The sequence below is a fragment of the Nuphar pumila genome, chromosome 5, assembly GCF_984573655.1.
Source record: "Nuphar pumila chromosome 5, dmNupPumi1.hap1.1, whole genome shotgun sequence".
Classification (NCBI taxonomy): Eukaryota; Viridiplantae; Streptophyta; class Magnoliopsida; order Nymphaeales; family Nymphaeaceae; genus Nuphar; species Nuphar pumila.
In genome coordinates, this window is record NC_143253.1 from 29,221,139 (window position 1) to 29,293,227 (window position 72,089).

The 72,089-nt window shown below is 36.3% G+C and overlaps 1 protein-coding gene across 1 annotated transcript; it reads left to right on the forward strand.

Moving 5' to 3' along the window:
• Positions 1–30,666: 30,666 nt before the first annotated feature.
• LOC149837253 (uncharacterized) lies at positions 30,667–52,233 on the forward strand. The gene is made up of 2 exons (XM_090007299.1): positions 30,667–31,133; positions 51,725–52,233. Exons 1-2 carry the CDS (start codon positions 30,947–30,949, stop codon positions 51,844–51,846), a joined length of 309 nt encoding a protein of 102 aa, XP_089863425.1. The 5' UTR covers positions 30,667–30,946; the 3' UTR covers positions 51,847–52,233.
• Positions 52,234–72,089: the final 19,856 nt, after the last annotated feature.

The following is a 72,089-nucleotide window of genomic DNA, read 5'->3' on the forward strand; positions in this document are numbered from 1 at the left end:
GTAATTACTATCCACCCACAATGCATCACCAAATTTCTCGAGTCTAGGAGCCTCTCCCCTTTGAATTTGCGCCCTGATTATAGAGAGAAAATCACGTGTGCATACTCCCATTGGAGGACATTTAGGAAGGGGAAGGTGACAACAATCATACTGAGTCACGCCTACTTGTCCTCATGTCTCTGCCATAAGAAGGCACCAACTATCTGATTATTGACCCCCTTGTGGTATTGAATTTAAAAGTCATACCCCAAAAGCTTTGAGACCCACTTCTGCTAAGTAGGAGTGCTCACTCGCTACTCAAGCATGAAATTAAGACTCCTATGGTCTGTCCAAACTATAAAGTGTCAACCAATCAAATATGGTCACCACTTGTCTACGGCAAAGATAACAAACATGAACTCATTCTTGTAAGTGTATAGGCTTCGCTTCCCAATTGCAATGACCTTGCTAAAATAAGTCTTGTTGCATGAGTGCAACCCCTATATCGAGCCCAAACACATCAGTATCAACCACAAAAGTCTTCATGAAATCTGGATGGGCTAAAATGAGTGCTCGAGTCATGGCCTCCTTTAGAAACTCGAGGGTCGCGGTAGTCTCCTGGCTCTAGTGAAAGGCATCCTTCTTCAGGAGGGTCGTCAGGGGGTGGGCAATCTAGTTATACCTTTGAATGAACTTTTGATAGTACCTAATAAGACGAGAAATCCCTGCAGTCTCTTGAGTGAATGGGGTACTAGCCAACTCTGTATTGCCTCGACTTTTTTGAGGTCCATCTCTACACCTAGACCTGAGATAACATGTCCTAAGTAATGTACATGTGTTTGACTAAAGTTGTACTTGGTCTGCTTAGCATATAACTGATGCTCAGTGAGGGTCTCTAGGGCAATTCGCAGGTGGCACATATGGTCTTCCCAAGAGTGGTTGTAGATCATGATGTCATCGAAGAAGACCAATATAAATTGTCATAGGTAGGGCAGAAAAACTTCATTCATCAGGCCCTAAAAGGTTGTTGTTACATTAGTGAGACCAAAAGGCATCACCAGGAACTTATAGTGATCGTCGAATGTAGTTTTATGCACATCATTAATCAAGCCCTAGAATGTAGTTTTATGCACATCGTCTAGGCCATATGGATCTGGTGATAGTCGAAATGAAGATCTAGCTTTGAAAAATAATGTGCCCCATGTAGTTTGTTCAATAACACATTGATTACCAGTATTGGGTACTTTTCTTTAATCATTATTTGATTAAAGGCCCGATAATCTATGTAGAACCCCTAAGATTTGTCTTTCATCTTTACCAATAGAACCAGAGAAGAATACAGACTCTTACTAGCTCTGATGATCCCATGATTATAGGACTGAGAGGGGGTAGGTTGTTGAAAAGCGTGCCAAATTCTTGGAGCAAGTGTAATGCCTCAAAATCTTAACCCAAAATTTTAGTGAAAATTTGAATTTCTTTTTTATTTTGAAAAGTGGAAAATGATATTTTTCATGTGGGGGTTAAACAACTTTGGAGCAGGTTACATGTGTGAATCGATAGTGTAAAACGAGAGAATTCCATTCCAAAGCATTCATAAATTATTTATGAAAAACTAAACCATTTCTATATTATTCATAAAGCATTCACAAAACATGGTGAAATAGATGAAAAGGAAAGAAACGTAATTAAACAAGTACTTAGGATCAAAATAAAATATTATAAATAAAATCTTAAGTCTAGCCCTGGATCCTCAAAAGTTCTGGTTTTCAACACTGCCACTGCATCTCGTAATCTATTATTTAGCATATTAGTCATCTGAAATCCTTTTAAAAGGTCAGACTCATGAAAGCTTGGTAGATATATACCAATTTTAGGTAATTATATAACATTAAAATATATGTTCCAATATAAGATGTCACAGTTTATTAAGCCAGATATTCATGGAACAATTCAGCAGGATAGTTGTGGAATGTTTACAATATTCAAAAGCAGTACATCATGTTGTTATTCAATAAAATCAACAGGCATATTTTTCATATATGTTAACAACACGGTCTTTGTTTCACTTGATTATATATCCCACGGGTACTCGAGGAAAACCATCACAACAGTTGAGACTATAATGGGTGTTTATTATGCAATGTATTTTTATTGTCTGAAGTGTTTAATTGTCTAAGGTCCAAAGCGGATGGCTGATAGTTGAGAAGTAACTCCAACAAAGTCGTTGTTTAGTATGAATGCATCCATGGACTAACTGTATTAGTTGAGGATTTATCACCTAGGACACGTGGATAGCTCTGGTCTCCTAAACCTTTGAGTGTCTAGAGACCATCTAGGATGCCTTGCTCCCATGAATTATAATATATGTCACTCAAGGTTATACCACCTACCCCTCTAAGGTAGATATAAATTTGAATGTGTTACAAGGTTATTTTTATTAAAAGAACTTAACAGTTCATATGCATCATGCCAATAGGCAATCCAGGGCCCAATAGCCCAAGTATCTCTAAGGTAACAGTCACATTATGACTCATTTATATGTACCTAACCCACTCAGTATTTCTCTAGCGCTTTTAGCCCATATGAGCATTTTGCTTGTGAAGGCGGATATAACATATTAAGTATGTGTGTATACATATATCACTCACTCATTGTATGATGCCTTTTTTATATCTCATGGGTTTGTATCAACCTCAGGCTCGTATATCACAAGTACATGCATGATTTTCATGTCTTATAGTACAACACAGACACATGCCATATACACCAATATGCTCAAATGACACCATAAAGGTTCCTTGAACAACATGCTCCAATATGAGCTAAAATTCATGTAAATCATGCATCATTTCATATGGCAGAAAAAAAAATATATAAGAACATGTTTCATAAGTCCAGACGGGTTTCATGAACCTGCGATCTATCATGAGCCATAAACAGTTATCACATGCATTACTGCATATATACATTACATTATATAGCATTTTAACATCATATACATCACATGTTTAACATGACCAACAGGGTTTTATGAACCTTAGCTTAATTACGAGCATAACCATTCATTGCATGCGCACATACATCAATTTTGAAACATGCATACAACTATCTAATTTTATTTCTGCATACATAAAATATCCAACACATGTAAACATAATTATCATACTTTATTTGTAAAATATTCAATGCATGCGAATATAAAATTATCCAATGCATGTGAACATAAATATCATATTTTATTTGTAAAATATTCCATACATACGAACATGAAATTATTCAATGCATATGAATGTAAATAACATATTTTATTTATAAATATTTTATGCAAACAATCATAAAATTATCTAATGCATGCAAACATAAATAACATATTTTATTCATAAAATATTATGTGCACGCGTAAATCAAATCATGCAATATTATTATATATATATATATATATACTCATATGTTTTATGTATATATATATATATATACATATTTTATGTACTTTTTATGTATATATATATATTAATATTATATAAATTACTGGTAATTAGTGTAAAAATTCCCTACCTTGAAGTTCATGAGGTTTTACGAAGCAGAAAATCCCAGAAATATCCGAAGGGATTTTTCTCTAGAAAAGCAAAATGTGGGTCATGTTCTCTGATGATCCAAACGTGGGCAAGGCCTTGTGGGTACCTCAATTTTTGTGTCACTAGCACAAAAAGATGATGGACGTGTGGTTGTGACCTTTGCCACCAACTGATATGAGTTCATGGCATAGGGATGGTGTGTGTTTGCACCACTACGCAAGTCTAATGATTAAAATGGTGGAGGACTGCACCACTGATTGGTACGACAGTGAGTGTAGAAGTGGCTGCCAACATGAAGCGGCAACGGCCGAGAAGGGTGGCACTTGGCTGGGCCGAGCTGAAGGCCAGCGATATTGGCGAAGCAGTGAGGAGTGGCGGGGCTAGGTTGTCGTTCGGCCACCTGGGTTATCAGCAAAAAGGAACAACAACAATGGCGCTACTGCTTTTGCTTCGCCAAACAACCCAGAGAAGAGAGAGAGAGGGCAGGCGGCCCCCTCATTAGCTGAAAACACAAAGGAGAGAAGGAGAGAGATTGTGAGAGATGAGAGAGAGAGAGAGAGTTTGAGAAAGTGAGAGAGAGCATCTTAGAGAGTGGGGGAGAGAGAAATTTGAGAGAGAAGGAGAGAGCATGGGGTGGGGTTTAAATTGAAAGGAAGAAAAGGGGAGTGGATGAGGCAATACAGGAGAGAGGGTGGGATATAGGGGGCTTAGGGTGGTGATGGGATTGCATAGATAGGGGGTAGGGAGGGGCTATGATGGGAGGTGGTGAGGGTGATGGGTCTTGGATTAGATCCAATTGGATCCAACCTAAGTGGGTTAAGATGGATGGTGGGGTTGTGGGTTAGATCCACTTAGATCCAACCCCAACTCATGTGGGTTATAGGATGAGTGGTTTGTTTTGGGTCTGGGCACAACACAAATCCATTTGGGTTGGCCCAATTTTGGAACCATCCAATGAGGATCCAGAAAAGGGATTCATTATTTGGATTCTCCTAGATCCAAACTATATATATTTATATGTTTATATATATTATTTATTTATTTGTTTGTTTGTTTTATTGATTGTGAATTGGGTCTGTTAAATGGATCCAATTCCAAACCCCATGGGTTTATCACTTTGGACCTCCCCTAGGTCCAAACTTGATTAGGATTGGATCCACCTATTGGATCCAAATCCCAATCCTGTGGAATGATCATTATGGATCTCCTCCTAGATCCAAATTTAAATTTAGTTATTTTTAACTTGGGTTTGGTCCAATCAAATGGATTTGAATCTCTATCATATTGGTTATTAATTCGGATCTCTCCATAGATCCAAACCAAATAATTTTAAGACCAGTAGAGCCTATGTGTTCTAATCAAATATTCTGAATTGGATTTCATGTGGGTTGAACTCTTAGATCCCCCATTGAGATCTAAACCTAAATATGTTTTAAAAACCTTGTAAATCTCAATTAAATGTCAAATAACTTACTTAAATCCCATAATATTATCAATAAACAACTGACAATTTAATCGATAAATAATAGCTAATTAAGTTATGAGAAAATAATAATTAATTATGCTAAATGTCCCAGAATAATCCCACTTTATTCATTTCAAAATTCCAAAATTTTGTGAGTATTACAGCAAGGCCTTGAGTTCGCTCAGTATCTCCACTAGGATCATGGGAACCCTATTCACTGCCATCAACATAAATTTTGTAATGCACTCTCCTGAACCACCTTGGCAAGTTGTTTAGACTCGAATGGAGAAGTGGGGGTCCATGAAAGGGCTCGAATCAACACCCGATAGCCTCTGTAATAAAACTCCATAATCATATGTCTTTAAAGTTTTAGCGGATAAAACCCAAGGACTAGAGCCATTGCATCCCTAACACCACATATGCACCCTTAATAGATAGTACAAACATGCTTGTGGTCAAGATCGTCCCTTGAATTTCCAACCTAACTCCAGGGCAGAGGGTGATGCATCTAAGTTTGATACCCTTCTCAACCACTACCTCAAAAGGTTGTTTAGGGAAAGTCGCACACTTGGCCCTCTTAGACATTTGCGTACACACGAAGTTGTGTGTCAAACCAATGCCTATCAGCACTGAACTAGATAGTTGACTGATTCTATCTGACACTCTCATGGTTTGTGGTACCTCCATATCAACTAGTGCATGATGCAAACTCTTTAAAACCTCCTCCAAAGTGTCTTCAACCACATCAATCAACTTGACATTGTTGGTCTCACCATCCTTGGCCTCACTATCACATAGGTACAAATTACGAACCTTACACTTGTGGTCCCTTATTCATACCTCATCGTAGTGATAGCAAAGGCCCTTCTTGTGACACTCCTCCATGTGCTTACGAGAGAGTTGTTTCACTTCTATCTTAGAGCACGACTCTTGTGCACAACCTGGCTGTGAAGGTGGAAATGTGGCATGATCACCAGGCCTCTATGGAACGCTTTCTCGAGAAGGATGAGAGACTATCCTGTTAGGGAATGGGTTCACTTGGGGCATGAACCTCTGGTTGGATGTCTCACTAAAGTGGGTCCAGCGCGAGCTCATCCTAGAGCGCTTCTCCTCGACCATGCATGCCAACGCGAAGACTTGCATAAGAAAGATGAGTATCACAACCTGGACCTCGATTTGAAGGTGTAGCTTAAGTCCCATAATGAATGTCCCAATCAATGATTCCTAGGACCACCCAGTAATAAGGTTACTCAACCTCTCAAATTTTGCTTGGTACTCAACGACGTTGCCTAGTTGGCAGATCTTGGATAGTGTAACATGGTAATTGGCATAAGCTGATAGTCCAAACTGAATCACCACTTACGGTATGATTCAAGTCTGTGATTTGGTCGTCCACTTTATCAGACTGGGCTTCAAACACAACATGTAGTTTCCCTACCAACTCCTAAGACCTTATCATGTTGCAAGTTTTCAGATTGGCAAAATTATGAAGACCATGAGCCCTTATTGCGTAGAATCTAGATACCAAATAGAGTCGTTGTATGGTATAGGTTGTGTCGATCATGCACATGACCGAGTAGACTTTAGCTTCCCACACTCAAGACAAAGACGTCCCGGCACAATGGTCGATTACTTGGGTTGGTAAGATCCTCCCAAAAGTATCTACACTAAACCGAAATACATATTCGGCTTGGTACATGCTAGAAAAAATTGGCCACACAACTATGAAGTTGTCGAGACTATCGTTCAACTCTACAAAAACCTTAAAATATTGCGGGGGTACGGAGAACGAAATTGAATCCTCCGGATTTGGCCTACATCAGCATTTGAGCTGAACTAACATTTTTTAAATAATCTAAATATGACTCAAGATAAAGATCTAACTCAACTGAATAAAATATGGTTTAAAAAATAAATTCAGACATTGAATCAAACCTGTACAAAAATTATGAAAGGCATGGGCCCTTGTTGCATCATCCAATGCAGTGAACTTGGTCAACGTAGGTCCTGAAATAGTGCTCTAATACCAAATATTGGGACCTACTTCCCACGGGTGCGCTCATGCGATTCTAGCCTTGCGAAATGCAGCAAACTTGGAACTCCAACTCATATGATTAATTGGTAGAGAATGACTCAGTCAGATTTAGTATCAAACTAGCATGGAATTCGATTCGGGATAAAGGAGATAGCTTTCAAGTGAGTAAGTTAATATGGTGTAAGAATTACTCATGTCAGATTGGCTAATATGGGAATATCGATTGTCAGCGGATGTATTTTTTGTTTGTAGTCAATACAAACTACTTCACACTTATTTTTCAATTGTCAGGTAAGCATATGCATTTGGAAATACTTTGCTTATTATTTTGGTAGATGGTGTGTTCCTACTTAACCAATAGAAACATAACTAATCAAGTGGGCAACTCAGAAATTTCAGAATAAATAATGTCAGTGTTGGTTAGTTTCTTTTCACAATCAGTTGACCTTTGATCATTGTAAAGTTTCAACCAATGCTATTGAATCTATGTGCATTGTTGCAGTAAGGGAACAAATTAATAGTGCTCATCCTATTATCCAATGTTGGAAAGAGAATGGGATGCCTGGATACAAATATTTAAATTGCTTAATCTGTCAAGCAATATCATTTTAGAATCATCTCGCAGAGACCTAGTTAGGTTGGTCAATAATCAACTAGAAGGCAGAGGGAAACTAGGTTTGATCAAGGCCTCCATTTTGGACTTATGTTATTCCTTTAATTGCTTTAAAGTCATTTGTATTATGAAGTCATTCAATGCAATGGCCAGACACCTTGCTGCACTTAGTGTTGTGGGATCTAGTTGCACTTGGAAGGATAAACCTCCTAATTGGATACCAAATGTTTATACTTTGTAACTATCTTTATGTAGTTTTCATCTACATTGAATGAACTGGTAGGGGTCTGCCTAACCCCAACTTGCCTATCAAAAAAAAATAAAGACTCAAGGAACATTTAGATCAATAAAAGCTCAAAACCTTGTCTAACACCAAGGTTTTGGAACACGTACATCAATAACCAATGTTGTTTGAATTGAATAGAATCACCTTAAATAATATTTTTTTCCAATTTTCCCCATAACCAATTGAATCAACTTTCCTTTAGTTTTTGGTTTCTATACTACTTGTAATATATATTTGTTGGTTGCTTGATTATTTGGGCATTAAATGCATATTTTAGAATTTGATTTGTCTCTCTATCATCATTTTACTTTTTTGTATATTTTCATAAAATCTCTTGAATTTTTTAGATATTTTTTATTTTTATTATTATTTTAACTTTTAACATTTTTTAAAGAATAAAAAACTTAACGCCAAAATTAGGGTTGATTCACAATTCTATTCAAAAACTTATTTTGACATCGGTATGAACAACAAATGTCTCTCTTTTATCAAAATTAAAATTCACTAGAGCAATCTGAGTACGAATGTCCTCGAAAGAAGGATGGGGCCACTTGCTAGACACAATAGTTAATGTAAAAAATAGAAAGAAACATTAGTAAATATTATCCCACCTCCTAAGCATGAGAGAGAGAGAGAGGAATGGTGCTTGAAGGGTCTACAATGCCTCACTACCACCGACATTGATCTTTGACTCCATTGGTGTTATCATCGCAAAAAATTTCCCCTCCCTCTGCGAGAGTGAAAAGAAATGATTCTGCGAGTCAAACTTGACCAAAGTTTTGAAAATGGTTTTTGAAAATTATTCACCTCCGTTTTGAAAATTTGTGAGAAAATTCTGTGGAATGGGATCCGCCTGTCGGTACGAGGTTCAACCGTTCCTGGCGCCTTTACCAGGGGTAATTGAACCAAGGATCAAATGTGTGCTTTGACTAAGTTAAATCATTTAAATCATGCTCTATTTTCCTAGAATGCATAGAGAATCAAGCATGCGCTATGAAATTTTGAAAAGATGCAAGTTTTGAAAAATATGATGTTTGCTTTGGAAAATTGAAATGTGCTTGGAAAAATGGTTGGAAAAGTGCTTGAAAATGGAATTCCTGGGAAAAACATTGAACTTCATTAGAAATAAGAAATTTGCATTGGAAAATGAATTCTCAGGAAAACTTAAACTTTGGAAAATCGATTTTGAGATTTAGATTGCTTTTCTAAGGAAATGGATTTGAGAATCTTGAGAAAGTCAGGAAGTTCATTGGAAAATAATTTTTTGAAATGGAAAATGGATTCTTAAGAGAATGGGAACTCTGAGAAAATCGATTTTTGAGATTGGAAAATGAAATTGAGAATGTAGAAATCTTGGAAAATCTTAATTTGAACTTGAAAAATACTTCAAAATCTCATTTGAAAATTCAGAGTTATGACAAAATCGAATCCTGAGAAAGACTTGGGAATTTTTGGGAAAATTGATTTATCTGAAATTAAAATTGGAGAATGAATTTGAAAACAATGCAATTTGAATGATATGAATGATATTGAAAGAGAATTTCATTGAGGAATTGAGAAAATCTTTTTGAGTTTTGAGAAATACAGTGCATTTTTGAAGTTAGCCTAAGAGTGTAGGTTGAATGTGGCTAATATGAAGATCATAAATCTTGGTTTTCTTCGTATTCTGACTATGGCCATAAATACGAATTCCACCAAGTTTATAAATTCCATAAGAGCTTGTGCATGTGTCATTCGTGTCAACCATAGTGATTTTGGAAAATATGCATATGCATTATATATCAGATATTGAAATTTTCAGAAATTAAACTATATGCAATGCAGTCCTATTCTATGTAGAAAATGTAAATTCTTATTACAAATTATTATATTTGATATTACATTGAATTTAAATAAAATAAGAAAATAAAATCTTCTTCTTGGATGTTCCTGCAAAACTAGAAAACATATTAGCACATGATTTTCGCTTCTGAATTTAAAGACAAACTAACATATAAAGCAAATGAACTTGGAATTGAGCCAAATTTGGCATGGACACATAGACTAACCCTAAAAACAGAATGGATCTCAAAAATCTATTTTTTTTGTATTTTCTTAATATAGAAAATAGCTAAAAATCTTAAAAATCAAAATTTTGCCTAAAATATTAATTCTAAATGGAATTTCGGATATCAAACTTTCATAAAATTTCCCAAATTTCATGGGGTGACAGAGGACAGTAAGGCAAGGATTTTTGAATTTTACACCTTCTAGTTTTGATCTATGGTCAGAGCTGTACAGTTCCGGCAAGTCAGATCGGAATCCGGGGACTCTAGGATTTAGGGCAAACAGACAGATTTCGGGAGAAAATGTGGGAAAAATAGCAGACAGATGGGAAAATGGCTGAAATTGTGGGAAATTGTCCCTTACAAGCAGAGGCAAATTTCATCTTTCTACAATATTGGGATTCGGGTTACGGTCAGGAAATGGGCACACTGTTATCAAGAACCCAAATCTTTGGACTTTTTGGATATTGGAATCTGTCAGACAGAAAAAACAAATTCAGAAAAAATACTTAAATAATCTTTAAAATTCCCACATTTTGGTAAATGATAGAGTAATAGGTTAGGAACAACTTTCATGTTGAAAGTTTTCGCATTCGGGCTACGGAGTGAGCGAACACAGCACGTTAGGGTCTATCTATACCCTGACAAGGAAAAATCAAGATTTTCCCAAAGGCCTGGGAAAATCAATTTTTAGCAAAGGTCAAATCTACTTATAAAGATCACAAAAGTTTCATACAATTAGTAGATTCTGCCATGAATCTACTATAATTTTTAGGGGGAGATTCAAATTTCTCACAAGGGTGATTCCGGATGCTTTTGTCTGCTAAAACAGATATTGGAGTTTCTGGAAATGTGAAATCCCGGTTTGGGATTCTATTTGTTTGATAGGGTTAAAAAACCCAATTCAGTCTGTATTTTTTTCAGGAAACTGGGGATAATCATATGCATCTACCAAAAAAATTATTCAGGATTTAATGACAAGGAATCAAACATAAAATAACACCCGGACTGGATACCGAAGTTAAAATACAATAAACTATTGATATGAAATTAACTAGATGATATAAGATAATGAAGAAAAAGTTAAATGCACTGTAAAAAAAATGAAATCTACCTAAAATGATGAGAAAATAACCAAGGAGATAAAGTTTTTTACTTAATGTATGCTGCTAAAAGGAGGAGGGATCTGATCCACTTGTCGGATGGATCATCTCTCTCATATGGCGTGTTCATGAAAGATCATGATTTCATATCATGATACACTAAAGCATATGGCTTTCAAGATGTATGGATCTAGTTTTAAACTGGATTCACAGGCTATTTCTTTTTTTCCTTTTTTCTTTTTAAATGCAAAGAAAGATTCTTACCTTGGACTTGGACTTGGATGTAGCATGAAATGGTTGCAATGGAAGAATCGGCTGCTTGGAGGAGGGTTACACCGGTAGTTGGAGGTGTTTATTGTTGAAGATGATTGCCTTAACCGAAGGTGGGGTGAAGATGGACTGCTTGAGATTGTTGGGTTCGGTTGCTACCAAGGGAAGAAGATGATGCAAGGCTTGTTGCCGGCTGGAGTAGTTGATGAAGGTGGTGGCTGAAGGTTGATGGTGGTACTTCCAAGGTGTGGCTGCCTTGATGCTGGAGATGGGTTGCAATGGAGGTTGTCAAGGAAGGGAGGTTGCCTTGGCTGATAGAGAGAGAGAGAGAGTTAGCAAGAGAGAGATGTTGGGGGTTGAGTGTGGGAGAGTGAATGAGAGGCTAAGGGAGAGAGAGATGTGAAAAAGAGCTCAAAGAGAGGAAAGATGCCCAGCTGTATGAATCCTCTCCCAATTAAAACCCAAACTTAGGTTTTAATTGGAGATGAAGTTAGGGTTTTGAGGAGTTAATAAAAGAGAGCCCTTTAGGTTTGCGTGAATGGGCTGGAGAAATAGGGAAAGGAGGGAATGAAGGGAAGAAGGAAAGAAAGGGAAGAAGGGAAAAGGAACGAAGGAAGAAAAAAAAAAGAAAAGGAAAGGGAAAAGAGAGGGAAAGAGAAAAAAATCTGGAAATTTCTTTATTTTTATTTTTTATTTTTTATTTTTTATTTTTTATTTTTTATTTTTTATTTTTTATTTTTTATTTTTTTATTACATGTGGCGCCACCTTGGAGTGGGGCCCACACGGTTTTTCAAAAGGGTTTCAGAGTGGGCACCACATTGGAGTGGGTCCACACGATTAAAAAAAAATGTTGAAATAAAGACCAAAAGCTTCAGTGTGACACCACTCAGAGTGGGTCCCACTTGTGACAAAAGCAAAAATGACTTTGTAAAATTTCTCAGAAAACTTTTGGCTTTTTTTGACAGTTTTTGAAATGAGCTCGGATTTTGAAGTTCAATACCCCGTTGCGAAGCAAATCCAGTGTATAATTTAAAATTTTGAGTTTTAAATAAATCCAGATTGTCTTTCTCGAGAAAATATTTCTAAATTTAGACTCTCGGTGGTAAAAATGTCAATTTTGGAAACCCAGGGTTTGAAATTGATTTCTGAAAACTTTTAAAACTCAATCTGGATTAAAAAATTTAAAACTGGAGTTCTGGACTTCGAAAATGAAATGAAATATGATGAAATGTTATGAAATGCTGATAAATGATATGAAATGCTATGCGAAATGTAGACCCTGAATGAAGAATTTTGGATGTTAAACCCCGATTGGCAGTTGTACCAGTTCAAAATTGTTAAAATTGATAAAATTTGCCAAATGATTTAAGAAATGGTTTTCAGGCCCAACCGAGCTAGAGTGATACTGAAAATTAGTGTTTGAGCTGAATTGAACCGAAATGAGCTGAATTGAGCTAGATTTTAGAGTTTCAGAACTCAAATGAACTGACCAGACACCGTCTCAACTGACCTTTCCGACTAAATTTTTAAGAAAAGCTGCCATTTTTAGAGAAATGGTACGGAATGGTCACTGGAGTGAAGTGAATTATGAATCTGAGTTGGGTTTGAGCTGGGATAAAGAATGGTAGTACTGAACTAAACTAAAAAACTGAGTTTGGAAGGACCAGGTGCTAAACTGGGTTTAGAAAGATAAGGTGTTAAACTGGGTATGGAAGGACCAGGTGCTAAACTGAGTTTAGAAGGACCAGGTGCTAAACCGGGTTTAGAAGGACCAGGTGCTAAACCGGGTTTAGAAGGACCAGGTGTTAAACTGGGTTTGGAAGGACCAGGTGCTAAACTGGGTTTAGAAGGACCAATTCGAATATTGGACTTTGGGAAGGACCGATGCTAAATCGGGTTTGGAAGGACCAGGTGCTAGACTGGGTTTAGAAGGACCAGGTGTTAAACTGGGTTTGGAAGGACCAATTCGAAGATTGGACTTTGGGAAGGACCGATGCTAAATTGGGTTTAGAAGGACCAGGTGCTAGACTGGGTTTAGAAGGACCAGGTGTTAAATTGGGTTTAGAAGGACCAGGTGCTAAACTGGGTTTAGAAGGACCAATTCAAAGATTGTACTTTAGGAAGGACCGATGCTAAATCGGGTTTAGAAGGACCAGGTGCTAGACTGGGTTTAGAAGGACAAGTGCTAAACTGGGTTTAGAAAAGGCTTAACCCGAAGGTTGATTTTGACAAGATTGGCAAGAATGGTTTTGATAAAGGACTTGACTCGTAGGTCAACTTAAAAAAAAATGATGTTTTGAAAAGTGTTTGTTGGTCACGATGGGAGATTTTCAATCTTCATCTTTGCGATGACTTTTGGACGACTTTGTCGAGGTCTCAGGATTTATCCCTTATCTTGAATGGGTAGTTCAGGTTTATCCCTTAACCTGAAGGAAAAACTTGATGCAAATGCAAATGAATGCAGATGAATGTAAATCAATGCATGCAAATGCAAATGAATGCAAATGATGTAAATGGGTGCACATGCGTGCAAAATGAGAGATTTGTGTGATCCTGCCTGCATATAGGACATTTTGAAGACAATTTTCAAAATAATGCCCCAGTATAATAGAGGGAAACACACTTTGGATAAAAGAAAGAAAATTGATGTTCGAAGAATGCGCTTTGAAAGTAACAAAGTAACTGACTTTTGATCGATTCAGGAGGGACTCTGAAGAGGGTCATTCCTCATGAAAGAACATTTTGCAGAGAAGGAGGATAAAAAGGTGGCATCAAGCTCATGAAGAAAATTGATAGTTTTATTGATGCACTGAAGAAAAGGTGACAAATCAATGAAAGATAAACGGGATTTACATCATCCCTTCAAAATAATAAAAGCAAGATGGAAAATGGGAAGATGTTGGTATTGTCAGCTTTTTTTTGAGTGATTAAGGAAAAGCTCGATCAAGACGACTGACTAGTATCCTTTTCATCTACCACAAGGAGATTTTTGTTGATGCAGTCTTGAATAATGTTCTTGAGGACGAAGCAACACTCAGTATCATGCCCCATTGCTCGGTGGAACTTGCAGAAATGATCTTTCCATTTCCCTTGGGCAACTGGAGGATCAGCAACCCTTAGAAGTTTGATCAAATCTTTTTTCGAGCAGGTATTCGAGAACTTCCTCAAGTGGCTAATCTAAAGAAGTGAATTTACGGTCATAACCTCAACTGTCACGCTTTATCTTCTCTCGAGTGCTTGGTTTCTGCGGGGAGCTAGAAGACTTGTCATCATGCTTGAGGGAATTTCCCATTTTGCTTTTCACGTTGCTGCTATTACCTTGGCCTGTGGTGTTGGTTGCGCAAGTGGCTCGTACCTTTCCTTTGGCATCTACGCTATTTTTTGAGAGCGTGAGGTTCTCATATACACCATTTTTTATCCCCATTTCGAGCCATTCGGCTCGTTCTATTAATTCGATGAAAGATCGCGCTGGGGAAGTAGAGATCAGGCCTCTCAAAGGTTGGGAGAAATTATTCAGGATGACCGACAACGCATGTTCTTCCGATATCGGATCCTTCATTTGATTGCAAGTGGATCTCCATTTGTGAATAAAGTCTCTAGCCTTTTCATCCTCTTTCTGCTTCAGATTGTAGAGATGATTGAGGGTTAGTAGCACCTCAGTATTGAACAAGAATCTTTCAATGAACATATTCACTACTTTGTCAAATTCTTTCAGCTCAATCAGATTCACATGTTCTGAATACCACTTAGGTGTGGTTCCCTCTAGACTGCGAGGGAAACAAAGGAAAAGAGCCCGATTATCTCGCTTGAATTTGGAGCATTCAGCGAAGAATATGGCGAGATGAGCCTTAGGGTCGTCAGAACTATCGAATTTGATAAACTTTCTGGGGAGATTCTTAGGATTGTCGTCCCCATCCAAACCATCATAGAAGTCTTCGCTGGTGAAGACTTTCTTGCCCTTGTCGCGGGCCTGCAGATCTCGAACCATTCTGACCACATCTCTGAATTGTGGTTGGTCAGAGTCATTGACAGACTGCTCTTTGAATTTATGGGCTGACCCCTACCCTTGAGTAGATTTACGGAATGCTTGCTGAGTTTCAACTTCTTCATTTGTACCCTCTATTGATTCTTCTTCATCAGGTTTGTCAACATCCTGAATAGGCTTCTTAGACAACTTCCAAACCTTTTTTACTACCCGGCCTTTTGCCTTCTGCTTGACCTGGGCCTTCTCTACATTGGCTTCAGCTTGCTCTGCCAGCATCTTGCTCATCATCTTTTTGAACATGATATATATTTGAGGATCAATGTCATCATCGATCTATTGCCCTTGATTTTTGCCTGATCAGGGAGAGTTCATCTCTTCTTCTGAGGCCGTTGAATATACGATGCCCTCGACTGATGCAATTTTCCTCCCTGACCTCGTCTGAACCATTAAATATCATGAACGCTCTCTGCAGGGCAAAGTTGATGGTTAGGCTTTTGAGAGAGACTTTGATTGGAAGAAAATATTTGCTGAGAATTTTGGTAGACAATTTGAAAGAATATCCCATTACTAGGGATTGAGTCATCACTGGGATTACGATAATTGTGTTGTCATTCCTTTGCAAAGAAAATAAACAACTGAAAATTAAGCCTTGTTACCTAGACGAGGTCGTCAAACCAAGAATTGAAGAATTTGCAAGATTTTTATTTATTGAAAGGAAAACATGATTGCATCAATAATAAACTTGGGAAAGAGGGGGAAGACAAACAATTTGTCACCACTCTTTATAATTAACAGAGACACGAAGACCGGGAAAAAGTGGAAGAGTAACAAAAGAGTCTCAGCCATATTTGGCAGAATGTATGTTCCGGACCACTGTGTTGATGTAAGGTCGAACTCTGGCACGACTCCTGATAGCAGCCTCATCTCTATGCGCTTCTGTCTCTGAAAAAACTATCGAACACACCGCTCTGGATGATAATGAGTGCAGAAGAATAGACCAAGCAACTTGAATCTCTTGCCATATGCATAGGTGTATTTGGGAGGTGATAACTCTCGATCAAAATAGTCTCATACCACTTCTTCTTCCTGCAGATGATCAATCAGGAACCGATACCGTGCAACTGGAAGGAACTCATTGTCGTTGTATCTGAACAAACTAGCTCTGGTCGGCACATGCTGAAGAAACCAAGACTGAAGTGCATAAGTACATCCCTCGACTAAGATGGACTCTTCAAGCGTGAAATGAGTCAATCATCTGTATAGAAAAGCAAGCGCGACCATGGCTATCGAGAGACGGCTGGTCTGTCGACTTTTCCATCTTCTTAGAAGTTGTACTATTCTGACATCCACATAATTTTGTCCGTCTGGAAAGAAAGCGAGTCCCACAGTGCACAGAACCATCGCATGTTGAATTCTCTATCGAGCTATTCTGGATAGCGAGCTGACTTCTGCGAATTCTCCATACTGTCGGTAGATCTCGATTAGGCTCACATATTCGTTCTCATTTTCTTCAATCAGTAGCCAAGACTTATGTCCCGTCATGCGAGCCACAACATCTTTAGGGTCCAGACCCTTGACATTGATCAGAAATTGCTGCTCTAATGGATCTCCAGGCTGACCGGCTGGCTCGAGCAATCCCATGATCTCTGAAAATTCATCCATCAACAGGGTCATCTCGCCCCACGAGAACCAGAACGTGCAAGTGCGCGGATTCCACTGCTTTGCTAGTGCATGGATCAGATTGTTGTTGACTGTCAACTTTCCCACCGCAGATGCCAGTTTCAACCCGCAATCGCTCAACTGGTCCAAAAACATACGAGAGAAGTTCTTGAACCAAGTATAGTACCACCAGGGAAAGAAGGATCCGGTGCTGAGAGTTCGATGCTCATGAAGACTTTGTCGCACCTCGTAGGAGATGTGACCTTCAGGAAAGACAGAGTCGAGCTGACTGGATGTCATTGGACTAAAAGATAGGAAGATTAGACTTTGGAAAAATACAAGAATTTTAAAAATTGCAGGCAAGATAAAGTGAAAAAGCTGGAAATTCGAAGTCCAGAGGGACGGAAGAATGGAAAATTACCTGGAGTTTTAAAGAAAAAGTGGATAATTTGGAAAAATCGTCCAGGGTTTTTAGAAAAATGAGATATTTCACAAAAGATGGAAAATGAGGTATTTTGGAAAATTGTCCAGTATTTTGGAAAAATTGAGGAAAATATGGAAAAATAAGATGAAAATGAATATCATATATTCAATCACAAACAATTATGCACATACAACATTCTCTAAGAAGTTGACTCTAAATGCATCAATTTTGAAAGAGCTTTAGGATCCTAATCCTAACTCTAGGCTCAGATCATCTGTGTTCAATCTAGCTATATTGATATACTCGAGCCAAGACTCGAAATACTTGGCATAGAAATTCATCTTCAGTTCTAGGTTTGTGTTTTCCTAACATCCTTGAGCACCTGTCGATATACGTTGGACTATGGCCCTTGGTACGTGGCAGGGGGCGTTAGCCCAAATAAGTGGCCCAGTTGTGAGGCTCTGTCCCGAACTATGGTTCTAGAAGAGAGCCCAGCAATGTGAAGACCGGGTAGACATAGGTGGGGTGGTTTTTGAAAAATGATCACATGCAGACAAACAGAGGGCTCTAAAACCTAAAGACATAGAGATTTTGAAATTTTTTGAAGAAGCAAGCATTGTTTTCATACAATTCCTAGATTGAGGAGTGTTGTATTTCAGACCTAAGTCTATGTGAGCATGAATAATTCTCCTCAATTGGTCCTACCAAACCATGCCTAGTCTACATGCAATCCATGTCAGCTGAGTTCAAGCCTAGGCTCCTAGGTTCACATAATATCAAAAATTAAAAGCTGACATTCCATAGAACACGATTTTGATAATTGAACTAAGTTAAAGCACACAATTGATCAGACGTAGATAGGTCCCATTACGGTCGCCAAACCTGTTATCATCGCAAAATTTTCCCCTCTCCCTCTGCGAGAGTGAGAAGAAACGATTCTGCGAGTCAAACTTGACCAAAGTTTTGAAAATGGTTTTTGAAAATTATTCACCTCCGTTTTGAAAATTTGTGAGAAAATTCTGTGGAATGGGATCCGCCTGTCGGTACGAGGTTCAACCGTTCCTGGCGCCTTTACCAGGGGTAATTGAACCAAGGATCAAATGTGTGCTTTGACTAAGTTAAATCATTTAAATCATGCTCTATTTTCCTAGAATGCATAGAGAATCAAGCATGCGCTATGAAATTTTGAAAAGATGCAAGTTTTGAAAAATATGATGTTTGCTTTGGAAAATTGAAATGTGCTTGGAAAAATGGTTGGAAAAGTGCTTGAAAATGGAATTCCTGGGAAAAACATTGAACTTCATTAGAAATAAGAAATTTGCATTGGAAAATGAATTCTCAGGAAAACTTAAACTTTGGAAAATCGATTTTGAGATTTAGATTGCTTTTCTAAGGAAATGGATTTGAGAATCTTGAGAAAGTCAGGAAGTTCATTGGAAAATAATTTTTTGAAATGGAAAATGGATTCTTAAGAGAATGGGAACTCTGAGAAAATCGATTTTTGAGATTGGAAAATGAAATTGAGAATGTAGAAATCTTGGAAAATCTTAATTTGAACTTGAAAAATACTTCAAAATCTCATTTGAAAATTCAGAGTTATGACAAAATCGAATCCTGAGAAAGACTTGGGAATTTTTGGGAAAATTGATTTATCTGAAATTAAAATTGGAGAATGAATTTGAAAACAATGCAATTTGAATGATATGAATGATATTGAAAGAGAATTTCATTGAGGAATTGAGAAAATCTTTTTGAGTTTTGAGAAATACAGTGCATTTTTGAAGTTAGCCTAAGAGTGTAAACTGAATGTGGCTAATATGAAGATCATAAATCTTGGTTTTCTTCATATTTTGACTATCGTTCGAAACTGAGGTAAAAATGACCAAAATGCCCCTAATGACCTTGAAATCAAGGTTTTCTAAAAGAATTTTTGTAAAATTTTAAAATTTAAAAATCAAATAAAATAAATCAAACACAATATGATGAAACATGATGATATGCATGAAAATTTATGGAATTAAAGATTGAAATTTCGAAATTATGGTCAAATTGACCAAAATGCCTCTAATAACAAGACTATGGCCTTGAAACCAGGGTTTTCTGAAATAAATTTTGCAAAAATAGAAAATTGAAATGCAAATGAGATTGTAATTAACCCTAATATGATATGACATGCTCATTTACATGAATAAAACCCTAAAATGGCAAAAATATCATAAAATATCAAATTTAACTTGATTTTTGCCTGATTTTCACTTCTGAATTTAAAGACAAACTAACATATAAAACAAATGAACTTGGAATTGAGCCAAATTTGGCATGGACACCTAGACTAACCATAAAAACAGAATGGATCTCAAAAATATATATATTTTTATTTTCTTAATATGAAAAATAGCTAAAAATCTTAAAAATCAAAATTTTGTCCAAAATGTTGATTCTAAATGAGATTTCGGATATCAAACTTCCATAAAAAATTCCCAAATTTCATGGGGTGACAAAGGACAGTAAGACAAGGATTTGTTAATTTTACACCTTTTGGTTTTGACCTATGGTTGGAGTTGTACAGTTCCGTCAAGTCGGATCGGAATCCAGCGACTCTAGTATTTAGGGCAAACAGACAGGTTTCAGAAGCAAATATGAGAAAAATAACAGAAATATGGGAAAATGTCTGGAATTGTGGGAAAATGTCCTTGACAAACAGAGGCAAATTTCATCTTTTTACAATATTGGGATTCAGGTTACGGTCTGGAAATGGGCACACTGTTATCAGAGACCCGAATCTCTGGAATTTTTGGATATTGGAATCTGTCAGACAGAAAATAAAATTTCGGAAAAAAATACTTGGATAATCTCTAAATTTTCTAAATTTTGGTAAATGATAGAGTAATGAGTTAGGAACAACTTTCATGTTGAAAGTTTTCACATTCGAGCTACGGGTTGAGCGGACACAGTACGTTAGGGTTTGTCTATACCCTGACAAGGAAAAATCGAGATTTTCCCAGAGGGCTGGGAAAATCGATTTTTAACATAGACCAATCTACTTATAAAGATCCCAAAATTTTCATACAATTAGTAGATTTCACCATGAATCTACTATAATTTTTAGGGGGAGATTCAAATTTCGCACGGGGGTGATTCTGGATGCTTTTGTCTGCTAAAACAGATATTGGAGTTTCTGGAAATGTGAAATCCCGGTTTGGGATTCTATTTGTTTGATAGGGTTAAAAAACCCAATTCAGTCTGTATTTTTTTCAGAAAACTGGAGATAACCATATGCATCTACCGAAAAAAATATTCAGGATTTAATGACGAGGAATCAAACATAAAATAACACCGGGACTGGATACCTGAGTTAAAATATGATAAACTATTGATATGAAATTAACTAGATGATATAAGATAATGAAGACAAAGTTAAATGCACTGTAAAAAAAATGAAATCTACCTAAAATGATGAGAAAATAACCAAGGAGATAGAGTTTTTTACTTAATGTATGCCGCTAAAAGGAGGAGGGATCTGATCCACTTGTCAGATGGATCATCTTTCTCATATGGCGTGTTCATGAAAGATCATGATTTCATATCATGATACACTAAAGCATATGGCTTTCAAGATGTATGAATCTAGTTTTAAACTGGATTCACAGGCTATTTCTTTTTTTTCCTTTTTTCTTTTTAAATGCAAAGAAAGATTCTTACCTTGGACTTGGACTTGGATGTAGCATGAAATGGTTGTAATGGAAGAATCGGCTGCTTGGGGGAGGGTTACACCGGTAGCTGGAGGTGTTTATTGTTGAAGATGATTGCCTTAACCGAAGGTGGGCTGAAGATGGACTGCTTGAGATTGCTGGGTTCGGCTGCTACCAAGGGAAGAAGATGATGCAAGGCTTGCTGCCGGCTGGAGTAGTTGATGAAGGTGGTGGCTGAAGGCTGACGGTGGTACTTCCAAGGTGTTGCTGCCTTGATGCTGGAGACGGGCTGCAATGGAGGTTGTCAAGGAAGGGAGGCTGCCTTGGCTGATAGAGAGAGAGATGTTGGGGGTTGAGTGTGGGAGAGTGAATGAGAGGCTAAGGGAGAGAGAGAGATGTGAAAAAGAGCTCAAAGAGAGGAAAGATGCCCAGCCGTATGAATCCTCTCCCAATTAAAACCCAAACTTAGGTTTTAATTGGAGATGAAGTTAGGGTTTTGAGGAGTTAATGAAAGAGAGCCCTTTAGGTTTACGTGAATGGGCTAGAGAAATAGGGAAAGGAGGGAAGGAAGGGAAGAAGGGAAAAGGAAAGAAGGAAGAAAAAAAAAGAAAAGGAAAGGGAAAAGAGAGGGAAAGAGAAAAAAAATCTGGAAATTTCTTTATTTTTGTATTTTTGTATTTTATTTTTTATTTTTTTATTACATGTGGCGCCACCTTGGAGTGGGGCCCACACAGTTTTTCAAAAGGGTTTCAGAGTGGGCGCCACATTGGAGTGGGCCCACACGATTTCTAAAAAAAAAGAAATGTTGAAATAAAGACCAAAAGCTTCAGTGTGACACCACTCAGAGTGGGTCCCACTTGTGACAAAAGCAAAAATGACTTTATAAAATTTCTCAGAAAACTTTTAGCTATTTTTGACAGTTTTTGAAATGAGCTCGGATTTTGAAGTTCAATACCCCGTTGCGAAACAAATCTAGTGTAGAATTTAAAATTTTGAGTTTTAAATAAATTCAGATTATTTTTCTTGAGAAAATATTTCTAAATTTAGACTCCCGGTGGTAAAAATGTCAATTTTGGAAACCCAGGGTTTGAAATTGATTTATGAAAACTTTTAAAACTCAATCTGGATTAAAATTTATAAAACTGGAGTTCTGGACTTCGAAAATGAATTGAAATGTGATGAAATGTTATGAAATATTGAGAAATGATATGAAATGTTATGCGAAATGCAGACCCTGAATGAAGAATTTTGGATGTTAAACCCCGATTGGCAGTTGTACCAGTTCAAAAAGTGTTAAAATTGATAAAATTTGCCAAATGATTTAAGAAATGGTTTTCAGGTCCAACCGAGCTAGAGTGACACTAAAAATTAGGGTTTTAGCTGAATTGAACTGAAATAAGTTGGATTGAGCTAGATTTTAGAGTTTCAGAACTCAAATGAACTGACCAGACACTGACTCAACTGACCTTTCCCACTAAATTTTCAAGAAAAGCTGTCATTTTTAGAGAAATGGTACGGAACAATCACTTGAGTGAAGTGAATTATGAATCTGAGCTGGGTTTGAGTTGGGATAAAGATTGGTAGTACTGAGATGAACTAAAATTGAAGCTTGAACACTAGCTCAATTAACTGGATTCAACTCAATTTCGGCTGAATGAGCTGAAATGGGCTAAAATGGGCCCCTAGACACTTGGAAATGGTTTTGAACTGAAACTGGAGCACTTGAGCTCTTGGTGAGCTCAGGCTAGACTCAAGGGAATATGATTGACTGTGAATGACTGACTCGAAGACAATTGGCTTGGATTTGAGTGTGAAATGAGCTCATTTCTGAAGAAATGATCCCATTTTGGCAGGAATGGTCAGAAATGAAAATGGTTTGTTCATTGTGAGCTCAAATGAGCTTGAAATGACTGATATTCTAAATGTTCTGAACTGACCAATAAGTTTGGTTGACTCTGACTGACTGGGGTCCGGGATGACCTAGGGGCAAAATGGTAATTTTTCTAGTAAAAATGGGTAAAGTGGTGATTTTCTGAAACTGACTCGGGGTTTGACTCCTACACTGACCTAATAGGGTTGGCACTGCACGAGGGATGTGTCTGAAATGAGTGTGGAAAATTTGGGGTGTTTACAATTGGGTAGTAAGAACTTTTCACTTCCCAATGACTGAGAGAGTCTTTATTCCCATAAACCCTACAATAAGGGTATGTTTGGTTGCATCTCAATAAGGGTATGTTTGGTTGCGTCTCATGTGATTTGGAATCACATGATATTTAAAAAGTAAATCTCATTTGAACAATACCCCAAAAGTAACTAAACATAAAACTTTTTTTACACAGAACCCCCAAAGTAAGCTTTATAAAAAGTGAGTTGGCAAACAATCCAAAAGTAAGATTTAGAAAGTAAATCTCATTATTGTGAGATTCACTTTCTCGTGAGGTCTCATGAGATTTGAAATCTTATGAGATTTTAAAAGTCAATCTCTTTTGACTAGTATTTTCACTTTTAAAAAACGCAACCAAACATACCCTAAGAGAGAAGGAAGAAAGTTGAGACTCTTCTTTTGTTTTTCCACAACAATCAATTTAACAAATGAGGGTGGGAATTAACACTAACTAAAAGACAACAAATCCTTAAAACAAATGACAATAAAACCATGATGATTAGTTTGGCATTTTTTAGATTGTTGCGTGATGGGGGGGGGGGTATATTTTATAAAAAAAACCTAAACAAATTAAGAAATGAAATTTAACTTACAACACTTGCATTGTCATTTTGAAAATCTTAAAATCTGATAGATTTTTTGCTCACCTATGCTCCTCATCCATCTTTTATAAGTTAAAAAGGAAAATGATCATATTATCTTTCTAAAATGGCATGATTTTAAAAATGCCTCATAATTTGAAGAAATCCTTCTCGTGTCCAAAATGCCTGATTCTCGACATTTTTACCCTTTGCACAAGCGAACCTATTGATGTTTGCGCGATAGATACATACATCATCTGAAGGTCACAACATGTCAATAAACAAGAGAATCTCATAAACTTTTTGCAGACCTGATGAAATTCACATAAATTATTTGCATAGATAGATAACTTGAATCCTATCACAGAAGATTCACATATAAAATGTGTGGATCTTCTGATATTTGCAAGCCTGATGCAAACCTTCTAGAATTTAAAAGTTTCAGCTTAACAGGTTTGCTTCATACATTTGCGATAGTCCTGACATTCACGTTGATGTTATGTGAAACTCTATTAACTAAAAACTCACTTAAAGTCGAAATATATGTCCATAAATGTATGTTTCACCTTCACAAATGTATGTTGTGAATGTCCCTAATTTCACATGTTTTCTTATTCGAGCTTGGTAGGTTTGTGTCACACATTTGCAAACATTACGACCTTCACGCAGGTATCATGCAAAGCTTCTTTAATTAAAAACTCACATAAATTATAGATGTGTGTTCATAAATGTGTGTCTAACATTCAAATATGTGTTGTGAATATCCTTACCTTTGCATGTTTTCTTATTCAAGCTCGGCATATTTGCATCACATATTTGTAGATGTCACAACCTTTGCGCAGATACCATGCAAACCTCCTTTAACTAAAAACTCATATAAAATTCTGGCATATGTCCAAAAATGTGTGTTTGACATTCATAAATATGTATTGCAAATGTTTTTAGTTTTGCATGTTTACTTATTCGAGCTTGGTAGGTCTGTATCACATATTTGCAGACGTCACGGCATTTATGGTTGTTCTCTTGATAGTTGTGCATATAACTTTTGAACCTCTTTTGTATATACGAAACTTCTAACCTCAGTTGTGGACTTACTAAACCTTTGCATATTCAACATGTGAAGTTGTTAAGTTTGTCAATATTCTCATGACCTTTTGTGAATCTCCTGACCCTTGTGTGTAACATTTGTGAACCTCTGTACATGCATTAAATGTGACTCTTTGTGCTTTGTTTCACATTCGAGGACCATTTTTGTATAACATTAGGGATTCTTAGTGAGGGTTTTGTGGTTCCCAATTTGTATGGTCTCCAACCTATTTCTCCTGATAAGTTTTTTCGATGCCTAGACTATGTCGTGCAATGACATAGCATCAACAAGTTTTTCATCATTCGACAGATTATCAAAGGCAAGATTTTGTGGTAAGCACAAGTTTTACTCCTTGTAACAGTTGAATCAGTTATTTCAGCAAGAATCAGTTATTTGTGAAACAATGACATAATTCTCAAGTTATTTTTGCATATTCGATAGCCTATTCTATTTTTTTATTTAATTCAATTTCATGTGAGTCTTCTTTGCCCACTAGTTTTCTTAATTTGACATGCCTTTATCTTTGAATTAGATTGTTTATCTTTTATTTATCTTATATTATGAAGATGACGAGAGAACAATAACATAATTCTCAAGTTATTTTTGCATTGTTAATAGCCCATTCTATTTTTTTTTTCTATAATTCAATTTAATGTGAGTCTCCTTTGCCCACATGTTTACCTCTATCCTTGAATTTGTTTGGATATAAAATTATTTATCTTGTATTATAAAGATAACGAGTGAATAAAGTATTATGGAGGAACCAACACCTACCAATCGATCACGAAAATATGTACATGCTACAAATAGGCTAATTATAATTGCTCTCTCTACCATAAACCTTCTATAATATACTAAAGTTGCTCTCTCTTGAATATCATTTTTCTCAAAAAAATATCCACTAGTTGATGGTTCATATTATGATGTACGAGAGAAGCTTGATACATGGATAGACAAGAAACCTGCTTCATGGCTAAGAGCATAGGTTTCTGATGTAATTCATAACTGCACAAAAGGTTTTTGAGTTTGTATCCACATTCATGTCTTCCATTTAGGAAGCATCTAAAGAGGGAAATGTTAGTAAGCAATCAATGGGTAAAAAGTATAAGAGTCCATGACTTTTGATTTCATGATGATTGCTAATGAAGAAATAGAGAGGAAGAGAGTGGACATTGTGAGCATAAAGAGGGTAGAGGAAGAACCTCAGCAAAAGGAGAAGGCCAAAGTTGAGGTGAAGGAGTGGGTGGAGAAGGAAAAAGATTTGCATCAAGCAAATAAAGAGGTCGATGCTTACATGAATAGTTCAAGTATAGGTGGTGAGAGAGTAGAAGAGGAACTTCGGTAAAGAGAGAAGGCAAATGCTGAGGTGGAAAGTGAGATTGTGAGTAGTGAGAGGGCAGATGAGGATCTTCAGCAAAGGAAAGAGGTTGAGGTAGAGGTGAGGGTGGAGAGGGAGGATGACCCAATTAAAGCGGAAGATGACAATGATAAGAGGGTGAAGGGGGAGGAAGAATCATTCGATGGAGGAGGAAGTGCATGATATCATAAAAAGGTTACAATGGGTCATAAGGTCCAGTGCTCGTGGATATATTGTTTCTAAATATGTTGATGTGTATGAAATAATGAATCAATTATTTGTTGATGTGTATAATCAATACTACAATAAATAAATTTTAATGTTATATTCAATGATTAAATTGTAAAATGTGAGTGTATGAAACATGTTTGTAAGATAAAAGTTATACATTATAATTTATGATCATGTATTCAATTGTTAATACATATACAATAGTAGATTGATTATTTATTGATGTGTATAGTTGTAACTTGTATACCATAATAAATAAATTTTAATATTATATTCAATAATTAAATTATGATACGTAAATATATGTGAAACATGTTTGTAAGCGAATCAATTATATATTGCAATTCATGATTATGCATTCAATTATTGATGTGTATGCAATAATGAATCAATTATTTATTAATGTGTGTAGTTATAACTAATATGCCACAATAAATAAATTTTAATGTTATATTCAATAATTAAATTATGATATGTGACTGATTGTAAGCAAATTCTATTATAATTACAGGATCCACAACCACAAAAAGTAGATGATCCACAATCATTGATACATCAATCATATTGGTTCCAAGTGCACAAGTGGTTTATAACATTGTCGAAGGACTAAAAGGATTGACTGAATCAAATGTATTTCTGACAATTCTTAGAGGTTGCACCATAGACTATTGGTTATAGTCTTGTAGATTCTATGATGCAGTTTTTGAATCCCACTACCAATATTTTTCAGTTACCTGAATTCAAGCTCACCATCACATTGGAAGATGTGACACATATTATAGGATTAAACTATCATGAAGAGCTTTGAAAACTTTAGGTATGCATGTCAAGTTTTATTGAGAGCAACTAACAATGCATTTGAATGTGATATGCTCAAGATGTCATGGTTGAGGAGGATATATTATAACAATAAAGAGAGAAGACTAGAGGGGAAGATGCCTTGTGTGAGAAAGAAGGGCAGTCACAGAGAAGATAAGGAGTTTAGGTAATTCATATTGTATTTCATTGGCACCAGTGCATTCATCGACACTGGTGGAAAGATCATCCATGCATCGTACATACAACTTGTGAAAGACTTGGATCATGTCAATGACTTTGCATGGAGGCAACTTCAAGTTGACTTAGGTGAAGTAGGGCATACAAACTTCATTGGCATGCTAATTTTGTTGAAGGTATGAAAAGTAATACTTTGATTTGATTTGATTTATATGAAAATATGAATTTATGATCCTTGATATAATCTGTGTAGCACAACTTATCCATTTTACATGTTTGGATATGAAAGCACATAAACATTGAAAGGTCTATTAGACATGACCCAATGTATGAGTTTGCACGCATGGCAATATGAAGCATATTACATAAGGGAGAGAATGAAGATGAATAGAAAGAGGGGGAGGGAAAGGATGAAAGAAGGAAAGGTCATACTATAAGAAGGGCCCTTTAGTATGCAAAGTTATGTATGCTAACCAAAGCTCAAGTGAATATACATAAAACAAGAAGTTCTTGATTTTATAAATAATGCAATATACTTATTAATAAATGAAACTTCATTATGTAGGTAACATGATGTTTCTACAGAGAAAATAAAGATGATGACATAGTTGTGGTTGTTTATGCAATGAAGCTCACAAAAAAGGACATATGAATGTATAACATGAATAAAGTCGAAAGACAAATGACAAGCTGAGTAGTGCAACAACTAAGCTATGGTCAGACACCACATAGTTACCCTTCGTCTATAAGCAAAACCATTTTATATTATTTTAATAATTGATTGAATGATTACCCTATCATGTTTTTTAAGAAATAGCAAAACTGGTGAGATGATGGAGATGGCATTGCATACTACTCTAATATAGGTGTACGCCTAAGGTATGTAGATGCTAACAATCAATACTTGCCTAACAGTTTCAACATCAAGAAGGGTAGTGAAATGGTAATGCAAATTATATACTTTGAATACCTCGTAGGCACTGTCATGGCACATGATATTTATAATTTTAATATCAAACTTTATATATATATATATATATATATATATATATATATATATATATATATACTTGTTTACAAATGTAAGAAGGTCAAGCAAATCAAAGCTAGGAGTCTAAAGTATAGAAGAACTTCAAGTGAAGTGAGAGTTACAATTAATAAGTTAGATGCTAAGGAAGAATTAGTAGTTGCTATGGTTGAAATCTTTCAATTGCATGCAACTTTGACGATCTTGAATTAATTACTTAAAATACAAAAAGTGTTTGCTATGAAGGAGAAGCTTCTATATGCTCAAGAAGAGTTGCTTGCTATAAAGGATAAGAAACTCTATGACCTTAGAGCATGCATACAAGATTTATAGGAGTCGTAACCCATAGATGTTGAACTATGTAATCTTTAATTCTTAAAGAAGCATGAAATGTTTTGTAAATACATATATTTTTTATACTGTGATTGATATGTATAAATGTATTGTTAGTTACTTATAACATATATTTTATTTGTTGTAATTCTTTATGATTTTTTTTTATAGAAACATGAGATATTATATAAATGACACGCTTTTTATATTGTGTTTGAATGTATTGGTAGAGTTTGAATGAATGAATGTATTGACAAAATTTAAACGTATAAATGTATTGATATGAACGGGTGATAAAGAACAAGGTGTAATCAAAATCTTGGTTAGATTCTTGAGATCTGATTAGTATATGGAGCCGGTATCATTTGTGAAATTTTATACCAAACCCATATCTGATATCTGATATGAGTTTTGATTAAGATCTGTGATAAAAAAACATTAATTTTTTTTTTATCAGGATTGGACTAGGGTTTGCAGCTGGTATTCCAGCACCTCAAAGTTAGATCTGGGTTAGGACTCATCAGAGTCTAAACCAGATCCGACCTGTTGTCACCCCTACACAAGGGATCTCGAAGATCTCTGGGCTGAGATCCGAGAGATTTAAATGCATCCTTAGTTGAACTGGTTTAGGGGCCCATGGAGAGATGACCAGGGGTGGTGCTCGGTTTGGATATCTAAACCAGTTTCCATTATTAATCAACAAGACGTATCATGCCAAACCCAATTAACTAAATAGGTCTGATTTGGTTTTATACATCCAAACTCGAATATGACCATATCCAACTAGCACCAGAAACGACGGACATGCAAAAGTGTATATAACTATTCAAATAGGATTCAATATTAGTTTTTTCTCCATTTGTATCCAAATCCAATTAGGTCAGATCCTGTGGGATTCGGTGCCTACATCCTAGTGGTGAAAATGGATTGGATATTGACAGATAACAAATCTGAATCCAGCATGTTATTTTCATATTTAGATGCCTAAAATAAGATGCAAGCATGCACTTGGTTTAGATTCAGATTTCATAAAACGAATTATGTGTTGGACTTGAATTAATACATTAAGTCAGATCAAATTTGTATTCGTATTGAAATCCAATCCAAATGCATTTTTGACAGGTGAAGAACTTCTCTATGATCTTTTTTTATTTGGTCCAAAGTTCCAACATATATTTCGAATCCAGATTAGAGCCTGCCTCTTCTGATCTGATTTAGATTTGGATCTACTGTTTGCATTTCCACTTGATACTTGGATCTGGCATAATAAGACCATATCTGATCTATTTGCACCTCCACCACATCCCAATCTAATCTAATCCGATCGTTCACGTCTCTGTCAACCAAGACCCGACCCACCCGAGTTCGGTTCCCATCATTTAACGCATGATGAGATGCATCCTACATTAAATCCTAACCTTCCAGCCAATGGTTAGGATGATGCGTCCACATTCTCACCTGGACGTGGACTAATCCTAACCATCCAGATGCATCAGTTGGACGGTTAGTATCAAGATAGGTCCTCCGAAACATCATATGAACCCGAACCCGAACCCGAACCCGAACCCGAACCCGAACCCGAACACCACTGGCACCTGTGAACGCTCCCTCCAAAGAGTCGAGATTTTTTCCATGTAAGATAGAAAGAAGCATTCACACTCTCTAAAACACCCATACGTCAAGTCCATACTCTTGTGCTGCCAGTTTGACAAAAGCAAAGGGCATTTTTGTATTTATGCGGCACACAAAATTTATACTGGGAAGATTTTCTTTCAATTTAGTAACAAATTGGATGGCTTTTTTTTCAAGTTTTCACCTACTGTCCCATGAACTGGGCTACCTTCCTTGTACCTTTTCTGAATCGCAGCAGAAGTCTTTTCTCTCTCTCTCTCTGGTCGTCATCTTCTTCTTCTTCACCTTCCTCTTTTGCTCAGGATACCCATATTCTTCCTTTGCCTCTCTATCTCTCTCTGTTTTCTGAGAATTTGGTTTCTCTGCAAGAGTTCGTCCCGTGAAACCCTAGCGGGAGTTGCTTTCGATGGCGTACGTGGACGAGGCTTTCTCCATAACGGACGAGGACATATTGGAGTCGTCCTACGTCGTCTACAATCGGCCTCCCGTGAAGGAGATCGCCCTCGCCGTCTCCCTCCTCGTCTTCGGCGTCCTCGGCATCGTCATCGGCATCTTTATGGCCGCCCACAAGGTCGGCGGAGACACCGCCCACGGTAAATCTCTCCTCTTCTCCCGATTTTGCCCCAAATTCCTCTTTCGATTCCGTCCTGGAATTGGATCGTTTGCGGAATTAGCGAAATTTTGCTTAGAACTCATATTCATACGACGTGGCTGAAGTTTCGCGGCCGGTTCCCCGGTTGCGCCCGATCGTCGTTCTCTATCCAGACTCGGGACCGGCATTCGTTTGGATAAGGCTTGACGACGACAGCGATGATGATTTTGAGAGCTGTTCGCTTGGTTGATTAAGTAATTCCAGTTGATTAGTTCTAATTGCTCTTCTTTCGTTCTCAAGTGTTTTGATGTCTAGATTATCTTATTTTTCGAGGTTGTTTTCTTCTCCGGTTAATTGCAATCGGGTTAGGGTTTTGTACGATCCTTAATGTTTTGTGGGAAATTGCTTTGCTTTTCGTGGTTGCGCTATCTCATCCTGTTCCTCTTCTCTTTACTGATTATCAGAACGGGGTTTCTGGGAGGGAGTGCTTCACCTGGTGTGGTTAATGATCCATTTGGTTTGGTTTGTGGATGAGGGGAATTAACCGGTTCATTTAATGATTGGAGTTTGCTGATATCAAACGAAACCCCAACAAGAAATATTGTTTGGATTTGATACTGATGGGTCCTGATGTTGAAATGTAAATCGATCTAGTTTTCTTTACTTCCTGAAGCTTAATCTATACAAAGTATCCAGGATTTAGGACCTAAAGTATGGGAGGATTTTTTAAGGGGGCTCTGGATCATGGTTGATGAAATGCTCTTTGGCTTTACATTGTGTGGCTTGGGATGAACACTTCCAGGCTGACCAGCTCATGTAGATCGGCAGTGTATCCCCCCATCAAATACTACAGAGATCTGAATAAATTGTAGTTAACAATGGAAAAAGTGGACGCAATAAAGGATGTGCAAAGTGTGAAGTGAGAAGCAAGTGCTTAACAAATGCCCAAATGCATTAAGAGTAAAGCAATTTGGGAAGCATAAGAGAGAGCGAGTAATGAGCAACAATTGAAACAAATGAGAACTGACATTGAAAGTATGTAAAACTTGTGCCTTCAATTAAATGCGTTAACCCTTTTCACCATAAATACCCTTCACAAATGTAGCCTTTGTAATCAATGCATAATTTTCTAAAAAGAAGGCATAATTATTGTAACATTAAAAAGATAGTATAGCTATTGTGTTATACTAACATGAAAATGTACTCCCAACATCAGGGAAGTTTGCTTTGGTTTGTGGATAAGGGGAATTAATCAATTCATTTAATGCTTGAGTTTGTTGATATCGAGTGAAACCCCAACAAGAAATGCTGTTTGGATTTTATACTGATGGTTGTAATGTGGGCTTAATTGTAAGTGGATCAAGTTTTCCTTTATTCCTGAAGTTTAATCTGTACAAACTATCAATGATTTGGGTTCTGAAGTATGCTAGGAATGCAATGATAGGATTTTTACAAGGGGGCTCTGAATCATGGTTGTTGTTATGTGGCATATACAAAAGGACATACACTTTTGGGCTTACACTTTTGGGCTTACATTTAGGGCTGCACAATGAGCCGAGCTAGCTTGGGCTCGGCTCGAGCTCATTTAAGCCTGCCTCGGACTCATCCGAGTAGGTAAATGAGCTGAGTTTAAACAAAAACTCTGGCTCGTTAAATATAAACGAGCCGAGCTTGATCATACATTCAAGCTCAATTAGGCTTGCCTTGTATGGTTATATAAGTTTATGGATATGTATAATATTTGTTGACTGTTAAACACAAAAATAATTTTTTCCCAACTGGGTAAGACGTGTGCCTTTCATGTATGAGGGGGTAGGTTTGAATCCCACCTCTTGCGCATTAAAATTCTTCACTTTTTTAAATGAATTCAGCTCGTCTGGAGCTTGACCCAAGCCGAGTCTGCACAGATAAAATTCAAGCTCGGTTCGAGCTCGAGCCGAGCTTGAACACATATATCTTTGGATGAGCCGAGCTTTTCCAGCCTAAGCTTGGATCATGTTCCGCCCTACTTACATTTGTGAGGCTTGGGATGAATGCTTCAGGACTGACCAGCTCATGTAGAGAAGCACATCATGTTCCCCTATCAAATACCATAGACATCTGAATGTCTAAATTGTACTTACGGGACTAAAAAGTGGATGCAAGATGTGTGAAGCAAGAAGTGAGTGTTTAAGAAATGTATATAAGGGAAGCATAAGGGAGAGTGAGTAATAAGCGACAATAAAAATGAATAGAAAGTAACATAAAATAGTATATAAAACTTGTGTCTTTAATTAACTGCATTAACCCTTTTCACCATAAACAGTCTTTGTAGATAACATCTTTAAGCATATTTTTACCATAAATACCCTTCATAAAGTTAGCCTTTGTAATAAAAGCATAACTTCTAAAAGGAAAGTATAATTACTTTAACATTAAAAAGAAAATATAGGCATATTAACATGAAAATGCACTTCCAACATCAAGGAAGTTTGAATTCGTATTGGAAGACAATGTTTCTGTTCCCTGTAAGTGAGTTCGATGGTGTTAAAGAAGCATGTGATTTCACGTTCAATGGTTTGTGTGTTCTTTTTTTTAGGATGTAACACCTTTCACAACACTATCTTGGGCTTAATTGTTGTAGCTTGGGATGGACACTTTGGACTGACTAGCTCAGTTAGTGTGGTCAAGCTTCTCCCCAACCAAGCACCATAAAAATTGTTCTCTCTTTCCTTCATTTTGATGTCTAAATGTCCTTGTGTTTTGGAGGTGTAGCATCTTGTTACAACCTTTTCTGCTCCTTTGTTTGAATAAAATATTTTCTCCCTCTGTTTTGATTTTCAGGAAGAAAATAAAGGAGTTGGATTCGAAAGTTAGCGGGTTTGCCTTGTGATGAAATAAGGAAAGAATGTAAACACACACATAAATCCACCAAGGGACATGCACATAAGCCACTAAGGGCTAGAAGGCAACACTCAAGAGCACATACAAGCCACTAAAGGCGAAACACAAAAAGTAAAAGTATAATTTTATTAATTCACCAAATGCTCATGAGAACCACACATTAAAGGGGAACGAGATGTCTCTTATATACACAAAAGACAAGGGCTTAAGGGAGCCCATTATAGCTGTTGGGGAGCTCCCAATGGGTATATGGTCTTAATGACCGAAAAAACCCTTATAACAAAAAATAAAAGACAAATAACAAAAAACAAAAAACAAAAAACAAAAAATTAAAAATATCAAATCTTCCCCTAATGGCTCGTACCTATTACACCATGCAAAAGTACTAAAATGCCTGTAGATGGCATTGCTTATTACAAAATAAGAAACACACGCACACAATATATATATATATATATATATATATATATGTTACACTGCCCCTCAAACTGGTGCGATCACTAAAAGTTTGTCAAGACGGAACAAAAAATGAGGCACCGACAAAGCCGCCAAGCCTTGGCGAAGAAGTCCACGATTTGGTAATCGAATGTGACATAAGGGAGTCCAATAATGCCTCATGGAAACTCCTCTCGAACATAGTAACAATCCCTCTCTATGTGCTTTGTTCGCTCATGAAAGGTGTGATTACTAGCAATATAGATAGCACTGTTGTTGTCACAACACATCTTCAATGGAGTAGAGATAATAACACCCATATCCTTTAATAGACTTTTTAACCAAACAATCTCGATAGTGGTAGTTCTCATTGCTCGATACTTGGCTTCAGTGGAGGAGAGACACCTTTTGTTGTTTCTTAAATCTTCAAGATATGAGTAAATCACAAAAACACACACAATAACCTATAGTAGAAATACGATCATTAAGGCTGCATCTTCAATCATAATCAATATAAGCAATTAAATCAAGAGATGAGAAATAGGATAATAAAACGCGTTTGGTTATAGTGTCTCCTAAATATCTGATGATTCTCATAACAACAACCAGGTAGTGGGCACATATTGAAATTGGCTTGCAGTGTGAATTACATGGCCTATGTTGGGTCAAGAGATAGAGAGACCCAACTAGTTGATGATAGGGAGTGGGATCCTTTAATGGAATGCCATAATTGACTATCATCTTTATGTTGATTACCTCAAGAGTTTCCACTACCTTTTCATTCATTAGACCTGACCTGGTAATTATGTCAAAAGCCAATTTCATTTTAGAAAGTACATATCCTCTTGGGGAGTACGCAACCTCGATACCTAAAAAATACCTTAGAAAACTAAGGTCAATCATATCAAAGTTTCTTTTAAGAACATTTTTAACCTCATCAATACCCTTTTATATCACTTATAATGATAATCATATCATCAACATACAATAATAAAACAATTATACATGTTCATGCAATCCTAATAAAGAGAGCAATGTCAGTATAACAAGAAATAAATTCGTTCTCAATAATAACTTTATTAAAACAATCATATCAATCCTTAGGGGCCTATTTAAGACCATAATGAGTTTTTTTAAGTTTAAGAACCTTACCCTTTTCAATGTCAAACTCGGATGGAAGATCCATGTACACTTCTTCATTGAGATCCACATTAAGAAAAACGTTTTTAATGTCTAATTGATAAATTAGCCAGTTTCTAATTGAGGCTACCGTTATAAGAGTCCTAACACTGGTCATTCTAGCTACAGGTTCCAAGGTTTTCTTCATAGTCAATCCTGTATTCCTAAGCATACCCCTTAACTACTAGCTTAGCTTTATATCTTTCTAAAGTTTCATCACTCTTGGTGTTACCATAGTCACATGTATCGCCGATATTTTGAAAATATCGCGATATTAACGTGATAGAATGACAAAACGATATTAAAGGTAAAATATCGTGATATTTTCAAAATATCAGAAATTTATATATATCGTGATAATATTAGGATAATATTGGGATAATAACGGGATAATATCAATTATTTCTTTCATTTTTTTTTATTTTTTACATTTTAAATATGTTTTACTTATTTCTTTTATTATTTATGTATTTTTTCTAAACATGATATTTTCTTACTTTTTTTTTTGTTATTTTTTATATTTTTAAGCCCTTATATTTTCTTGAGATTTATCACTAAACCTATATTATCTCAAGAAATAGCTCATCGAGATATAGCTGATACTGATATTTGTGATTATGATGTTAACCACCTATCATATGGCTTTCTAACTCCACTTCCCTACACCACACCGATGAAAGTCGATCTTTTAGGCTTTGCTCGTTTTGCGCAAAGCGTTTGCTTTAGGAAGCTTCTATTGCTTCTCCCATTCGTAACTCTCGTCTTTGGTTGAGAAGGCTCTTCGAGCTTTCAAGTGAGCTTAAGTGAGCTTGCACGGACTCTCCGCCTTTGAATACCCATCTACATCCTATGGGTTTCTTCCTTAAGAGAAGAAGGTTCACAATTTCCCAAGTTTTGGCTCTATGGAGGGCATCTAACTCAACATGCGTAGCGTCTACCCAATGAGAGTAATCCTTGACTTCTTTGTAAGTAGATAGTTCAAAAAAGGGCATGAGTGGCTAATAGACATGCTTTATATATAGGGGAAAAAAACTTATAGGACACGAATCTACTAGGAGCTCTAGATATACGATCCAATCTCCTAAGGTTTGTCTATCTATGGATTGATTTGTTACATCTATGGATTGATTTTGCGTGAATTTATCTAGTGCACATGGATGTTCCTCATTATTACCTTGGGAATAGACCTTGAGCTCTCAAATATCAACAATGTTAGGATTAACAACAAGGCATATCCTCATGATTAACAAATAAACCTCCTAAGGCATATTCTCATGATTAACAACAAGGCATATAGACCTCCTAAGGTCTTGTTAATATTGTCTTTAGTACCAACAATGTTAGGAGAATTGATACCAACATCATGATTACAATCACCATCAACATTACTTGGTTCATTAGTGATGTAATCATCATTTACAAAAACTTCATCAATGATAGATGATTCATTTATTTCTTTGGGCAACAAATCAAACAAGAAAGAATAGTCATTATCTTTCTTAGTTATATCTTTTTCAAAACCATTTTCTCTTTCAAGAAAGGTTACATTTCTCAAAATATAATATTTTTTATTTTTTATAACACCTATAACCCTTTTGATTTTCCCTATGACTAAGAAAAACACATTCAATGGCCTTAGGAGACAATTTATCATTTCTTTCACAAAACATAAAACACTTACAACCAAAGTCTCTTAGCCTTTTAAAATCCGGTTCAATTCCAAAAAGTTTTTCTAACGGAGAAATGTTTTTCAAAGCGAAAGATGATGTTCTATTTATCAAATAGATGAGAGCGGCTTCAACCCAAAACATTTTTAGAACATTTTTTAAAATAAGTAATGTTCTAGTAGTCTCTGTGATTGTCTATGTTTCCTTTCGCCCAAGTCAATTTGTTGTGGGGATCTTGGACAAGATCTTTGATGCAATTTTTTGTTTTCTTTTAAATAACTCCTAAACTCATGTAATAGAAATTCACCTCTCGAATCCGAACGAAAGATTTGTATGTTAGTTTGAAATTGATTTTTGATTAAGTTATAAAATTCTTTAAAACAAGAAAATGTTTCCGATTTTTTGCCTAAGAAAATAAATCCAAGTATACTTAGTATAATCACCAACAAATATGAGATAATAGGAAAATCCTTCTTTAGACATGACCGGAGCGTGTCTCCATATATTAGAGTGCACCAATTTAAAAGATTTTTTGGTTTTATAAGATCTAGAATAAAAGGAAGAGTTTTCATTTTCACAAGAACACAATTTTTGCACACAATTTCTTTCTTATTACAAAATTTTTCAAAAAAAGGAAAAAGAGAAAGTTTAGATACACTTGGATGTCCTAGTCTTGTATGTCAAGTTTCTATATCCTTTTCTTGGGCATAGTTACAAAACAAATTTCTTGAAATACACAAAAGTCCATGTAGTATAAATCTCCTCTTGTGTGGCCTTCCCCAAATTAGCTTCCCTGACTGGCACAAAGTAACCCTTAGATGAAACAGAGATTTCATACCCATGATAAAAAATTTGAGAAAATGATAGTAAGTTCAAATTCAATTTACGAATAACTCTAACTTTCGGAACAAAAAATATTTTGGAATCATTTTTGAAATCTCAAATGCTTGTGATTTTTAAAGAGGTGCCATCAACAGTAGAAACACTAGAGAAATATTTATTGGTGCGACAATTGGATAGTAAAGAACCATTAGGTATCATGTGAAAAGATGCCCTTGTGTCAAGGATCCAAGCTGACATACCTGAAGGAGAAGAGGGTGAGATTGTGGCACCTTAGGTGGAAGTGGATGTCTTTAAATATTGTTGTAGAGCGGCGCCAATTGTACAATTGAAATATCTTTGAGGTGTCCTCCTTTGTTAACATCGGTGTTTGTCATGGAGAAGTCTCCAATAGAAGCCACCTTCTTTAACTGGGGCAAACCAGTTTTTTTGTCTCCTGACTGTTTGCAAAGGGGACAAATGATCCTTCTAGATCCTCTATTGTTTTGTTTTACAAAATGTGGAGGTTTATATGCCTAAGCAGAGACATTGGATTTAGAGGCGGCAAGAACGGTGTCACCAACTTTGTCTTTTTGTCCTCTTTTAATCTTCCTTCTGTCATACTGAACTCGATAAGAGTCTCATGGAGAGAAGGAATTTTGGATTTATGGAGTAACATCATTCTACCCCTTCAAATTTGGCCTTAGACCATTAAGGAACATGAAAAATTGTTCTCTTTTGAGTTGTTCATGTCTAAGGCAAAGATCCTTAGTGGTCTCTCATTTTGGCTCTAAAGCAACAAGTTCTCTCCATAAGAAGGCCATTACATTGTAATCATTTCAGATGGATTTGTCTCCTTGCTTCATGGACATCATTCTTTTATAGAGGTTCCACTAATGAGCCATCTCCTTCATAGTGTACATGTCTCTGAAGAATTCACATGCTTCCTTGGCCACTTTGAATTGGGCCACACTATCAAGAATGAAAACATCTACACTACTTAAAGTACATGCCAATACTTTGGCATTGTTCATCTGTCACTCCATATGCCTTCTTTCGAATTTAAGAGTGGGGATGACATCTTCTTTAAGGAACTTCACATTTCCATCCACAATCTTTGTGAATGAAAGTTGAGTCTCCGGACAATCTCCCTCGATGTACTTGATGAGGCCTTTTGATAGAATGCGATTTTCCATAATAGAGACCCAAGTACGATAGTTGGAGTCATTTAATTTGATGGGCATGATGAACACGGACTCCTCCATGATGAGCAAGAGAGTTGGCGAGGCAAGAAAGAGAGAGAATTTATGAAGATTTGAAGCTTTGGCATGTTCTCAAAGATGAAGCTCGATCATCGCGTAGGTCCACCAATAAAATCAAGAGCTATGTCACATGGGTGCGGGTGCGGGGATGCGACACTTTAAAAAACCTTGGATGTGGGGGTGCGGCTGGGCAAAAATGTAAAAAATTATAAGTATATATATAATTTTGAAGTTTTAACAGTTAACATTGTCATAATATCATTCATCATGCATGCAATATATCAAATTAACAATCTACAATTATATTATACATCACAAAAACTAACACCGCAATTAAATCAACCTAAATATCAATCAAATAAGTAAAGCAGAAAAGAACTAAATTATATACCAAAAGTATATCCTATAATGTATATGACGATCAAGTAATGAATCTTAATAATTTTCTGCTTTATCATCAAATGCATCATAAGAAGGAAGTCTGGGGTAAGATAAATCCATGTTTGTCATGTTGAAATCATGCTTTCCCTCTAAGTCACACTCTTTTGGGTTTACATTCCAAAATTTGGATGTTCCTTGTCCGCATTACAAACTCAATTTGAAAATGTTAAATACAATACAAGTATATTTAAATGAAAAACTAAGAAATAATCAAATAACCAACAAAGCAAATTAGTACTTGTATTCATCATTGGTTCGCGAAATTAGTCAAAGATTTGAATGAACATATACTAAATTCTCTGCACGCTTGCTGGTGAGTTTGTTTCTCTTCATGTTGTGGATTTGAGAATATGTGCTCCAATTTCTTTCACAACAAGATGAACTAGTAGGCTGGAATAACAATCTTAATGAAAGACGTTGGAGAAGAGGTGTTTCTTATCCAAATATTGACCACTATGTAATAGGATTTATATTATCCTCTTATCTAACATAATAGAATGTCCAATTCTCACCAGTCACCATGCTAACCAAATCATTTTTCACTTTTTTAATCCTCATCGTCACAATGATGGATGCAAAACGTGTTTCAGCAACCTTCAACACTTTCAGGTCAGAATGCCTATTAAATCTAGCATTAGCACGATGGTGGTTAACAACAAAATTCTTAATGTTTTTGACATTTCTTTCTAAATTTTCAATCCATGAACATAAAGCATATGTTGGTAAATTTTCTTCTTCTTTGGGGTTGCAGATGCTCTTGAGGGTCAGATTTAAGCTGTGTGCTACACAAGGAGTCAAAAAAATATGAGGGTACTTACTCTCCAAACTCAATGCTGCACTTTTACAAACTGGAGCGTTGTCTTTAATGATTTGTACTATTTTCTGATCACCCACTTCTTTTATGACTTCTATAAACAACCCCTTCAAATACTCTGCATTTTTATATTCCCCAGATGCATCAACTGCTTTCAAGAATATTGGGCCACTAAGCGAAGAAGCAACAAAATTGATTAGTGGACGCCTTTGAATATCTGCCCACCCATCAGAAACAATAGTAACTCCATTTTGCTCCCATGAATATTTTTTAATCTCTAGTAATCACTCCACATTTGCCCTCTCTTCTGCAAGAAGTGTGGTTCATAGTTTTTCTGCGCTTGAAGGTACATAGCCACTCAAATTATAATTTGTCAAAGAAGTTACTACCTTCCAATAAGGATTTCTATCTGCATTAAATGAGAGTGAACTAGAATAAAAATACCTTCCTACTTTTTTATCCATCTCCTCCATTCCATATGTATTGAATGATGCTTTTATCGTTCCTGTTCCTCTACCTCCTACATTGACTTTTCTTTTTTTTTAGCATCTTCTTGGTGGCTTCCAAATGGCACACTAATTGCACAAGAATCACTTCTTTTCTCATATTCTTCTTGTATTTTCTTGTATTGTCTTCGCATTGCCTCATCAACTTTTCTGCATTCTGAAATGCCATGTCCTGGTATCTTCAACAAATGAGCTTTAACTCTTGTGTAAGATCCAACAAAATCTCTTTCACAGAGCTTGCGTCGAAATCTCTTGTTTTCACCACCTTCAATTTTTGCAAGATTATCTACATGTACCTATAATGTCTCTGCATCATCACTCATACTACAACTATCAGCAGAACTCACATGTGGGAATGAGGATGACACAAGTGTTTTTCCTTTATCCATCATTTTTATCCTGAAAACACAAAAAAATAGTCAAAACCCATTCTAATATAAAAAAATGTGAATCAGTTGGATAAATTCACATTCATTCTAAATTTTCAATGCAAATTCAAGATTGCAACAATAATATAAAAACATCGAATGAAACCTGCACTATTGCAATATCTTCTAAGCATATTCACAATAAACAAACTTTCGATATTGCATTCAGATGACAGAGAATGAACGAACAAATTTTTAGATATGTGTCTCAACAAGAATCATATACCCTTATTAAAAGGCATGCATCTTTAAAATATTTTCATAGTATGATCGAATGAGAGAAATTTGAAGAAAACAACACCTTAATATCTCACAAATCATATTAGATTAAATGTCACTTCTTAGACTGGGTTTTTCGAAATGGGATGGGGTGGTTTGTCATTCATGAGTGTATCCTTATATGATGATACCCTTGACTTTATATGTATATTTATATATCCAAGAGCATTTACATAATATCTTCATTAGGTAACATGGATAGACTATGTTCTCCATGTGATTGTATCATTCTTTTGACCTCAGTCTCCTTCCATCAGAGAGTGATGGTGGCACAATCACAGATCCTGTTTTGAGCCACATCAGCATTCTTGAGTCACAAAGTTTGAAAATCTTATGGTCATTTCAACTCCTGATATATGTTGAAGCCCAATAAACTGTTTCCCTCTTTCCAGTAAAAGGAAAACTTGATTCATGCTCAACTTGCATTAAAAATGAAAATTCTGTAATATCTATTATCTATTTCAGACAAAAATGAATTAAATGTTTTATTATCTGATTCAACAAAGTTTTTTTATTATTGATAATTGATGACTTTGATATGTTAGCTTCTCTAGGTTGGTAAGATAAAGATATGAGATACGTTTTGATCTCTTTCATGAATGCTGCTTAATGTTCTTATTTTTTTTCTTTTGCTTTTTCAACTAGCCGACTCTTCCACATTGAAGAGAGATATAGCAGAGGGAGTTGACATCATGGTTGTGAGGGAACTTACTAGAGGTTCATTCTAAGTGATTGAGAGTGAGAACGACCGAGAGTGAGAGAAGAGAGAGAGAGAGAGAGAGAGAGAGAGAGAGAGAGAGAGAGAGAGAGAGAGAGAGACGTACCTAATAAGTGAGGAGGAGTGGCCGAAAGGAGTCGGAAACCATCGGCGTCGGCTTCAGGAGGGAGGCTGGGGAGGAGGATTAGGGCAAAAGTATTTTGCCCTAATCCTCCTCCTCTCAAGCAATAAAACATTGGGCATTTTTTTTAGTCTTAAATTTGGACAAAAATTACCTTGGGTGTGTTGACCGCATCCCACCCGCACGCGCACCGGCGCCGCATCACGTCGACGCGGGTGCGGCACCCGGTAGGCCGAATCCTTGTGACTTAGATAAAGAGCCTATTGTCTTTTATACCATATAATGAAATAAGGAAACAATGTGCACACACATAAGTCCACCAAGGGACATGCACATAAGCCACCAAGGGCTAGAAGGCAACACTCTAGCACACACAAGCCACTAACACGAAAGTAAAAGTATAATTTTATTAATCCAACAAATGCTCCAGAAAAGCACACATTAAATGGGACAAGATGTCCATTATATATACAAGAGACAAGTATTAAGTGTCGTGTAGTGCTGGACCCAGTTTGGGTCTGACCCAGACCCAAACTGGGATTGCGCATTGACGTGCTTATTGTGGCACAAATGTAAATATTGTAATCTGTTATGGGATAGCTTTGTACTTTGTAAACTAATACCTATTGTTTTAAATACAATATACCAGGCCACAATAACGCATGTTGAAATATCGTGAACCTGTGCAGCCTCATCAACACCGAGTTTTCCCTCTTCTTCTACCTCTCTTATTCTCTTACTTTTCTCTGTTGAAGATCAGGTCTGATGCAAACATAACTTATTTCAAAACTTATCATTGATTTATCTCAAATCACGATTCATCGTGATCTTGGTTCTTGCTAATCAAACACGGCATGGTCAGGTGGCTTGATTCATTAACATCGGATTAATATTCTGAATATTTACGTGATCTGATATCTGTAAAAAAAAAGCAGCAGATCCGAATTCCGTTATAATCAGTTCTCTTCTGGGTTGAACTTAGACAGTCACGTTATCCTGCAGTTTGATTAGTCATTTCATTAACCTTCTCTTAGAGTATTTTCTATGTTATATTCACGTGTCTAATAATCATGGATTCTTCTTCAACCCAGTTTAGTTTGTCATCAAACTTTCTTAGCCAAATCGGTTATGAAAAGTTAAATAATTCTAATTTCCTGACTTGGAAAAGACAAATAGTTCCCTTTATCAGGAGCCAATATCTCTTTGGTCACCTGGATGGATCAATACCTGCCCCACCAGAGCTTGTTCGCAACTCAGATTATGTCTCTTGGATGAGAAAGGATCAGGCATTAATTGCCTACATCACATCTACTCTGTCTTAGGAAGTACTAGTTGCTATTCTCGACGACTGCACAACGATGAAATTGTGGAACAGGTTGACACAAACATACTCTCAGGTACTCTCAGATATCTGAAGCAAGAGTTTTATTTCTCAAGCGTGAATTCCAGCTTCTTAAGAAAGGTGGTCTATCTATCATGGATTACTTGAATAAGATGAAAACTACTACAGATCAACTAGCCATTATTGGATATGAAGTGCCAGACAAGGCTAAAGTGCAACAAACATTGAATGGTTTAGGCCCAGATTATCATGTATTGCTGACATCACTGTTGTGCTTCCCACATTTGAAGACCTCCGGGCAAAACTTCTACAATACAGAATGTCATTGAAAGGCATCACTAAAGATTTTGGTGCTCAATCTGACTCCCAAGATGTCTTAGCCACTGGGTTCTCCTTTGGTCGTGGTCGTGGAGGAAATGGCTTCAGAGGTAGAAGAGGTTGTGGTAGATTTGGAGGTCCAGGTTTGCTTCCCACACCCAATATGCCGTTCAACTCTAATGCGAAGAATCAAACTCAAAGAATTGTCCTGACATGTTACCTGTGCAATAACAAGGGACATATTAAGGCACATTGTTGGTTTAATCCTCAAAATAAAGGCAAATTGCAAAACACTGAGAGCAAGAAGGAAGATAATGTTACCAAGTCTGATGGGGAGGTGAAACAACTTTTGCTGACAGTATTGTCTGGGTTACACTTGAAACAAAATGATCAAGGATCATGGTATGTTGATTCAGGAGCAGCGACCCATGTTACAAGCGATGTTGGTAAGCTTTCGAACTCGGTTCCTTACTTTGGTAAAAATAGTATTGTTACTAGAGATGGATCTCACCATCACATTTCTCACATTGGTAATGCAATCATTCCTCTGTCAAAATCGTATCTCAATTTGTCAAATGTTGTTCATGCTCCTAATATAAAAAAGAACATCATCTCTGTGTCTAAACTTGTTGATGATACACATTCTTATGTTGAATTCACTCCCTCTTCTATGTATGTCAAGGATCTTCAAACGAGGGAGATATTCACTGAAGGGGAGCGAAAATGAAATATGTACATCTTCAAGGAAGATCCATTTGCGCGTATCAGTTCAGTCTTGAAGCCCTTATTGAAGTCTAAGTCTTTTCAATTTGAGTCATCTAAGTCAGGTCCTGAGTCCATTTTTAGTCTTTCCAAATGTAATAAGTCAAGTCTTTGGCATGATCGTCCTGGTCATTGCAATTATTCTTTTCTTGAGAAACTTGTATCAAGCAAATTAATTCCTAAATTAAGTTTAACTCTTGAGATCAGTAATAAAAAGTGTCCCAGTTGTCAGATGCGTAAGAGTCATGTACTTCCTTTTGATTCTATAAATAAAAGAGCTTCAAGATCCTTTGAAATTGTTTATTCAGATGTTTGGGGTCCTGCGCCCGTATGCTCTTCTTCTTGCAGCATATATTATCTCATCTTTATTGACAGCTACTCTCGTTATACTTGGATATTCTTTATGAAGCATAAGTCTGAAACTTTTCTTATATTTCACAACTTTCATGCCTTTATTTGAAACCATTTCTCTACCAATATTCTGCATTTTCATTGTGATGGAGGTGGTGAGTATACATCAAGGGATTTTACTGATTTTCTCCAAAGTAATGGAATAAAGCGTAGAGTGTCTTATCCACATATGCCACAACAAAATGGGGTTGCCGAGAGAAAGCATAGACATATTGTTGAAACGGCCATGAGCATGATGCACGGCAGTAATTTTCTCATTAGTCTGTGGACAAAAGCATTCCATTCAACCGTCTATATCGTAAATCGTCTGCCTATGACAGTTTTGCAAAATAGTTCACCATTCTCTTCTCTTTTCGGCATTCAACCCGATTATAATGTTCTGGTTGTGTTTGGATGCATTTGTTATGTTCATATTGATGATTCTCTCAGGAATAAATTCCAACCAAAGGCTTCCAAGTGTAGATTTGTGGGATATGCTGATGATTATAAAGGTTATCGGTGTTATGACCTTATGACTAAGCGTGTTAAGATTTCCAGGAATGTTGTGTTTGACGAGAATAATCTTGGAAATGTATCATTTAATACCTGTCAAAGAATTCCCAGAGATGAAGTTTATCATCCGTGGATGAATGCAAAATTATTTGCAGATGCTTATGGTGATTGCTCACCTCAATGTACTCAAGAAACTAATTCAGCTGACCAAAATGATATTAACTCAGGTCAAGAATGCTTACCTCAATCTGGTGATCAGGTCGGTGGAGCTTCACACACTGAAGGAGGGGCAGACCCACAATCGCATCCTATTGACAAATTTAAAGGGTATGTATATGCGCGAAGAGAAAAAGGTACTCCCCCTGCTCCTCACACTGGATCAGATACTTATGTGCCTGTTCAAAATCTGAGGAGTTCAAATAGAATCAGACATCCTATTGACAGGTGGGTCAGTTACAATAATTTTTCTATGGACCTTCAACTTTTCCTGTCCATGAATGAAGAAGTGGAAGCGCTTCATGAATGTCAGACATGGGAAATTGTTGTCAGACCTCCTAACAAAAATGTTGTTGATTCCAAGTGGGTTTATAAAATCAAATATAAACCCGATGGTACTATAGAACGATACAAAGCAAGACTTGTTACAAAGGGGTTTACACAGGAATATGGTCAGGATTATGATGAGACTTTCAGTCCATGAATGAAGAAGTGGAAGCGCTTCATGAATGTCAGACATGGGAAATTGTTGTCAGACCTCCTAACAAAAATGTTGTTGATTCCAAGTGGGTTTATAAAATCAAATATAAACCCGATGGTACTATAGAACGATACAAAGCAAGACTTGTTACAAAGGGGTTTACACAGGAATATGGTCAGGATTATGATGAGACTTTCAGTCCCGTGGTCAAAATGGAAACAATAAGAATTATATTGTCTTTAACTGTCAAACATGGATGACATTAAGTCAATTAGATGTCAAAAATGCATTTCTTCATGGAGACTTGAAGGAAGAAGTTTACATGGAACAACCTTCAGGATATGTTGAGGGAGACCCAAGCACATATGTATGCAGACTAAAAAGAGCCATATATGGTTTGAAGTAGGCCTCTCGCTCGTGGTTTAAGAGTTTCTCCTTAGAAATACAGAGGCATGGGTTCTCTAGATCTCTCTTAGACCACTCATTGTTTATCTTCAAGGATAAAGGCATAACCACCTTATTGTTGATATATGTTGATGATATTATAGTTACAGGGAATTCAATGAATCACATTAAAGAAATAAAAAGACTATTAAGTCAAAGGTTTAAGATGAAAGATTTGGGAGATTTGCATTATTTCCTTGGTGTCGAGGTAGACAGGAAGGATGGTTACCTGACCTTGACATAACATAAATACACACTGGATTTATTGAAGAAATTTGGCATGCAAGATTGCAAGCCTTTGTCTACACCGAGTGTCTTACATCAAAAGCTCAGTTCACAAGATGGAGATTTGTACCCCGACCCTACAAGATATCGAAGTGTAGTTGGTATGCTTCAATATCTTACCTTTACTCGCCCTGACATTGTTTATTCTGTTAATCAAGTGTTGCAGTTCATGCATGAGCCACGAACATGGCATATGGATGCAGTCAAGAGAATGTTGAAATACTTAAAAGGTACCATTGGAGATGGGTCGGTGTATCAGAAAAGTTGGAAAAGAGGAAGCATGCATGATGCCACGATCTACAGTGATGCGGACTGGGCAGGAGATCCTGATGAAAGGAGGTCGGTTTCCGGATATTGCATCTTCCTTGGGGAAAACCTAGTATCCTAGAGCAGTAGAAAACAAAAAGCAGTAGCTAGATCAAGCACTGAGGCTGAATATCGATCAATGGCTGCTGCAACTGCTGAAGCTACTTGGACAAGACGTTTGTTGAATGAATTGGAGGAACAGATCTCCAAATCTATCTTATTGTGTGACAATCAAAGTGCCATTAATATATCCTTTAATCCTATTTTCCACAGTAAGATAAAACACATTGAGATAGATCGGCATTTCATTCGACAGAAGGTTGAAGACAAAGAGATTGAGCCTCATTTCATTCCTATAGAAGACCAGGTGGCAGATTTATTTACAAAGGGCTTGACGAAAAACAAATTTTGGTTCTTGAAGAACAAGTTGTCCATGGTTCAAGACCATGCACAACTTGAGGGAGGGTATTAAGTGTCGTGCAATGCTGAACCCAGTTTGGGTCTGACCCAGACCCAAACTGGGATTGCGCATTGACGTGCTTATTATGGCACATATGTAAATATTGTAATTTGTTATGGGATAGCTTTGTACTTTGTAAACTAATACCTAATGTTTTAAATACAATATACCAGGCCACGATAACGCATGTTGAAATATCGTGAACCTGTGCATCCTCATCAACACCGAGTTTTCCCTCTTCTACCTCTCTTCTTCTCTTACTTTTCTCTGTTGAAGATCAGGTTTGATGCAAACGTAACATCTAACAACAAGGTCTTAAGGGAGCCCAATATAGCCGTTGGGGAGCTTTCAATGGCTAGAATATCTAGCTGTCGAGAGCCCCCAACGACTATATGGTCTAATGGCTAAAAAACCCTTGTAACAACAAATAACAGACAAAACAACAAAAAAAAATAAAAATACCAAATCTCCCCTATGGCCGGTACCTATTATACCATGAAAAAGTACCAAAATACCCCTAAAAGGCATTACTTATTACAAAATAAGAAACACACACACACACACACATATATATATATATATCTATCTCTCTCTCTCTCTCTCTCTCTATATATATATATATATATATATATATATATAAACACCCCCACCCCTTTCCTCCTTTGAGGCTACCTAGATTGCCTTTTGTTGTTTGATACTTTGTTCATACTTTGGACTGTGAAAGTGATTTTCTGTTTTCTGATTAGTCTTTTTCACAATAATGTTTTGCCATAGTTTTTTTTAGATAGGCATGTTTTGCAAGCATTGCAATCATGTTTTGCCATAGTTACCAAAGCTGAGCATAACATACTGTACTATTTACTCAAAACCTCTAGTAAGAAATATGCTTTGGATCTAATTGTTTATGTAAAAAATGTCTCTTGCATACAACTTGCCTCCATGGATGTGTGTGAAGCAGTGTTACATGATGATGTCATTGCTTATTTGTGGACTACAATCTTTTGAGAATAACATCGATGTGTTTTTGAAACCTCTTATTGAGGAGTAGAAGACATTGTGGGCCGATGGTGTTCACACTTATGATGCATCAAATAGCGAGTACTTTCAGCTACGTTTTGCTTTTTTTTTAGTTTATAACCTGAAGAAACTGCACCTGGCACGAAGACCTGATCGCACTGGCTCAGCCTGCCATACATATGATCATCGTGCCAACAACTTAAAACTCTGAGGCTAGGACCCCTGCCTCCGAGGCTTATGCTACGCATTGGCTTGTGCAAGGGGTGACACCCATGAGAATCAAACCTTGACTGCCCGTCTAGCAGCCAAGGCCCCACCCACTACGCCAACCCCCCCCCCCCCTTAGGGCTCATCCACTACATGCAGCTTTGATGTGGATTATCAACAAATTTCCTGCATACACAGATCTATCAACATGGAGTACAAAAGAGAAGTTAGCATGCTCGTATTGCCATAAGGGCATGTGTTCTATGCGGCTAAAAAACAACAAGAAAATGTGTTATATGGGGCATCGCAGGTTCTTGCCCATGGATCATAGATATTGACAAGGTAAACACGCATTCAATGACACAATTAAAATGAATACAGCTCCATACAGATGCACATATCTCAGTTGCTAGTGAACTTACTCTTCCATGGAACTAGTAAAACAACAATTTTTTGAGTTGCCTTATTGGGAACATAATTTGTTTCGTCATAACTTGGATGTCATGCACATTGATAAGAACAAATGTTTTATTGAACATGGATAAGAAGTGAAAGGATCATCTCAATGCTCGACTCGATTTGCAAACGATGAATATACGACATGCATTTCATACATGAAGGCATGCTAATTCTACTAGAGTGTTCATACTTGCTGCATGCTTTTGTATGAGCAAGAGGGAGAAAACTACATTATGTAAAGTGTTTGAAGAAAATAAAAGTTCCAAATGGCTATTCAGCAAACATGTCGCGATGTGTATGTACGAAAGAGCATAAGATTTTTGACCTGAAGAGTCATGACTGCATCTGATGTTGCATCAATTTCTTCCTTTGGCGCTAAGAAATACGTTACCCAAGAAGGTCAATGCAGTGCTTATTGAGTTATGCGCGTTTTTAAAGGACTTGTTTTCAAAGGTTGTGAATGGGGATGAGCTGAGTTGTAGATTTCTTCGTAAGCTTGTCTACACATGAAGGTCTCCTAATTTTATGTGTGAATATAGATAGATTATGTGAATGTAATCCAAGTGAATTTCACTATTTCATTACAAGGTTCTCATTTTGCAAGCATTGCAATATGTGTGAAATTAAAGATGTACCTTTTAGCTCTTGGACTCTATAGTAACTCGCTTTGCGTTTGAGTATAATATGAATTTTTCTCTATCTATGAAGTGAAACATAAACCATGTTAATTCAGAAAGCTGAGAATGGATTCTTTCAGGGGTATCCAACAAGTGAAAATAAAAAGGATGAAACTTTCCCATTTCAGGATACCAAAATGTTTGTGAAAGACCAATATAAGTAATTCAACTTGTGCCATCCAAGCTTCATTTAATTATTCCTGTTACCCTTATCCAATTAAATGAGTCACATCTTGACCGAACAGAGATTCAATATCAATTAGATCTTGCATGCGACAATCAATGGTGGAAATCAAAAGGAGTGGCTATAAAGTTGGTCATCATAGGAGAATGGCCTCCATAAGCAACATATACAACAGCTATTGAGTCTGTGAATGCAAGCTGTCAACAAGAGAAAATCCTTGGATTATGTTCCCATTGGACCAGCTATGCAGATAAGCATGTTGGATGATATCTATGATCAGCTAGAACAGGTGACAGGAAATCTAGAGTTCATCACTAAACTTATTAATATATGCTAGACATCTATTGGGTACATATTCTCTCCTCCATTCTTACCTCTCTCTCTCTCTCACACACACACGCACCCACACCCCAATCACAAAACAAAATTAATCGGGGGGAGGGGCGTTGTTGTTTTCCTGTTGAATTGTGCCCCTTAGGGTGCGTTTGATCGTGGGTCCACTGGGCACAAGTTTTTTGTACTGACCCCCACCCTGGAACAGTGGGACAGGACACTGGACAGTGCATCCCGGACAGGACCACTGTCCTTTCTGTCCTGATCAAGATGTTCTGTCCTAACCTGTACAGGGAGTCAATTTCACACTTACGTTGCAAGTTTGCAACTGCATCAGTGCTGTGGGTCTCTTCTGTATGCCATGCAAATGGAGTCCGGGAGTAGCCTATTTCAATTATCAGATTATGAACATTTTTAATCTTATTTTTTTTCTATGTTACCAGTGTGAGTCTAGATTTTTAATGGATTTATAATGCTATTTGGTTATAAATTGGGTCCGATTCTTCCATATCAATATCATTGTATTCCATTTAAACTTTGGGTTTCTCTTTCTTGTTTATTATGACCATCTTTGCTTCTGAGGTTATCGATTAATCATACTGTTTCTTAAAGTTTTCTTTTGGTTTGGTTGTGCTTTTTAATGCAGGTGTCTTCTTTGCGGTGTTAGGATCCGTTCTTTTTCTTCCTGGATTTTACTACACAAGGATTGCATACTATGCATACAAGGGTTATAAGGGATTCTCATTCTCGAATATTCCACCAGTATAGACCATATCAAAGCTTCTGCAACACATCCCTAAACAGCATTGCTGAGATGAAGTGGGTGGATTTACAATGTTTATGTACAGAACCTGGGGTTGCTAAAAGTTTACTTGGAACTGACTCCTGTATATGATCTTTTATATAGTAATAGCAACAAATGGACATTGTTCTGTGTATTGGTTTGAAATAATGTCGTCTAATTCTTTGTTTTGCTTAGGAAGATGTCTAGTTATGTGTATTTACAGCTACAATCACTCGTCCATTCTGTTATAATCTTCATTGTCTCAGGATAGCATTATCTCTTGCAGGTACAATGGGATTGATAAGTCCTGGGAATGTAATTTCTTACGATATCTTAGTCTTGAATCAAGAATATGGATGGCTGTAATTATGTCATTGATGCTAAGATAAATTTAATTATGCCATTGACACTAATGATAAATTTAATATGTTTTTGCTATAGGGCTTTAAAGTTAATGTGATTCCTATTGCTAGTAGGCTTATCTTATCTTATTCTGGCACTCTAACTTCAGCCATCCGTTTGAGAACATAAGTGTATGTTTGATCGCCCGTCCCGCGCATCGTGCGGGATGCGGTGGCCGATAGGATCATGTTTTTTAACAAACATAGGATGCAGCGGATGTGCGGAACACCATCTGCCGCTTCCAGCTTTGGGGGTAAACATCGTTCTACCCCCTCCCCCTGTTACAAAATGAACAGGGATGAACACAGTTAAAAAAAAAGGCTCTATGGGGGCGGTCCCTCCGGCAAACTCTCTCTGGCGAACCTCTCACACATCTCTCTCTCTTTCCCTCTCTTGGTTTTGCATCTAAACCTCATTTTTTCAATCTAGGGTGAGAGAGGAAAACCTCTCACAACCTATTGAGTGAATGCATTGTAAGGTTGGTTAGGGTTTAGGGTTTGCTCATAAGTCATTTTTTAGGAGTTTTGCTTATTAATTGTTTGTGATGTTAGAGCATCTGGTTTAAGGTTTCTATCGAGAATCAGCAGTCGGCTTAGGGTTAGGGGTTTTGTTTCTCCCTCATTTCCTACATAACAGATTCTACCTGTGCATTTTTCCTCATTTTTTTGGGGTTAGGGTTAAGCGTTTTGTTTACTCCCTCATTTGTGAGTGATCTGGAGCTGAGATTTGGTCCACACTTAGTTTGGAGTTTGTAGAATGGCGTGGACCAGGGTGTTGTGGGGAAATTTTTGCCATTTTGATGCTCGTTTGGGTGATTTTTGGCAGACTGTCCAGTTCTGGAACGGAACACAGTCATATTTCCTGTAATACTTTGCGCGTGTGCAGATGAGGATTGGTTTGTGCATTTTGGCTGATTTTTTGTCAGTGTGATCTCTGTATTACCGACTGTGTACACATTTGTGCCAAGAGATTCCTTGTTTTTTATGTACTTTTGTTGTGTCAAAGTTGGGTTCAGAATAAGTATGCGTTCTGTATTTTCTGTTTGTTGCCAAGTTTGTAAAGTGTTTGATAATCTGTTTTTGAAAGTTTACATAACATGAAGAAGAATTATGATAGGTTTTGGGTAAATATAGGTGGCTCTTGCCATGCTAGTTGCAACCGTGGTTTGCAATTTGAAAAGACTCAACCACTTGCAAAAGTTTTGTGGAAGACTTGCATGAATGGGACAGGATGTTAATCTCTGTCTCTCTTTCTAGCAGATGTGGTGGGTTTCAAAATTGTGAATGTTTACTTCCTATTTTGCTTCTAATTTGTGTAGGTTTTGTTCTAAGATTTTGGTCATTTCTTTTCATCGTTTTTCCTTTTCTTCTTGTTGAAAATGATACTTCCTCATGCCATGATGTACTGCATGATTGGATTATCACCAATCTGTAATTACATTGAAAGTCCTACAAAGAAGCATCTTTATCTTCTGTCATTTTGTTGGCATGCTGCAAGTATACTCGCATCTTTGCCCACTGTCATTTTGATGGTTGTTATTTGATGTTTGATGGTTGATAGTTGATAGTTGATAGTTGATAGTTGATAGTTGATAGTTGATAGTTGATACTTCTTAGATATTATATTGGAATTGAAAATATATTTTATGTTTTGGTGGGTGGGACATATTACTGATGATTTGTTATTTGCTTGATACCATTTGGGAGTTCTCATTTTGACTCGTGAAAGTTACAAATTATTGTGGAAAGGAAAACCATTGATTCTCCCTTCCCCTGAGTGTGCGTACACAAACTCATTCCCTGTCTGGACACGATACAAACTGTGATGAAATTTATGCTTAACCACTGCAGATTTTTGTCTTAGAAATTAGAATACGTTTCTGAAGTTTTCTTTTCCTTTATATATCATTTGCATAACCCATACTATGGGTGATTGATCACAACAAACTGAAAGAATATCTATATATCATTTGCATAATGCATGCTATGTTTTCAAAAAAATGTTTTGGTAGAAATGTTTTTTCTTTGTCTTCTATCACTACGATTACAATGGTATGCATGTTACTCGGTAAGAAAACTGTAAGATGATTATTAGCATGTAATATATCTTTCTTTGCATGTTTATTATGTAATATATCTTTCTTTGCATGTTTATTAGAATCTAGAATGACCGATGCTATAATGAGTGAGGTACAAGAAGTGTAGCCAAGCCTGATAGAGAAAATGCAATGGAGTACACCTCAAGTGGACTTTTTATTTGACTGCATGTTAGAGCAGTCCAGAATAACTGCAATGAAATGTTTTGGGGGAGTGAAAGAGAAGGTCACAAGGATGGTGGACAGTCAGATGAAGGAGAAGTTTGTGGCTGAATTTACCTTATAAAAAAATAAAAAACAAGTTGAAGCATGTCAGAACCAACTTGACAGTAATATACAAAATCTTAAACACATTGGGCTTTGGATGGGATGCTGAACTAAGGATGCCTTTTGCAAATACCAAAATATGAATAGAGTGTGTTAGAAAACTCAACATGGAAGAATGATGAGAGACCCAAAAAATAATGATATTTTGAACAAGTTTCAAAAACTTATGGTGAATCAACTGCTATATGTCCATTCAATCGGAGGTACAACCACCACCATCATCTCTCATTGATCTCGGTTTGGAGGAAGAATGAACGGGATGAATGTATATTTTCTTATTTAGTTGAACACAAGGAGTGAAAGGTTTTGCTGAACACAATGGAATGAATGAATGGTTATTTCTGTTATGATGTCTTCATAAATAAACTTGCTAAGCATACTCGCTACAAGCTCTAATGTTATCAACTTTAGTTGAACTCATGTTCTGGGCATTTTCATGCTTTTCTAATTGCTAGTTTGTACAGATCCTTTTCCAATTACTGTTTGCATTTATGTCTCAAGTTAAGCCTATCATTTTAAACTTTGTGTTCTGAGCAGTGAGCACATAAAAAACGAAGTATTTAGAAACTCACTTTTCTATGTAACAATTGGTGCAAATGATTTTATCATAAGATGCTTTGCATCCAGATCATTGTACCAAATGAAAGGTAAAGATAAATACACGTTCTCATGAGAAACTAGTTACTTTTTAATAGAATTGAATGTCATATTTTTCTGTAAATGTGATGGATGTGCATTTGTGTATTGGTGAAGTTTGTTTATTATTGTGATTAAACTGCAGCTTACTAAGGTCTGTATGCTCAGTGATATGCTAGCTGAAACACTAGCTCCTGGTGGATATGTGCTGGTAATGATGTAATTAGAACATCAATAATGTACTTCGATGACCATCAATGTGATAAAGTGCTAGTGCTTCATGTTGTATTCCCTCTCATTTTTTTATATAAACGTGATGGATGTGCATTTGATCATCAATACTGTTTTTCTTTAAACCCTGTTTGCATATATACCATGATAATTTTTCAGTGTCTCATGGATTAGAAATTGTTGAATTATTTGAGTACCCTTGCACCATATTGCATTAGCTGAATCTATTGTCGAATCCCATGATTCCTATTGATAATTCCAGGGAATTCTTTGACTTCTAAGCATTTGATTTGTTGTTCAAGTAAAGTTAGAGATCAATGTTGAAGGATTCCTAAACACCAACATATAGACATGAAAATTGCTTGCAGATCTTAGACTCATCGGAAGCTGCTGGAGATATGTCAAAGCCATCGCATAAATAAGGGTCATTACCATTTTCTCTGTACTAATAGCATTCTTCTGTAAAAATCGCATGATAGTTGTTCTTTCACGAGTACTCGTGAATTCCTTAAGAGTATGGTAAAATTAGACTCTATAATCCTGTCTAATGGTAAAGACAAAATGATAGACTGAGCAATTTTTTTCGAAGTTCTTGAGTCACTGCATGTGAGGTTGAACTTTTTAGGATCCTGACGACGAATTCACCACAATGGGCTCCTTGTGAGGAATTCAAGTAGGATTATCCCCAATCTGTAGATATCATTTTCTGTGCTTGCTTCCTTCATCTTGATCAGCTCGGGGGCTTAGTAACCTTGAGCTGCTGAGGCATCGATCATCTCTTTATTTGCGGTTGGATTAAGCAGTAAGTGAATGCCAAAATCAGAGAGCAAAGGTTGGTAATTTGTGTCGAGTCATATGTTATTTGATTTCAGATTGCCATGAACTAATGTCCTGCTAATCCAGTGTGAAGATATTCCAATTCTTTGGCAATCCCAATGGAGATGCTATAAAGCTTGGCCCCTCTCAGTGATTGAGCATGTTTATCTGTTTAGTTAAAGGTGAAAAATTAGTGCAAAATTCATGAATCCAATGGGGGTTGAAACAAGTTTGATATTAGCATAGATATGATTAAAGAAAAGAAAAATCATAAACATAGAAACAAGCCAGTATGTGCATGTGCACACACACACACACACAATTAAAAAACAGAAGACAACAAAAAATCGCCAATTACATATAGAGTAAACTATGTAGTAAAAGAACAAGGTGCAGCAAAAACTTAAACTTACTTAGAATGAACTGGGATAGTGTTCCTCTACGAAAAAAAGGATGAACACAATGGGCTCCTTCCCTGTGAACTGACCGGTCAAGGTCCATATCCAGCAAAAACTCTACAATAAACTTGTTAAAACATGTAAAATGGTAGACGGATTGGGTCATACGATCCAAAATGAGGTAATTTGACCCAAAATCCGTGATCTTAGACATGCATTTTTTATGTTTTGGTATTTGGATCCAATTTGTGATCCATATTTGGGTCAAAAATCCATATTCAAGGCAAAAATCTATGATTTTAGACATAGGTTTGTATTTGGATCCTTATCCAGGATAAAAATCAATAATAAACTTGTTAAACATGTAAAATGGTAGACGGATCGGGTCATATAATCCAAAACAAAGTAATTTGACTCAGTATCTATGATTTTAGACATACCTTTTCGTATGTGTTGGTATTAGAATCCAATTTGATATCCATACTCGGGCAAAAATCCATATTCAAAGAAAAAATCCATGATTTTAGATAGTTTCGTAATTGGATCTATATCCAGGCTAAAAATCCATAATAAACTTGTTTAAATGTAAATTGGTAGACAGATCACATCGTACGATCCAAAACAAAGTAATTTGACCCAGTATTTATGATTTTAAACATATGTTTTCGTATATTTTGGTATTTTGATCCAATTCAAGATCCATGTTCGGGTAAAATATCCATGATTTTAGATATAGTTTTGTAATTGGATCCATATCTGAGCTAAAAATCCCTAATAAACTTGTTAAAACATGTAAAATGGTAGACGGTCATATAATTCAAAACAAAGTAATCTGACCCATTATCCATGACTGTTCAAGTAGACCACACTTTGTTATCAAACAACGAATATTTGAAATATAGCATCTGAGTATAGTCCAAATAAACATTGGACTTGGTACAGTTGTTACAGAATGAACAAAACCAATGTTTTGTTCTATCTTTTTTGTTTATTTCGTCTTATCCCGGACAAGCCATCAAACATACCTTAAGGAGACAAGGTGGGGAACAACTCTCAGCCAGGTCTGCTACTACTTTTTATTCATGAAGGTCGTGTTTTCTAACTTTGTCTGACATGGATGATGTTGTATTCTAGGTGTTAAGTAGCTGCTAGGCTTGTGCAGTTTTGTTAAGTTCTTGGCTCAGCTGGTTGGCTTACCTTGTCCTTTAGTTGTTTTCAATGCTGCATTCGTTTATGACTAAAAGCATCTCAAATCTCATGCTTATCTCGAAAATTTTTGCTTTATGCAATATTGTTAGTTGGATTGATATGTGGCTAATTAGCATAACTTGATTTGAAGCTATGTAACGTGTACTTCAAAAAACCCACTGTAGCCATGCCATCTCTAGTATGTTAGGGTGCTGGTGCTCCTGTGGTGCTTCCACATAACATCTACTATATATGTTATCCAAAAAACATAGTATAAACATAAGTTTGGTTGTTTGTTTATAGATTTTTTATTGATTGCTTATACGGTTAAAGAAGGCTCTACTGGCAAGGAAGTTGAACATGTTTCTTAACAATACAGACAATGTGAGGATGTGGAGAATTGTGAGAATGTAGACATGTGTTTGACTGTGGATGATGATGAAGAATTTGTTACAGAATTATATAAAGAATATGATGTTGGTCTTACATTTACTTATGAAAAATGAAAATGGTGTTTTGGAAATGAAATAAGTAAAGAATACGTGTCATCGTTAGAACATATACCTATTAAGGGCATGGAATTTGAGAGCAATGTGGATGCACATGAGTTCTACCGTAAGTATGTTAGGATGAGTGAATTTGATACTAAAATAAATACTTCAAAAAAAAACAAGGAGAGTATTTGTTTGGAGACAATTTGCATGCACAAAGCAAGGCTATAAGAGACTAATAGGAGCGTTGAAGAAAAAAAAAGTTATTAAGAGATGTGGTTGTAAAGCAATAATGACCATTCGATTATGTTTCAATAAAAAGAAATGGATTGTTTATAATGTTCGATTGGGACACAGTCATGTATTGCATCTCCATCCAAAATAAATATGCACAAGTCAACAAAAAGAATCAACATGCCTCAGAAAAATGTTATAAATATATGGTCCAAATCAAGCATGAGACTTTCTCATATGATGGATCTATTTGCTGCTGAAGCAGAAGGAATAAAAAATATCTTTTACTAAGGACAACTTAGGGTGCATATTGGAAAGAAGAATAAAAAATATCAAGGCAAAGGTTGCCAAATTGCATTATAATATTTTATGCAAAAGAAAAGAGAAAATATAGTTTTTTACTACGCTATTCAGGTTGATGACAATGAAGATATCGACAATTGTTTTTATGCTGATGATAGACGCATGAAGATTATTATTATTTTGAAGATACAATTGTATTTAACACAACATATAAAACAAACAATGTTGTTTGCTCCATTCACTGGAATTAATCGATCGTCTTTGGATGTGCGTTACTTGTAGATGAAAAAACAAAAAGGTTTCTTTGAATTTTTCAATCTCGATTATCACTAATTCAGATCCAATAATGTTTGCAACAATAAAAAAGGTATTCTCAAATACATTGCATCAATTGTGTATGTGGCATATCCTGCAAAAGGTTTCAGGATATGTGGAGAATTTGTATAAAAGTTATTTAGATTTTAAAATGCATTGGGATGCATGGTTTTACTGTTTAAAAATAATTAAAGAATTTGATGCTAGATGGTATCAGATGATATCTATGTATCTTGACATGTGAAATAGTAAGTGGATTATGGATCTTTAAGATGATCGTGTGGCATGGGCTTCAGCATATTGCAATGATATATTTACAGTAGGAATGTCTACATCTCAACGTAGCGAGAGTATGGATAATTTGTTTAAGAAGTGGATTGATGTACATACTTCATTGCACCCGTTTATAGAAAAATATGATGTTGCACTAGACAGACGTAATTACAAAGAAAAAAAATATGACTTTCAAATTATAGAAGAAAATCTACCCATTCAAACATGTAGCATAATGGAGTTTCAACTGCAAACAGTCTTTACTCTAATAATGTTTTCAAAATTAAAGGATGAATATTTGAAAGTTATCTATTGTTTTGTAAAGCTTCAAAGTGCAGTTGAAGTTAAAACATATAAAGTGACACGTGCGATGAAAGATGAGATAAAATTGTGATATTGAAAAAGAGTACATCTTTACATATGAGAAAAACATGCAATAATTAAGATGTCAATGTCGCTTATGAGAATCATCTAGCATTGTATGTTGTCACATGTTTTCTATTTTTTACCTTAAACAAATTTGTGAACTACATTCTCAAAAGATGGAAAAATTTGTACATCAATTAGGTTGTTCATCAATATTGAGTGAATCATCACAAAGTACTTGATAGCACAATTAAGCTTCCAACTCTCATGGCCCCAAAGGAGTTAGCTTAGTTGGGTTGGGCCTTGGCTATCATATGGGCAGCTGGGGTTTGATTCATAAGAATGCTATCCCTTGCGTAAGCTGAAACCCAATCCCAGTCATATGGGCAGTTTGGGTTAACAAATTAAAAATAAAATTTTCAACTCTCACATTCAGTCTAACTTATGTGCTTGATATATCTGCTTGGATGATTTTTCATTTTTGATGAGGGTAAGACATTGTTCTGGTGGTGGGATCTGAAAGAGAATATTGCCCTGCTGTATGGGCCAACCCCAAGCTGGTTATGAGTATGAATGCATGGAGGAAAATGATGTCACTAATAAAATGATTTTCAACAAGTAAATAAAACTGTTTTTCTGTATCCAAAAAGATGAAAAAGGGGCACAATCAATCCCTCTACATCGTAGAAACCACACAGTGAAATCTAATAAAAATATAATGATTTTCAATAACTAAATAAAAGCATTCTTCTATACCTTAAAGATGAGAAAAAAAAACAACACAATTAATCCCTCACCCATTACAAAAACTACACAAATCCAATTGAAAAAATAAAAAATTTACTTTCTTTGGTGATCATATAACATTACAACCACTCATTATTGTAATAAAAGTTAACATAATTGTTTATGCTCAAATTTTGTAATCTAGCAATTACTGCTTCATGAGATGTGGATGCACGATTGACCCCATAATGCTTCTTTACTTCACGCAATTGTCGAAGTTCTTTATTTGCATGTACTAATTCTTTATGTGTCTCCTCCAATTTGGACGCCAAAATTTCACCCTTCAAGCTTTATGTGCACGTTGTTTGAATTACAACACCATTGAAAGAAGCCATAAAAGTTAGCAGTCCCTGAAACATTTAAAATAAAAAGTTAAAATCATAATCTTGTTTAAAACTTATTATTTGTAATAAATACATACATATTTTGAACATCTATAAAACAATTTTCTTGGGTTAGCCTTGCTTTTTGATACACAAATAGGTGCTAAAATTTCACAATGACAATAAGCACCTTTATGGATTTTGACGCTTTTCATAAATGCTGCAAAAATAAAACACAAACAAACAACAACAACAACTACGCCTTCATCCCAAAACAATTGGGTCGGCGATATGAACCAAAAAAGAAAATCATTCTGGGTCTTCTACATGAATCCTTCTCCTCCAATCATTTCTATCCAATGCCATGTCCTCGGTGAGGTTCAATGCATTCATACCCTTTCCTATCACCTCCATCCATGTCTTCCTAGGCCTACCCTAACCTCTTTTAACTAATATATTTTTCCATTTCTCCATCCTTCTAACTGGAGCATCATTAGGCCTTCACCAAATATGTCCAAACCACCGTAAACGATTCTCTCTCATCTTATTTTCAATGGGTGCAATGCCTACGTTCATATATGTTAAAAAAATATGCTCGATTATGAATAGCTGAAAAAAAATACAATATTATTTGAACCACAACAAAGAGATATTAGTTCAAAAACAAAGGATTTAAGATTAACTAGGAATACTGTCATATTATCATGTTAGCAATAAAGAGAGCAGATCGAGACTTTAAAGGCTAAACTCCAAAACAACAAATCATAGCATGAGAAACAAAAATATCATAAATGAAGCCCAAAAAAACCAGATTAAACACTAATTTGATCAGGAAATAAAATACATGCCTTCTCTCATAAGGCAGTCAATTTGGTTCATAGAAGGCTCAAAATGGCAGGGGACGGAAGAGTCGGAAGAAGTGGTTATGGCAGAAAAATGATAGAAAAATGATGATGGTAGAATTTCCCCTGCCCCTGACATCTTGAAAGCACTACAAAATTTTGTATTATTAAATATGGTTGCTAGCATAGTTAATGCTAAAAAAGCCATAGTAAATAAACTTTAACTACGGCCAACAACTGCAGTAGATAATACTGTGCCTAATACCATTAACTATGGCTGAGTCATAGCGAATATAACATTAATTATGGCCAATAGTCATAGAAAATGAGTATACTGACCCGATAATGACAAACTATTAACTATGACCGTCGGGCAGTAGTTCGGGTTCGGGCTGTAGTTAATGATGAATATTAAGTATGGCTAGGGGCCATAATTAATGATAGTACGACCAAGGGCTATAGCGACACTGATGATTATTAACTATGATCAATGGCCCTAGTTAATGATATATATATATATATATATATATATATATATATATATATATATATATATAATTAATGATAGTACGACCAAGGGCTATAGCGACACTGATGATTATTAACTATGATCAATGGCCCTAATTAATGATATATATATATATATATATATATATATATATATATATATATATATATATATATATATATATACAGTTGAAAGATCTAAGAGTACCAGAAATTGAAAGCTTTTTTTCTGTTGGAGTTATCAAACATGGAAAACAAATATCAGCTAGTGATTAAGAGCAGTGATGAGTGATTAATGGCCCATTTGGTGCTAAACCACGAGCTAAATAGTTTTTTCAGGATTTTTTCATTTTATTTTTAAATTCTGACTGTACAGATGTAATCTATGTACTTGATTTTATAGGGATCAACTCTTGAAGTGATTGATTCCGACACATGGGTGAGATTTTATAAAGTTTGAAAAATCAATGGTTCAGAATCCTTGTAAATTTTTGAGGCTCCAAACATCATTTTTCCCTCGAAAACACATGATCCAAGTGTGGATTCTTAGTAAATCGACCATGTCCAACACATTTATAGGGCTGGAATCGCATAAAAAGCACCGGAGAAGTTGAAAAACCGATTTAGCATCAAATGGGTTTAGCACATATATATATATATATATAGTAGATTACTTTCGAGCATGATCAAAATGAACTTTCGCCACGATGGATGCTCAACGCAAGTGTTTTCACGTTCGGACTTTTGTTGCCACTAAAGGTGTTGGCAGTGAGTTCATTCTGGTTATATTTGAAAGTGATCATACACACACACACACACACACACACACACACATATATATATATATATATATATATATATATATATATATATATATATATATATATATATATATATATATATATATATATATATATATATATGAGAACTGAACATATTAGGCCCCCATTTCTCATTCTGGCCTCATAGGTTTTAAGTGTTTTATGATAGATTTAAACTGTTAGGTGTATTTAGGCATGTTCGATTTAATGTGAATTGACTCTTGGATCATGTTTTTTTGATGAAAAAATATAATTTTCTGGTCGGAAAAAACTAGCACCTTCATAGCCATTGATTTTGGATCATCGAAAAAACCTGCAGATTCTGGCTATCCAAAAGCCTGTTCCCACTAAACAAAACCTATAGATCACATCTGAGAAAAAATACTTAAAACTACCATTTTTGAAGGAGCCTAACAAAAAAGGGGGCCTAAGAAACGCACTACTATATATGTATGAAAATATTGACTACCCTTTAGTTCATAGAACTCTCTAGCTGAATCTCATAGGTGTGAACTTCATTTAACATTTTGACCCCCCAAAACGCTTTCAGCGTGTTTGATTTATTAGGAAATGTTTGACGCATTGTAGGCTGTTGAATTTTGCAACCCTTAGAAAATCTGCTTTTGCACCATGATTAGTCAATTTAAAACATATTTTTTACTAAACAAACTATATAGATGATATCCTTAAGGTTTGATTCACAAAAATAAGTCAAGAAAATGTGGAAGAATGGGCAGTTTCTATTAGAGGGATCGTTTCACGCTATATATATATATGTGTGTGCGTGTGTGTGCCATGTTTCAATTAATTAATTATATTTGATGTGAATGAGTTCCTTTGTCTTTCTATTTTCAGAAGTACCAAAGGAAAGAAATTTAAAGGAACCCTTCTGATCTAACAGGTGGAAGGATGTCACTGGATATGTTGAGATTGTTGATTGCAAAAGCAATTAGACTATCAACACTAATGCTGCTAGGAAGGTGACTGTAGGTACGGCAGGTTAAACCAGCGCAACCAAGTCTCGAGCCAGGGATCAGGTGCCATCACATGGCACACTTTGAGTGTGCCACTGCATCTGGTGGCCCTCCATCTTTGGCTGACAGTCTGTCAGTTGTGGGGCCCAAAAGCAGATGGAAGACAGCAAAGGCGCACTCAAAGTGTGGCATGTGATGGCACCTGATCCTGGCTCCCAAGTCTCTGTTTCCAGATGCAGTTTTTCCGCCCCCCATTGAAGAAAAAGAGCATTTAGACTATCGGTACCGTCTGCATACTGCTCTAAGTTTACCTGGTTCATGTTTTAAGTACCTGTCAATGCTTGAGTTTTCCTTGCAGCATCTTTTAGGTAAATCAAGGATTGTAAAGCAATTAACATGCTAGTCTATAAGTGGGAAAGTTTGACCTAATGTGGCTTCAAAATTCAAATATCTTATGTTTTAAAATTTACTATGTTTTTCTCTTGAAATAAATTGGTGCCCCTGTTTTTTTTCCACAATCTTATTTTTTAATTGCAGTAGCCATCAAGTTGTCTTGTGGAGACACATTGAGGCCAGGGCTTGACAATCTGGTCAAGCCTATATGAGCAAAACATTTACGTCTCTATGTTGTTGAGCTCCTCTTGCAGTTGAACCCTCTCCTCAAAAACTTTAAACCTTTCCACAATGTTTTTTCGACAGTGTTGTTTGTGGAGGATTTGCCATCCTCTATTAATTAATTTTTGAGAACCTTGTCTTATGGCAGTGGAGAATGTAGCTACCAGTAGGAGTGTCAATGGGTCGGGTGCGATCCAGAACCGACCAGACCGATACCATTAAGGTCCAATTAAAATCTGGGTCGGACTCTTCGGGTTTGATTAATATATGAAGCTGGGTATGGTTTGTGAAATTTTATACCAGACCCGAGCAGAGTTTCGACTATGATTCACAATTTTTCAATGTAAAAAACAACAAAAAATATTATTTAATTTTACAAAGTCTGGTTCATATTATCCTTATAGGATCTGGGTATGGTTTATCTTACGGTGGGCCTGATTAGACCCGAGTTTGGACCCGGTACCATAATCTCAAATCAGGTCTGAGTCTGGTTCCACATGAGTTCAAAACAAACCTGACCCGTTGACACCCCTAATTACCAGTAACTTGATTCATTTATAAAAGCTAAAACATTTATTTAGTATTTTGAATGCCATACTTGACATGCACCGTAAGAAAGAACACCCGGAACTAATCTGTACAAAATCTTGAATATGCAATTGAATTATTGATAAGTAATAGACATGATTTTTTAAATGATCCCTTCTTTTGTAATCATTTGTTCATGTAGTCCTAGTCACCGAAAGCTTCTTTGCTTATGCTTAGTAAGCTGGAAACTCCTTACTTTTTCGGAAGGAGGGAAAGTTTTGAGATATCCACTTCCAAGGATACTTGATTCTCCTCAGTGGGAAGTCCGCTTCTTTTCGTTTCTGAAATAGATTCTCTTTTGTTTCCTTAACATTTTTCTCTGGCTTTCCTCTCACTTGTTATGTTTTTTAGATTAAAAAATTATAATTTTTTATAACAAGCTTGCATGTTAGTTTTATATCATTTTATATGTGTATTCATGTCATTTATATGAATCCTTTTGACATGAGTTTCTGTCTGATAATCCTTTTGAATATATGAATCCTCAGGCAACCTATGGGCGCCAGCATAAATAAATCAGTGATATTACATGAATGGCATATTCAAATATTTTTTGAAAAAAAAATATTCATTTATTAGAAGAAAGAAAAGACCGCTATTCTGGTAGGTCCAGCTCATGGGCGCCACCAAGACGTCATAAGTTCAAAAACCATGGGCGTGTGTCCTTTATTGCAAGGTAAGATGGGTGTAGTCTCAGGTGGGGCAAGGAGATTTAGGGTTTTACACCAATTAAATTGATGACCGAGGCGGCTTTTTCCCGGTTATCATAAAAGCAAAATAAAAAGAAAAAGTTTCATGTGCCAATAGAACAGGAGCTTCTTTGATAAGTGCTGCAGATGGTTTTGTGATCTTCGATCTCCAATGAATCTGGTTGCGTGAAACGTCTAAAACTTTATGGAGACAAAACAAAACAGCAATGAAAGTGGTTGCTTGCTTTGCATTTTGCTTTATGCTGTCAGATTCGAGCATTTTGCACCGCTGCTGGTTTTGTTTGAAAAAACAGGCAATGGCTTAGCCCAATTCTGTGGCTACCAGTTACTTGATTCATTTATAAAAGCTAAAACATTTATTTAGTATTTTGAATGCCATACTTGACATGCGCCGTAAGAAAGTACACCCGGAACTTATCTGTACAAAATCTTAAATATGCAATTGAATTATTGATAAGTAATAGACGTGATTTTTTAAATGATCCCCTCTTTTGTAATCATCTGTTCATGTAGTCATACGCATGTTGGCGAATCCATTAAAACAAATACTACAAATACTGACAGGAAGCATACAAATTCGCCATAGTGTGTGTAGGAAATTCGTTGTTCTCCTCATCCAGTCGACGCCCACAATGAGCCCAGGCCTTAGGTCGATGGTGAGCAGGACCCTGTTCCGCTGTATCCGAATGCAGAACTGAATTTGGCATGGTGAATGCTATGAATGTCTCATCATCCTCACAGCCCCTAACCCCTTATGTAATGAGAGATTAGGCAGTTACGTGAATGTGGTTATTCCACATTCACGTAACTCCCACCCATTATCCTCATTACGTGGCCACTAACGTGACCCACTAATGGGTGTCAATCCGGGTCACACTGTGGGTTGGACTCATAACCCATAATGTCCAACATTCTCCCACTTGACCCATTGACACCAAAAGCGTACTAAATCGAGGTATATACCGTTATCTCGATTTAATTCTTTATGTGGGTTCACATGCCACCCTTTATCATAAAGATGAATCGTATGAGTCATGGATATGAACACCCCTTTATGAAATGTCATATTTTCATGTACTACGCTACAATTTACCCTCAGTGCTTAGGCATGTAGAAAATTACCTTTATGAATAGGTTGGTCTCTTATCTATTCTATTGATCCTTTAATATTGTTATTCTGTTATTCTCTCTAACTCATATGAGAGATTCTTTATGCAAAATCAACAATAACACAAAACCTTAGAGAATCAAAACATAAACACAAATGTGATCATATAATGTATTGTCATACATCAGAAGGAATAAAAAAGACCCATCCCTTTTACATGTTGGTAATACAATCCCGGTGCTAGCCCTTTAGTAAGGGGATCTGTAGTTATTTCCTTTGTCCCAATTGTATCAATACATACCAGATGATTCTCAATCCTTTCTTTAACAACAAAATATTTTAACTCCATGTGTCAACACGATGTTGAGCTCGTGTTGTTATTTGAAAAAGACACGGCTGCTTCATTGTCACAAAAGATCTTTAGTGGTCTCTCAATAGAGTCCACTATACCAAGACCCATAATGAAGTTTCTTATCCAAATGGCCTGTGACGAAGTCTCGTATAGAGCAATAAATTTTGCCTCCATAGTATGAGCAACAGTGGTAGACTGTTTTTCACTTCTCCATGAGACATCACCACCCGCTAGAAGGAAAATGTATCAAGTAGTGGATTTTCTACTATCAATACATCCTCCTAAGTCCGCATCAGAGTATCCAACGACCTCTAGGTGGTCAGCTTTCCTATAGGTCAATATATAGTCTTTCGTTTCTTGTAAATAGTGCATGAACTTCTTCGTTGTCTTCCCGTGCGCAATGTCTGGATTTGACTGATATCTACCAAGCATTCCCACAACAAATGCTATATCAGGTTGAGTGCATGTTTGCGCATACTGTAAACTCCCAACTACCGAAGCATATGGGACAACATTCATCTGAGCCATCGCAATATCATCCCAAGGACAGTCCTTTAAGCTCAATTTATCCTCTTTCACTATAGGTGTTGAACAAGGAGAACAATTCTCCATTCCATATCTTTTAAGAACCTTAAGGATATAGGATTTCTGAGATAGGCCAAGGACACACTTAGTTCTGTTACGACAGATCTCGATTTCAAGGACATAAGTGGCCTCACCCATGTCTTTCATATCAAAATTAGAGGAAAGAAAATCTTTTGTTTTATATAAAAGACTCAAATCATTAGTTGCAAGAAGAATATCGTCAACATATAAAACCAAAATTATGAACTTACTCCCACTAGTCTTAATGTAAATACACTGATCAACAATGTTTTCAGTGAATCCAAAGTTCATTATTACGTGATTAAACTTCTTATGCCACTGGCAGGAGGCATGTTTAAGTTCATAAATTGACTTATTCAATTTGCAAACTAAGTTATTCGAGTTATCTATACTGAAACCAGGAGGTTATTGCATGTATACCTCCTCATCCAGATCCCCATTCAGGAAGGCAATTTTCACATCCATCTGATGCAACTCTAAATCAAAATGAGCTACGAGAGCCATGATTATCCTCAATGATTCCTTAGTTGAGACAAGAGAAAAAGTCTCATTATAATCAATGCCCTCTATCTGTGTGAAACATTTTGCAACAAGCCTAGCCTTGTACCTCTCCACATGACCTTTATAGTCTGTTTTGGTTTTATAAACCCATTTACAACCAACAGGTCTAACTCCATCAGGTCGAGGTACAAGATCCCACACTTGGTTCTTTGCCATAGAGTCAAGCTCTTCTTTCATGACATTAATCCAATGCGTTGATCTTTCACTTTCAATGGCTTCTGCAAATGTGAAGGGATCTTCATCAATGTCTATGAAATCATTTGACTCTTGTAAATACACCACATAGTCTGGATGGATAGCAGATTTCTTAATTCTGGTGGACCTCCATACAGGTGCTACAGGTGGTTCAAAATGAGCCTCTGTATCCTGTTGTTGTTGTATATTCTCATCAACAACCGGATCTAGTTGAGATTGATATTCATTGACTGAACTTTCTCTTACATTACTCGAAGGAACAATGATAGAGAAAATCGGGTCTTTATCCTTAGCAGGTGATAAACCTGAATCCTGTATTTCCTCAAAATCAATATTTTGAGACGCATCTATCCCAACAAAACCATTTTCAAGAAATATTGCTTTATCTGTTTCCACTATCTGTGGTGTATGAGATGGACAATAAAACCTAAAGCCTTTTAATCTTTCTGGATAACCAATGAAGAAACCACTAGTTGTCCTATGATCAAAAGTTTTTATATGTAGGTTATACAATTTAGCTTCTGCTGGACATCCCCATATGTGCATATATGATAAAAAAGGTTTTCTACCTGTCCATAACTCGTAAGGAGTCTTTTGAATAGCCTTCGTAGGAACCTTATTCAGAATATGCATTGTTGTCCTAAGAGCTTCACCCCACAAGGTCAAAGGAAGGTTTGAGTGATTGAACATCGCTCGAACCATTTCTTCAAGCGTACGGTTTCTCCTTTCAACTATACCATTTTGGTAAGCACTATCAGGCATGGTATACTGAGCTACAATGCCTTCTTCTTTAAGAAACCACGCTAATGGACCTTCCTTTTGTCCCATCTCAGTGAAACGACCATAATATCCACCACCTTTATCAGACCTGACAATCTTAATAACTTCACCGGTTTGTTTCTCTACTTCTTTCTTGAAGTCCTTAAAACCCTGAAAGACCTCTGATTTTTCAGATAATAAGTAGAGATACATATACTATGAGTAGTCGTCTATAAAGGTGACAAAATATTTTTCACCCGTATAACACGGTGAAAAAGGGCTGCAGACATCTGTATGCACTATTTCTAACTTTTTATTACTGCGTTTGACATCTTTCTTATATTGTTAGACTGCTTAGCCTTTATGCAGTCAACACATGGTTCTATATTCGTAAAATCAAGGGATCCAAGGATTCTCTCTTTCACGAGTCTTTGGACTCTCTGTTTCAAGATATGTCCTAACCTCTGATGCCAAAGCAAATAGGATTGATCATTCTTTAGGCCACGTTTATTGCCAATCATTGTGTTCTCAATGGAGTGACATTCTCAAATTTGGAATTTGGTTCTTAATCGATACAAACCATCACTCATATATGCAGAACCTATATTTATTGATTTTTTCATAATAATAAGTTCAGATTTTTCAAATTTAAATACAAAGTCAAACTTATCAAGTTTTGAAAGTGAAATTAGATTCCGACTATAAGATGACACATAAAATGCATCGACCAAATCCAATATAAATCCTGACTCCAACACAATTTTGCAGGTCCCAATGCTCTTGACATGCGAACACATCTTATTTCCTGAGAAGATGTTTTTTTCATGCTCCGTTGGTTCCCTTTTGTTCAGAAATGCCTGCAAAGAGTTGGCAATGTGCATCGTGACACTAGAATCAATCCACCAACTATGCAATGGAACATGAATTAGATTGCACTCATGAGAAATGAATGACTTATTACCTTTATTTTCAAGCAACTTCTTGTACTTCAAACAGTCCACCTTCTTATGCCCTTTCTTTTTGCAGAAGAAACACTTTATAGAAGGGCCTCCTAACTGGGATTTAGCTTTCGCCTGAGAGTTTGAGCTCTCCACAGTGGCTCTCTTCTGATTCTTCCTTTTGAATGAGCTTTTCTTTGACCTCGACCTCTGTTTATCCTTATGAGAGGCCATATGTGCACTTGACACCCTCTCACTCTTCAATCTCTCCTCTTCCTCAACACACTTGGCCAAGAGGTCATTAAAAGACCACTCATCATTATGTGTGTTGTAGGAGATTTTAAATGGTCCATACTCAGTAGGTAACAAGGTTAAGATCAGATGAACTAAGAAGGAGTTAGAGATGGCGAACTTCATGTCATTCAGTTGAGTCGCAATATTCCTTATTTTCAAAATGTGCTGTCGGATGTGACTGTCACCAACATATTTCATAGACACTAATTTGGACATGAGCGTATTGGCCCTTGCCTTATTAGAAGTGACAAACTGAGCCTCAATGGCTCACAGAAATTCCTTAACAGTCCTTCAATGAGGAATGACGCCTCGAATATTCTTAGCCACTCGAGATTGCAAAAGCAATAAGCTAAGTCTGTTCGAGCGCTCCCACTTCTCAAAGGCAGCCTTCTGATCGGTTGTATTCTGCTCTGTAAGAGCGAGAAGTTCATCAATTCTAAGGGCCAGATCTAAATCCATATAGTCCAAAGTGAATAACACGATTTTTTTTCAATCAGAAAAATTCGATCCGTCTAAAATATGGATATTACTAGAATCGTCGATAACGAAGGAACCTGATAAAACAAGGAACGAAAACGAAAAGACATTACTATTATTGCTCAGACGAGACGTGTGTTGAAAAGGTAAAAGTGAGACCCTTTATTTTCACCTTTTTTGAGACAAGCATAGTTGAGCCATTATCGTTCCACTTTGGTGAAAACGATAATACTTATAGTTGCTTCGTCTCTTTAATTCTCAAGGAATTGACTTCAGTTGATGAAATTAGCAGATCATGTAACTAGAGGCAATTCGGCACTATACCTTTGGGTACGAACATGCTTCATGGGTTGAAATACACATCTACTATCACACCCTGTGTAAATTTGGAACACAACGACCTACCTTTGGGTAGAATCGATGTTTCATAAATTTATACACAATCATAATTACGAATCTTAATATGGTTCAAAGAATCCTTAATTAACACGACTCAGATCACTTTGGTGATTACATGAATCGGTTAATCAAGATCTTTTACCGAAAAATCTATTTTTATTATGGAGCACGCCCATGCACACATTTTAATGCATGTATATTCATGACATGATATAAGTTCATACTTCAACTAATATATATAAACTAATTGTCATGAATTTAGTTATAATTCATGCTTAAAATTATCATGCACAACTT

Coding starts and splice junctions, on each gene's coding strand:
- LOC149837253 (XM_090007299.1), top strand. CDS start 30,947: ATGGCGTACGTGGACGAGGCTTTCTCCATAACGGACGAGGACATATTG. Junction 31,134..51,724: donor CGGCGGAGACACCGCCCACG/GTAAATCTCTCC, acceptor TTTTTAATGCAG/GTGTCTTCTTTGCGGTGTTA.